This window comes from Triticum urartu, chromosome 4A (genome assembly GCF_056163025.1).
Source record: "Triticum urartu cultivar PI428250 chromosome 4A, HENAU_Tu73, whole genome shotgun sequence".
NCBI lineage: Eukaryota > Viridiplantae > Streptophyta > Magnoliopsida > Poales > Poaceae > Triticum > Triticum urartu.
The window spans coordinates 40,855,515-40,925,448 of NC_141876.1; the positions used below are offsets into that span (position 1 = coordinate 40,855,515).

Genomic DNA, 69,934 nt, shown 5'->3' on the forward strand with positions numbered 1-69,934 from the left:
GTGGCCAATGATTTCAAAACTAAAAATGAGAAGCTTGAAGTTGCACATCCTAAACTCCTTGAGGACTTTGAGCACCTCTAAAATGGCTCAAGGGTCATTAAGAGTGAGCTCATCAAACTCACCGAGTCTCATGCTCAACTTAAAGCTTCATATTCAAAAGAGCTTGCCAAGTTGCCTTCTCCTCTTGTTGTTAATTATGATGCTTGTGCCACTAACTCTATTTCTTATGGAGCATCCATTTTTAAGGAGAATGTTGAGATAAAGGCTCAACTTGAGTTGCTATCTAGCAACTATGGGAAATTGGAAGAAAGTTATGTAAAGCTCACAAGCTCTCATGATGATCTTCTAGTATCCCATAATGTGCTAAAGATGGCTCATGAGGCTATGATTACTAAGGTAACATCTAGTGAGCCTCATGTGGATACTAGCACTACTTCAAGTCAAAATGCTTTATTGCCATGTGCTAGTCCTCGTAATTCATCTACTCATAATGTTGATACATCTTGTGATGAATTACTTTCCTTACCTTGTTGCTCTAATGTTGAAGCTTATACTTCCTCGAGTACTGTTTTTGAGACTAACCATGTATAGGAAATAAAAGAGCTTAAGGCCCAAGTCACTTCTTTGAAGATAGACTTGCAAAGTGTCATGAAGGGAAGTCCACACTCAACAATATATTGAGTGTGGAAAAATCCCCCAATGACAAAGGTGGACTTGGATTCAACTCCAATAATAAGAAGTCCAAGAGCAACAAGATGAAGGGCCAAAAACAAGTCAAGAATTTGGCCAAGATTATTTGCTTCAAGTGCAAAATTGAAGAGCATCATGTTAGATCTTGCCCGTTGAAGAAGAAGACCATTAATGACAAGCAACAAGGGAAGCGGACACAATTTCATTCTCATGCTCAACCTCAAGTTGAGGAAAGGCCTCTTCCCAAGAAGACTCAAGCTAATACTTCTCAAGTTGATAAATCAAGTGAGAATAAAGTGAAGAGTAGATGTTTCTACTTATGTGGTGAGAAAGGTCACGTCGCTTCTTAATGCACGAATGGTACCTTATCCAACCCTATTCTAATTGATGATATCTATTCTCTTAGGAAGGATAAGGTAGGCAATGTGTTTCCCCAATTTGTTGGTACTCAAAGTGGTGTCAAGAAAAGAACCATTTGGGTAGTCAAGCCTATTGTGGCTAACCTCTTAGGACCCAACTTGGTTGGGGACCAACAAGCTCAAACTTGATCAATAGGTGTTGATGAAGGGCATTGGAGACTTGGCTACATTATGAAGAATTAAGGGGACTTCATCATTCATCTAGTCTCAAGCCAAGTCATTTGGATTACCAAGTTTCTATCTTATATCCAATGTGCCTTCTTGTGGTAACTTGTACTTAAATTGTTTACATTGAAAGTTACTTGCCCCTTTGCATGTGTTGGTTTTGTTCCCTTGCATGTGTTTGTATATGTTGTGTTTCCAATTTTCTTATCTTGAGTAATCAATCATGTGTATGTTGGTTTGCACATCATGTACGAGTGAGTTTTGTGTTGAGCCTTTGTGAATCTTGTTTGTATCTTAGTTGGATATTGTGAGAGATTAATGGAACATCCCATTTTTGGGGGAGTGATGTACTTTGTGCACTTCACGATCCTATAAATGTGTGTACATGAGGAATATCACCTACTATTAATATTTCAAGATTATGTAGTCTCTATGTGGTATGTATTCTCATGAGAAAATCAAATTCTAAATAGTCCATTAATTATCTCTCGTTGGATCTTTTTATTCGCCTCTTGTTAAGTTCCCATTGGTATCACATTATGGGGGAGTAATATGCTATGTATATTACAAGCCTAAAAAATGTGTACATTTGAGATATTGTCACCTAGAGTTGATATTGTAAATTATCTTGTTGCTAGGTGGCATGTTATCTCTGCAAGTTACATTTTTCTTATGTGTTTGGTGTGAAGATGATGTTGGATATCTTTGCTATCTACCACCGGGAATTATTTCCGAATACTTCTTGTCTCTTGACAATTGGTACTCATTTATGTGGTAGAAATTGTTAATCATCTTTATGCTGGTTTTTGTTTTTTTTGCCTTATCTCTTGCCAAGGATTGTGTCAACTCCCATTGTCTTCCATACCACTTGTGGATCTTGTTAATTTCTTGATCTTGTCTAGTGTTTTTCTAGATATAGTGAAAGTGGTGAACCCATCTTGTGCATTTTGTATTCAAATGCAAATTCTCTATAATGCACAACGCTTGGGGGAGCTATCAAATTTTCTTTAGAACACTCACCTTATGATCCTTATCAAGCGTGTGTTGGAGGAAGGCAAGCCGTTTCTTTTTGATACTTTGTGCCATCATGAAACTTTGTAGATGGCTCGGTTTGTTTGGAACCATCCTCTCTTTTGGGAGTTCGATATCTTTCATTTTGCGTGTATCAATGGATATCTCATTCCTTGATGTATCTTTTAGTTGATATCTTCCAAGTGATGATTTTTTTTGTTTGGTATCCTTTTCACTTGGTATTTCTTTTTCAATTGATGCCGGTTCTTGAAAGTCTTGAGCATGCATATTTACTATATGTACTTCCTTTGTCATGCTTTATTTCTTTGACCCAATATATTGGGGAAACTCCACCAAGTCTCTAATTGACTAAGATGTGCATGAAATTCAATTTCTTATCCATGTTCACATATTTATGTGGAGTTTGTCCTATGTATTGGTGTTTCTAACTCTTTGGTCCCAATGAGTTTGGGTACCATTTTGTTTGTGTTTTTGTTCTAGGAACAATTGGAGGTGCCTTGGATGATCGGGTCACTCACAAGGAAGGTGTTGTCGCCATATGCTTACTGGAGTCAAGATAGGATGATCAATGAACAATTATCTACTACTTCATTCCAATGCTTTCTCGGTAACAAGTATCATTACCTACTTCATGGCTACATTCCTTGCATTCAACCTTGTGTAGGTTTTGCATCAAGAGGGGAGTAGACGAAGCACGCTTGATGTTTTGTTCATCCACAGCCAACCGGCTGGGTCGGAACGGAGAAAACAACATCGTGTTCATCAGGAGGCAACCGGCTGGGTCGGAATACATCTTGTTCATCGGGAGCCAACCGGCATGGACGGAACAGCCGAACCTAGGTCTAACGTACCGCAGAACGGAGGAAACGACCTTCTGTTCAACCGTGTGCGGTCGAAACATGGTCATGTTCATCAGGAAGGGTCTGGCGTACCGCAAAACGGAGGAAATAGACTTCTATTCGAGCTCATATGGTTGAAATGGGGTGTTGTTGATCGGGAGGGGTGTGGCATACTGCAAAACGGAGGAAATAGACTTGTGTTGGAGCGCCTACGGTCGAAACGGGGTCCTGTTCATCGGGAGGGGTGTGACGTACCGCAAAACGGGACTCCGCGGGCTACTGTTCATCCACCGTCTACTGCCTTGCTCTAGCCTCCACGGGCTACTGTTCATCCATGAGCTACTGTTCATCCAGCCTCCACCGGCTACTGTTTAACTAGCCCTCCACGGGGTCCTGTTCATCCACCCCCAACTGGCTCGGCTGTGGCGGCCTCCTCGGGGTCCTGTTCATCCAGCGGCAACAGCCTACTACCACGGGGTCCTGTTCATCCAACCCCCACCAAGAATTGTTCATCCAATCCCCAACAATGGTCACTGTTCATCAAGAGGCATGGTCGATCGATTTCAGTTAGCAGTAGTAGCGAAGAAATTGCTCGGATTCAGTCAGCGTGAAGGAATCGCTCGGGTTCAGTTAACAGACAAGGGATCGATCGTTCGGGTCCAGTAACGTAGCTAGTGCGATCGCTCGGGTTCAGTAACGTAGCTAGTGCGATCGCTCAGGTTCAGTTAGCCAACGTCTGGCACACACGTGTGTACACGAGAGAAACGCGCAAACCACAGTGCATCCTCCGCCTCGACCACCCATCATAATCGGGAACTCCCCGATATTTCCTCTTCCTCGCTTCTACCACGATTTCCCCCCCTCATGGACGGCCCAAAAAATGTCATGCAGATGCGTTCCCCGCCCGCCCAGGACAAAAATCCCATTTTCTATCATGATTTTATCATAGAAGTAGGAGCCCACACATCTATGATGATACGTGATTTTGTCATAATTATCGTTATAGAAGTGTCATAACCATGACAGAAAAAGTTTTTGTCCGAACCAAAATGTCATGGATGTTTCTTTTTTTTGTAGTGCATAGGATTCTCATATGTTCATCTCCTTCCTATTAGGCCTGAAAGATTGTTCATCTCCTTCCTAGCAGGTCTCCATGGCGTTCGTCTCATACCATTGTGGTCTTACTTCTACCTCCGCTTTATTCCCCTGCTGCTTCATGCCTATGCAGGTCCTTGTTGCTACTGATTTCTTCACCTCAACTTTGACTTTTTCATGTTTATTTCCAGGTTGCAATTTTTGCTATAGCCTTGAAACAATACCAAGTTATGTTTCATGATCTGTCGGACACGCGAGCTACCTCCTGCGCAACGCGACAGACGCCTCGCCATACCGCTACGCCGGAAGCATCATTAAAGCATCTTCAACAATAGCGCAACGCGCGGCTAAAAAACAGTTTATAACGCTGGAATCGTCAACTTTTGCGCGCCGCGATGCGCTGGCTCCAGCGGCCGCTGCAAAATATAGCGCGCCCGAGCCGCTTCAGCAGGCGCTGCAAAAAAAACAGCGCGCACGCTCATCTTTTAACAACATATGCACTCCAAACAAATAAATAAACATAGGCATAGATAAATATAATAGATTAAAAAATGATACGTAGATAGTTTATAGCATAGATAGATTAAAAAAAAGACACTAGTCTGATACAATAAAATAGATAAAAACTATGTTGCAACTAGAAACTACTCCGAGATATTCTCATCCTTGTTGATGTCGTTCGAGGTATCAAGAAACGCGTCTTCCTTACGAGGATCATTGTCGTCAAAGAACGACGCCCGTTCCAGATCGCACTGCGATATCGCCAGTGCCTTCCGCCGACGCCTGTCCGCCCGGTCCGCGCGGCGCTTGGCCCTCCTCTTCGTCCAGAAGGCGTTCTCGTCGGCGACGTCTTGCGGGTAGCGCTGACGCCACTCCGCCAATGGCTAGCTCGTCCGCCTAGGCGATGAGGAGGCGGCGCTGGCGTCTACGGTGTTCCTGATGGTCCTCGTCCGTTACCAGACGCGGCGACGGTGAGGTCCTGCGCCTGCTGACACGTTTGCGCGTCGTGGAAGTTCATTTGCGAGCGAGGCCTGGAGAGGCGCCATGCCGCAGCGTCATACGCGCGGGCGGCCTCGTGCGCGGTCTCGAGCGTCCCGAGACCGAGACGCACATTGCTGGAGTGGATCTCCGCGTAGAACGTGCAGGAAGGGTGGACGCGGACGCCGCGGTAGCCTGAGCTGCTTCGGCGACGCGGCGGCATGTCGGCGGCGGGGGAGTCAGCGACAGGAGAAGGGCGCGGCGGCGGCGGGGCGCCGGATGCGAAGAAGAAAGGGGCGGCGAGGGGAAGAAGGGGACGGCAGGAGCGCTCGAGTGTGCGGCTGGCAGCATCAGGCGTGCGCGTTTTATAAAGCGTGCCGGACGTCGCGCGCCAAAACTAGCGCGCGTCAGGCCGCTTTTCGCGCGCGCGCGATCTTTTGCTGCGCGTCGAAATTTCCCGCGCTTGCTGGAGTGCGCGAAACCGCTCCACGTGCGCTAAAACTAACTTTTCCCTGCACGCAATATTTGGCGCGACTGTTGAAGATACTCTTATGTATGCTGTCATCGGTACGCGCGAGCCTCCTCCACTGTGCCCTATAGGACACACCACCGGGTATTCCCTCGCTGGTATTTTCTATATATAAAATAAAGTTGCTACCATTTTTCCTTTCTGATATGTTGGTAGTTTGCCACATATGCCATGTGGTATAAAGTTGCTACCACATGTTACTGATTTTCATTTTTTTATGTACAATAATAGACAGATGCGGCAATAAAAAGTTGACTGGGTCAGTACTTCATCTTTTACATTTTTCAGTATTTTTGTAAGTAATCAGGTTACTTCATTTTCCATTCCTATATATAACTTGCAAATGATGTCAAGATTTGGTGAAGCTAATACATGCGATTTGTTGGGAAATGTCACTGTTATATTCATGGAAGTGAAATTTCGTGGGTTAACATACCTACAAGAACTGCCTTGGAGATATGTAAATGTATTATAAATACCACGTGCATGTATCTATCCTGTGTTGTGACCAACATATGAATATAACACGGTTAATTTATAACTTACCCATTTTTCATGCAAAAAGAAAAACATGCCACCAATTTTCCATCCAGTGATTTTACATTTTGGCGGCTATGAATTCCTACACTATCACACTTCCGTATGCTCCCGCAACAATGTGCGGGCTATCATCTAGCATAAACAATGGTTTGGACACAGACCAGAGTTTTAATATGTAACTTTAAATATTTACTCCATACAAATATATTTTACTAGTTAAAATGTTCAAATTTGGCCCAAGTTAGAAAAGCCTTTGCAGGCAGGGCCATGCTAGAAGCTTTAGCAAGGCGAGCTGCCGCCAAGTGTACATTTCTCCTGACCAATTGGATAAGCCGGGGGCCTTCACCTCCTTCGTCGCCACCCGCCACTACTCCATCACATCTGCTGCTCCGGCCGTCGCATTCTTCACGACTCCTCCCGGCGCATTCTCCGACCTTCTAGAACGCTCGCCTTCCTCCTCCTTCCGAACCATTTTAAGCTCCCCTCATGAGCTCCCAGGATCTCCACACCAAAATCAAAGCACCAGATCGAACAGGCAGCAGGCACCATAAACCAAGCTCCACAGCTCGCCGCCAGTAATGGCTTCCACTTCTCTCGTTGCAACTATCGTGTGTAGCAGCAGCAGCAGCACTAGTAGGAGAGCAACCTTACCAAGAAGCTTCTGCAAGAACCATCACAGGCCACCTCTCAGGAGAAGCTCCGTCGTCAGGTGCTCGCTGCGGGAGCAAGATCGGGCGACGGAGAACCGGCCGGTCTCCTCCACTGCCGTTGCTCCTGACGAGCAAAAGGTTGAGGAGGCGAAGAAGGTCTCGTCGCATCATGCCGGAGGAGGAGGGGCAGGAGATCACCAGGAAGGAGGTGATGGCGAGGACGGCGAGAAGAAGAGCAGGGATGAGCAGCAGGAGGTGGACTGGAGGTCGGACGAGGAGTTCAAGAAGTTCATGGGCAACCCGTCCATCGAGGCCGCCATCAAGCTCGAGAAGAAGCGCGCCGACCGGAAGCTCCGGGAGCTCGACCGCGAGCCCGACGGCAGCCCGGTCGGCGGCCTGCTCCGTGGGTTCATCAAGGGCACGCTGGAACGGGAGAAGCAGAGGCTGGAGGAGGCCGAGCAGACCTTCAAGGCGCTCGACCTCAACAAGGTAATCTATTTTGAATTTTCAGATAAACCATGGGAATTGGGAAATCGATGAAGATTTGCTGATCTCTGGGCGCGCGAATTAAATGGTGCATGCAGCTCAAGAGCTGTTTCGGGTACGACACGTTCTTCGCGGTGGACGTGCGGAGGTTCGGCGACGGCGGCATCTTCATCGGCAACCTGAGGAAGCCCATCGAGGAGGTGAGGCCGAGGCTGGAGAAGAAGATCGCGGAGGCGGCCGGGACAGAGGTCACCCTGTGGTTCATGGAGGAGAGGAACGACGACGTCACCAAGCAGGTGTGCATGGTGCAGCCGAAAGCAGAGATCGAGCTGCAGCTCGAGGTGACCAGGCTGAGCACGCCGTGGGGCTACCTGAGCGCCGTGGCCTTGGCCGTCACGACCTTCGGGACCATAGCACTCATGAGCGGCTTCTTCCTCAAGCCCGGCGCCTCCTTCGACGACTACGTCTCGGACGTCCTCCCCCTCTTCGGAGGCTTCCTCTCCATCCTCGGCGTGTCCGAGGTACTCCATCGTCTGCTCATTAAGCTTTTCTTGGATAAATGCTCACCAGATGGTAATGATGGTCTTGGGAACAACAATTCCATGGCAGATCGCGACGAGGTTGACGGCGGCGAGGTACGGGGTGAAGCTGAGCCCGTCGTTCCTGGTGCCGTCGAATTGGACGGGATGCCTGGGCGTGATGAACAACTACGAGTCGCTGCTGCCGAACAAGAAGGCCCTGTTCGACATCCCCGTCGCCCGCACGGCCAGCGCGTACCTGACGTCGGTGGTGCTGGCCGTCTCGGCCTTCATTGCCGACGGCAGCTTCAACGGCGGCGAGAACGCCCTGTAAGTAGCGGCACAACCATACGTACTACTCCCTCCGTTCGGAATTACTTGTCACGGAAATCAATGCATCTAGTAGATGCATTGATTTCCGTGACAAGTAATTCCGAACGGATGGAGTACATCTCGGCGCCATTGTTAACCCCAGCAAGAGCTCTGACGACGTTTTCGTTGGCGGCGGTGGCAGGTTCATCCGGCCGGAGTTCTTCTACAACAACCCGCTGCTGTCGTTCGTGCAGCAGGTGATCGGGCCGTACGCGGACGAGCTGGGGAACGTGCTGCCCAACGCGGTGGAGGGCGTGGGCGTGCCGGTGGACCCGCTGGCGTTCGCGGGGCTGCTGGGGATCGTGGTGACGTCGCTGAACCTGCTGCCGGTCGGGCGGCTGGAGGGCGGCCGGGTCGCGCAGGCGCTGCTCGGGCGGCGCACGGCGGCGCTGCTGTCGTTCGGCACGTCGCTGCTGCTGGGGGCGGGCGCCGTCGGCGGCAGCGTGCTGTGCCTGGCGTGGGGGCTCTTCGCCACCTTCATCCGCGGCGGGGAGGAGATCCCGGCGCAGGACGAGATCACGCCGCTGGGGAGCGAGCGCTACGCGTGGGGCTTCGTGCTCGCCGTCGTCTGCCTCCTCACGCTCTTTCCCAACGGCGGCGGCACCTACTCCAGCTCCTTCCTCGGCGAGCCCTTCTTCAGGGGCGGCATCTAGACCTGATCCTAGTAGCGTAGAAGTAGTAGGGAGATAAAATGCACCGTTACTCTGAAGCCACAGCATTTGTGCTCTTTCTCAGCGAGGAAACATTGGTGCAGAACAGGCAATTGGATCTGAAAACATGAAGCAACAAGCGTTTGTGCATAAAGTAGGAAGAAACAGAAGAAATTCAGGACCAAGAAGGCACAGTTTATTCATTAGTATTAGAATGATTAGGTCAGGCTGCATACAGTAATTACAAGGGATTGATCAGCTACATCTTCTTAATATTAGAATCCGGGGCATTGCCTCTGTGCGATCTTGTCAAGCAGTTTCTGCATATGATCCGACTATGTTCTATTCCATCTTGGGCCCTTGGCCTTCAAAATTGTACTTACACAAGGTTGGTGGTAATTCTTGCCTTTTTGAGCTTCAGACCTCACCACCTCCGCACCAGCGATGTGAGCAACTGCAAGGATAAAGGAAGTAAGTTGGCATAAGTAAAAGCCAGCCATTGTCAGTGCTTGAAAGATAACAATCCACAGTAGGAACGAAGATGACTTGCGATGGGAACCAAGAAGCACAAAGCCTTTGCATAGGGCAAAGTTTCTCCTAGGAAATAAGCAATATAATGCAATCTTCGTCATTGCATTTGTTTTAAGAGCTTTTCGACCTTGTTACAAAGATGAGATTCTCCTTCCATGACAAGTTTAATTCAAAATGATTTGATGGAAGTAGTCAATTGGGAAAAACATGCCAAATTATACCGAAAAGGTTACAACAGCGAAGGATGAAGTGTTGCTCTATGTGTAAATATTTGCAAAACAACAAACAAAGACCTAGAATATCATTTTTCGGACAAACTAGCTGCAATCAATTGAAAAAATGTGCCAAAAGAGAAGGAAGCATATGTTAGGACATGTTTATTAATAGGCTAATCAATTGTACTAGGATACATTTCAGAGAAAAATTTGAGCCAAAATGGCCTTCGATGGAAACATCTGCATGAATCAACGATGCTGTGGTATGTTTAAAATAAATAAAAACTTCTAACCTCAAAAAGCTCAAAAGGATTTCCCTTTTTGTATACATCATCCTTCTTGCTCTGTCCAGCGGAAAGAACCTGGGAAATCAGAGCACGCCATGCAGTCAACAAGACCCCGGTACTTCCCATGGCCACAAAGACGAAAGGAATTTGTGGAATATGACCAGCGGTCACTGAACGAATGGCAATTCCTAACTGAAAGGAGATAGCAAATTGAAGTCAGCACCAGACATCAAAAACCAGCAGACACATCATCATCAGATGCTTCTATGCTAATGAAGGCATCAAACAAACAAGAGTGAGAACAGTCACATAATAAGAAACATGATTATCAACATGTTTTTAGAGAGTTCAGAACACACATAGATGCAAATGCAGACTTACGCAAGTTAACAACGGCTCTCCAGCTTCAGAAGACTGACCAAGTTCAATTATGTTTGTGTAAGATTTCCTAGAATTTCCTAGTCTTGTTCATGGAAATCTAACAAAATTATGTATGGTTCAACACTCTGAAACAAATAATCTCCTAGCATAGCCTACGTCTTGAGCAATAAATTGGCATAAATGTCTAAAATCTTATAAAGTGATCCAAACAAATAGAAATCATAGACTTAACACCACATTATGGATGTCAAAAACCACAGATGCTCAAATGCATGTCATGCCGTCATCGTTGCTTCTTTCTTTAGTTATAATCTCATAAATACAAGACCTGTCGTGTTGTGCTTCAGGTATTACCATCCCCCAAAAAATATTGGCATAACAAGAAACTAGCACAACAGATAAACCATGAGATATAGCAGTAAATTGCACAAGTTAAACACAAAACAGAACACCATCTTTATATCCATAAGCCATTATTGAGGTGAGGCATGTATCAAGTGCGCAAGCACAAAAGAATGCCAGCATTTGCTTCCCCATGATTGCAGAACCATAAAATTCTGACTAGTTTTTTTTTACATCAGCACTACCACAGGATAGCAAAGGCAACAATCAATTTTAGAGGTTTGGACACATTACTCGGTCGATAGAGCCATAGAGAAGATTCTTAGTTTGTTTAGTAAGGCGATGTATTTGTCTATTTGGTAGCGCCAATAAAAAAATTGTCAAGCAATGCATCTTCATTGGGCTACTAAAAGGTAGTCAAATGTGTAACAAGCTTATCTGACTATATATACTTCAAATTTTGAGTCAAATGTGGAAGAAACAATATGATTTCCAAAGGATTCCATATTCACATAGGTCCTGGCTGTCTAGATTCAAGCAAGATTTGCACTCTTGAGACATAGGGCTAAGCCTGACCTGGAGGGTTTTATAACCACCCTTGTGCAACAAACTACCTAGAACTCCTGTTCCCTGACATAAGTGTAGTCCTTATGGATTAGGGTCAAAGACCCTGTACCTTGTACTACATATCATGTAACCTCATTTTACCTTTGATTAATATATGACTGCAGGAGCCTTTCTACAGTGCATTACAGCTAAAAAAACAGGGAATTTTTAGGTTATTGGGAAAAAACTCCATGCTACTTTTTGCTTGTGCCCTTTCTCTAAGATGAATCCATCCTCTTTTAACTTTTCTCATATAGTTATTTTTATTTTCGAATTAAGGGGTTCCCCCCAATTTCATTGCTAAAACTGATGATACAGGCTTTCTCATATACTATGTTTAAACTGTCTACCTAACTTGCCTTCAAAAGCCACGGAACCAAAACAGTATACTATCTTTGCCGACAAGGGGTGGTTTTCCACTATTCCTCATTAAAAATTGACATATGCATCCAATAGATGTATTGATAAAGGCCGGGTAAAACGTATCAGACACAATGAACTATGAAGAATCCACGATAGAACACATGCTCAGCAGAATGGACATGGATAGCGTGATGGAACCGGGCCAACAGGCAACAGCTGATTATCTGTTAAGTAAATGGGTATACACTCTACAATGTTCATAACATGAACTCGCAACCTATAAATACACATTACGAAATCAGTGGATTTATCGCCGTTCTAATTATAAAATGAAGGTCTTGTTTGGGTTTTGAGTACAGGTGCTAATAGGAGACAAATTACCGGTATACCAACAGCCCAGGATTTCGCTGCAACAGTTACAGCATTCCCAACACCATTGCTTCCTTTGGCATCATCACCAAACCCGCCAAGGAGGTAGGCGCTAAGCAACCAACCTGCAGAAGACCCGATTCCGTTAGCAACCCCTTCGTCCAACGGACGAACATCATCAGAGGGAAAAAGAAGAAGAGGGGGACACGTTTCTCTGACCAGCAATGAACGGGTCGGCCGTCTTGAAGGTCTCGGCGTCAAGCACGGGCAGGCCATGGCTGAGCCTCCCAATCGCGGAGAAGACCAGGAGGCAGAGCAGATCCCCTCCGGCCAGAAGCCCTATCTTCCTGCGAACGCAAGGGATCAGCGAACGGACCAAATCAAACCAAAACAGAGGCACAAGCGGGGAATGGCGCATTGGCTAGGGGAGAAGGAATTACGCGTAGGAGACGAGCTTGGACTGGGCGTCGGCCTGGCCGGGCCTCTCGACCTGGATGACGCCCTCGAGGGGCACGCGGTCGTCGCTGACGCCGAGGAGGACGGGGTCCTCGGCGGCGGGGGAGCCGGAGGGGCCCTCGCCCGCGGCCGCGTGGGTGGCGGAGGCGCGGCGGGGCGCGTCCCGCGCGTCGGCGGCGCCGGAGAGCGCGAGGCGGCGGCGCGCGACGCGGGGGCCGGCGAAGAGGGGGTAGGGGTTGGCGCCCCGGCGGCTGGCGAGCGGCTTGGAGGGCAGCCGCCGCGCGGAGAGGGAGCCGTTGGCGGCCTGGCTGACCAGCAGCATCGTTGGTCCCGGGGCGGCGGTGGCGGTGGCGCCGGCGGCGGGTGGGAAGGGGGGAGGAAGGTGAGCTGGGTTTGAACGGGAATGGATGGGTTTCCTCCCGGGTTTGGGTGGCCTAAATTTTGCTTCCCGGTGCGGCGGTGGGCCCGGGCTAATCGTTGGCTCGGCCTCTCGGGTGCGGGCGGAGGGCGCCGGTCACGACTCACGGTTCATTTCGTATGCATGGTTTTGATTTTGACTCAGGATTTTTAAAACGTAGAAGTATGAAAAATTGAAAATGATTGGAATGCAATGCCCATTTAAATTCTAGTACTCCCTCTGTCCCATAATATAAGAACGTTTTTGGCACTACACTAGTGTAAAAAACGTTCTTATATTATGGGACGGAGGGAGTACATGATTTGAGTCATTTGATCACACCGCAGAAAAAAGAACAAATGATTTTTTTTAAGTGGTTTGAGTCACTGATTGGATAGTAGATTTCCTATAGAATGTAGGAGTACAAATGATTTTTTTTGGATAAAATCTACTCCCTCTAGTGTAAAAAACACTCTTATATTATGGGACAGAGGGAGTACATGATTCAAACATACGAATCAAATGAGTTATGTAGGAAATTTTCTAAGGATTCTAATTCTTCAAAAATTCTATGAAAATCCTTTGAATCAAAGAGGCCATGACCTGCGTACGTGTGAAATTTCTATCTCTCCAAGAGAGTCGATTTGCATTGCTTTTACAGCTCAACCAGAACAGGAAATAGCAGGCTTGAAATAATAAAGAACCGGATTCAAAAACCAAATTACAAGGGAACAGGTTTCTCCTTAGCAGAAGAATTCAGCTCTTTGAGTATATCTCAGATGCCAGAGTCTTTCGTACGAAGAAACGGGCATGCGTATCCTTCCGGTCCATTTAGCGCTTATACAGCGGTTGATAAGACAATTTTATTTTAAATTTCCCACATATGTTAGAGATGTCAATAAAAATATGATGTACGATGGGTTATCTTTTAGTCTTAACTAGTGTATCAAAATATATGACACTCGTTAAGATAATATTATTGTACACGCCCTTTTAGATACAGAGTAGTAGCTCCGGCAAGATTTCTGAAACCAAGAGCAAAGCCGTGTCACGTTTGGTGTGCTGCAACCTTGCTCCAGGCCTCCAGCGTAGCAGCTTCCTTGGTCTCCGCGGGGTGGGTGGGTCAGAGGCTAGGGTTTTAACCATTTGAGATTCTATGCATCTGCCCTCCTTGATGTGCAGCCCAATCGCATGATGTGCAGGTATGCAGCATTCGACAAGAAATTGGACACTTGTGGATATATGCAGTATTCCATGAGAAACAGTATTGCTACAAATTTTTAGAAGAAAGGTCCAAGAAGCACCCGGCTTTAAATTAATAAAGCCAATACACAAGCCGAAGATAACGTATCGCTATATTTTAGAGCACTGTGCAGTGTTCATGATCAGTTACATATATCTACCAAAAACCAACCCTGCTAAGCTCCTATAATTAACAAGGTGTTAGAAAGTTTGTCAAAAATATTAATACATATACATGCAGGGGACGCTACCTTTATATCAGGATCCAGTATTTCGAAAGTCATCTGATACCACCAAGCTTATGAAATGTCTGTATGAGAAGCACCTGCGCAGTACGGTTATGCAGTAAGAACGGACCCTGCACGGACAAATAAACGGGAGAATCTTTCATGACTGAGAAAGGAGGGAGGGGGGGGGGGGGGGGTGTGAAGAGAATAGAAAGCCAAAGTATATGCTTATTTCTTTTGGCACCGGCTGACATAAAAAAAACTTAAACTGCTCTTTTTATGTACCCAAAAAAAGAACACTTAATTTTCTATTGTTGTGTGTGATGATGGGAATAAAAAAGCAGAATCTGGCGTACCCGTTCATAGGACTCAACATCAGGCTACTGGAACTTTACAGCAGATGCTCAGGACATCATCTAATGGTGCATGATCACCTGTGCCCTCGTCCTTCCGCGCATATAACAGTTCTTTCCCTTTGAACACGAACATTCCACCCTAACGAACATAACAAACAAAATGGCGGTCCATTGATCAACAAAGACTCTGCAATGTTCAGACTTCAGAGTATAGTGGCAGAAGCAGTTGACTATGGGTAAATGATATAACCTGTTGCAGGACACTTGGCCTGTCATCTGGGGTGGCTTCGATTGTATAGTTCTTTGTTGCCTCCTTGAGGGAATCAAACCGAGAAAACACTTTCACCTTCAAAGATATGCGTTCTTGTTCAGGACAATGTCCACACAACTTTCATGATAAAACAACTACACAAATGAAAAATCACTGCTACAAAATGATGCTTACACTGGCTGGGTTGAAGAATGTGCGACCAACACCAAAATATAGGCCCAAGAGATCATAAGCCTGAAAGGGTTTAAAGGATGTCATGCACTTGGGGACAGGATAAATAAATAAAAATTTATGGATAATAAAATTTAAATTTCCAATCCATAGACGATGAGATCATTGATCCTCATGTACCAAATATTGTATATCCATGTGTCTATCTCATTTACCTATTTACATGACTACATCTAAGTTTGAAGAAACGAGCAAAATGTATATACACACACTTATCAAGGAGAACCACCATAGCAACAAGGACCATTTCCAAATGAAAAACTTATCATTACATATCTCCTTCAAATTTATGCGTGGCTAGATTGGCTAACGCTGTGGCTATCAGGTGGTTCGCAGTCGCTGACATGTGGGCCTCAATGTTGTTTTGTTTTTTGAGGGGAGGCCTCAGCGCTGGTGCGTGGTTTTGCGACTAATTGTGTTAGTTCGGTCAGCCCACTCCTAGCTGTTTTTGACTGGAAAGTCGGCCTGCTGGATAGGCCGTGAACTAGCTGCACAGCCGGTGATAGGGCGGGTGTGCTGTTGATTTCTGGGAGTTTAGGGGCAGCTGACTTAAACGGCCGCCCTCAAAAAAAGAAATGATGTACTAAATGACATGTGGGCCCGGTTGTGGGGTTTTAGCTGGCCGTGTTTACGATTTCTTAAAGAGAAAAGCTGACTGTGTTTATGTTTATCCTTTCGTCGCATGTTTGGTGACCAGGATCTGTTTTTTTTTAGGAAAACCAGTCTGCTTTGTCCTCCGCGCAGAAAATTTTATGAATTCTAAAATGTCTCAGAATTAAATAATTGCCCACAAATTTAAGAATCAAGGTTCGAATTTTTAAAATGTTCCTACATTTAAAAATTGTCCCAAGTTTTAAAAACACGAATGAATTTTGAAAACAACGCGGGGGCGTGTCTACGTAGCTATTCCACTCATTACACATGGAATAGGATTTGTCCTAGGCCAGCTCTTCCATGGCCGCTGGTTCTTTTAGGGTTTGTTCTTTTGCTGCAGCTTTGTTGGGGGGAGGAAGTTTATCTGCGCTTGGCTGAAGAATAAAATAAAAACAATACTCAACGCATCATTGAGGCTCACACCATCTAAAATCGCGTACAAACTACTCGCCTATAGCCGGGCGCAGCAGAGCGCGCCACTTTGTCTAGTTCTCATGATCACTGGCCCAAAAGTAAGATAATTTCCAACACTCTTTCTCCAAAATAGACACATTCCTATGGGGTCAATCCTGCTAGGACTTAGTACAATGCAGACAATGGCAAGAAGATGTTAACAATTTTAACAGATAAAATGTGAATGTGAGCAGTATATGATGTGACCATACAGTATAGCAATATCCAGTAGATACATTAAGGCATGAGCACGCAAATTAGTACCTTGCGCTCAGGATCTGCGTAGAGGTAATCCAATGGAAAGGGCAACTGCATTGCACATATTTTAAACAAAGTTACTTAGGGCTGAAAATATTCAAATATCACCAGTAAATACAGCATATATGAACAATTGGGATTTTAAGACATCCATTGTCTAGCAAGTCCCACACGAGGTGAATAAGTTAGATTAAAACATCAGCAGGATTGTGCAATTATGCAATGATCTTTGCAATTATTGGTGGGCACATACCCACAAACAAGTTGAAGGTCAAATGGTAAAAAATCTGTGTCTAGAATAAGATTATAGATGATCACCAAAGTTCGCAGTGTGTGGTGAGGGGGTACGAGATAAACTACAAATAGAAGTGTATTACATACACGCTCAGCAAGTATACGGGCTTTATCAGGAGTGCCAACACCAACAGCAATTAGTTTGACGCCAGCAGAATCAAATCTTTCTTTCGCGTCTTTCAACGTCAAGGCCAACTCCCAGCTGCAGAGGACACGGTCACAAGTAGAGTTGATGATTAGCTCAGAAAAAGAAATCAAACCAACACGCACAAACTATATCCAGGTGACACAATTCATCTACAGAAGGAGGGGGGTGCTCTCTTACCAGCAAGGACATCCGAAATGCCTTAGCAACGCGACCACAGCCATTCCCTGCACAAGCAGCGAATTACTCCCCCAATTTAGTTATGTACCGCAGCAAATTAAAAAGGGAAATCAAATGATTTCGTAGCTAAATGGGATTTAGTGTTTCGCCCTACAGAAGGAGAACAATTTATTCAAGCAAAGCAACAAATGGACGCCCCTGGTTCTGACAAGAACCTCTGAGTGGCAAACCTGAACCTCAAACTAGATACAGTATAATATTTCCTATGCTACATCTCCTCGTAAGACAAAGACTAAGCTAATCGGAGAAAAAGGTGAGCATCTGCATCTCTACCTCGTTCTGGTCCCACAGATCCCTGATCAGGACGGGCTCGCCGGTGGCCGCGGAGAAGATGGCGACGCCACCGAGGGCATCACCGATACCCGACCCTGGTTCCGGTGAAGAAGACGGAACGGACGGCGAGCTCGCGGCAGCTGCAGGTGCCAGCGGCGAGCGGTGGAGACGGAGGCCGAGGCGGCGGCGGCGGCTGGGGACGGGGGCGAGATCGGGGCGGTAGCGAGAGGAGGCGACGGCAGGGAGAGCGGCCGTCGGCGGGAGGGAGAGGCGTGGCAGCGAGGCGGCCATGGCTAGGTGTACGCGGCGAAACCCTGTCCGAGAGCAAGACCGGCCGAGGATGCCGAGCAAGAGCAAGCGGGCCGATGCGGTGGAGATGGGTTTCCCGGTGGCGGGACGGGCGGCGTGGCCACAGATTCGTCACGGAGAGTGCAATCTTTTCTTTTTCTTTTTCAATTCGAGTGAAGTGCATATCTATAGTCCTTAGTCCTTACTCACTCAAAATTTGCAAAGTTTCAAAAATAAAAATTGCTCAAAACTCCTTTTTTCCATTAAGAAAGGAGTGAAACAGACGACGTTCACATTTAAGGTTGGCCGTCACAGCCGAGACAAAACTCTAGTGTACTTGAAGCGTAGGCCCGCCATTAACAGGCGCTAACCATCACATACCGAGCTTTGCTTTGATCGCAGTGTGACGCAAATCCGGTATAGATAGCAAAAGGCTTTCGTGTCTTTCCTCAAGAGATGACCCCGAGTTATCGAAGCCACTAGAGAATGTACACTACAACAAACGCTCGTTAACGAATTAAATTTCAGTTTTTCAATCGGATCATTAACAATGTTTTGGGTGTAAACACTATTTTTTTTAAACATGCATGGGTGTGAGGTCTTACTCTCACAACAATATATTTATGTGTGGAATCTTTTCTTGATAATAAACACAACTCTCGAAGACAACCACTATGATGCGCGTTCACTATTCTTTCCGCTACCGTACTAACCTCTTCTTTCACTATTGTAAGGTGACCATAGGATGGGGTTAGAGCAAGGAGGCATGGGTGAGAAGGGTCGACGATGTCGCTGGAGCATATGAGGTGAGAGGAGGAAGACGAGCCATAGGTGTTGAATGAAATATGCACCGCCAGGTTTGTATCTGTGTTGATGCGTTTGATGACCGAGTGCAACTTGTGTTGGCAATATGTTTCATTTTACCTGTAACCATCTTTCATAAAGGGAATTTTTCATAATCTGGTCCAAACTTTGTGTCGTGAAGTATTATACATTTGGTAAAATATGAAAACAGATCACATGATTCCCCATAAATAATCATTATACTTAAGACCGTATGTCCGTATCATTGGGTGTATATGTCATCTTCATTTTATTTGGTGTTAAGATGCAGTATTTGAGTGCACTCCAACTACTAATGCCAATCAAAAGGGCTGTATTTGGACATTTGAGTTGATCATCCACATATATGTCCCCTTCATATAACTCGCTTAATTATGGAAAATATTTATCAAACTTCAAGACATAGCTGAACTAGTTTTATTGTGGTTCCGTAGCAACGCACGGGCATTTTACTAGCAAGGTATTAAGTTTTCAACGCTGCTAACATGATACTTAATGCATGATTTGCGCACGATGGTCACATCCAGCCATCGGATGAAGGAACCAAGTGCATCACACCCATCAGATGGTCAATCGTCCATGCATCGTGCATGGTGGGTCGGCTGTGAAGTAGTTTCGTTAAGTTTTACTTCCTTACATCTATTTGAAGGACAAGTTTTTTCGGACGGAGGGAGTACTCGGTAATTATGGACATTTTCTATGATACTAGTTTTCTGTGCATCAGCGACACACTGATCGTGAGAACATTATACTCTTCGTTTTCAAGTCATAACACTCATAGAGAGGCTTTGGTCAGCTAGACCGGGGACCCACGGCACGGTTCAAGGGACTCTTCGTTATAGCTCATTCACTTTCAGGGCATCACCCATTTCAAAAAATACGAAAACAAACTGGCAGCTCTGCCCATATCTGATCAATTTCCGTCACTTTTCACAGCACATTTTCGTCCCTTTCGACAACCCATTCTCGTGTTCAAAAATCTAGCACAACCCATTTCCTGCCCCAGTGAAGAAGAATGAATAGCCAAAATGGGTCACATCACAGGTTGCTATCTTGTCCGGCGCGAATTGCAAAATCAGTGAGCAGCCATGCCAGGTCGTCCAAGACCAATCTCGTCAAGAGCCATCGCTCGCCGGGGAATCAATTTTCCTCGGTCCTGTTCCGTTCCGTTCGCGCGCAGACAAAGACTAGGAATAGTCAACTCTCAACACAACCAATATACTACTCCAAATTGGACAATTGGTGCTTCTAGTTAACTGTTGGGGATTAGCACTAGAAGTAGCCGAGTTCCACCAGATTCATCCATCCATTTCCATTCCAGCCGCAGTCGGTCGGCTCCGATCGAATCCCCCCCAATTCCTTCCCCATGGCCATGGCCCTCCTCCCATGCCTCCTCCTCCTCCTGGCGTTCGCCGGCGCCCGGGCTCAGCAGATGCCCTCCTTCCCCGCCGCCAACGACGCCAGGCCCTGGCTCCCGACGGAGGCCAGCCGCATCCTCGTCTCGCCGAGTCGCGGCATGGCCGCCGGCTTCGTGCCGTCGGTCTCGTCCGCCGGCAAGTACCGCTTCGCCGTCTGGGTCGCCAACGTCTCCTCCCGCGCAGACGGCAAGACCATCATATGGTACGCGCACAACGCCTCCAACGGCGTCGTCGTCGAGGCCGACGGCAGCTCCACCCTCGTCGTCGACGCCGCCGGCGTGCTCACTTGGGCCGGGGCCAGCAGCACCATCTGGACCCTGCCCAACACCGCCAACGCCACGGCTCCCAGGCTGACGCTCAACGACACGGGGAGCCTCGTGTTCGGGTCCTGGTCCAGCTTCGGCGAGCCCACGGACACGCTCATGCCGGGGCAGGACATACCCCAGGGGAACAACAACAGCGCCGACGTCACCACGCTGCGGTCCGCCAGCGGGCGCTACCGGCTCGTCAACTCCATGGCGCTCAAGTACTACTCGGGCGAGCGCGGCGCCGACCCCTCGGGCTCCATCTACGCCAACATGAGCGGCGGCGGCACGCTGCTGAACCTCACCACGGAGGGCGAGCTGAAGCTCAGCGCCGGGAACCCGACGACGCTCATCGCCTCCGACAAGGGCGCCAGGGACCGGCTGCGGCGCCTCACGCTCGACGACGACGGCAACCTGCGCCTCTACAGCCTGCTCCCGGCGAGGCGCGAGTGGCGCGTCGTGTGGGAGCTCGTGCAGGAGCTGTGCAGGATCCAGGGCACCTGCCGCGGCAACAACACCATCTGCGTCCCCAAGGGCGCCGACGGCGTCACCTGCGTCTGCCCGCCCGGCTTCCGCAACAGGACCGGTGCAGGGGACGACGGCTGCGAGGCCAAGAAGAGCGTGGCGGGCGCCGGCGGCAAGTTCGTCCGGCTGGACTTCGTGTCCTTCTCCAGCGGCGCGCCCAAATCTTCCTCCGATCCTGGCCCGTACATGTCTATCCAGCCGCCCAGTAACCTGGCGGTGTGCAGGAATATGTGCCGGGACGACCCCGGCTGCCCGGCGTTCGGCTACAAGTTCGGCGGCGACCGGACGTGCCTGCTGTACAAGTCGCGGCTGGTGGACGGGTACTGGTCGCCGGGGACGGAGATGTCGACGTTCGTGCGGGTGGCGGAGGCGGACAGGGACAGCAACCCGTTCACGGGGATGACGAGCATGATCGACACGGTGTGCCCGGTGCAGCTGGCGCTGCCGGTGCCGCCGAAGCAGAAGGCGACGACGATCCGCAACATCGCCATCATCACGGCGCTGTTCGCGGCGGAGCTGCTGGCGGGGGTGCTGTCCTTCTGGGCGTTCCTGCGCAAGTACTCGCAGTACCGGGAGATGGCGCGCACGCTGGGGCTGGAGTACCTCCCCGCCGGCGGGCCCCGGCGGTTCTCGTACGCGGAGCTCAAGGCGGCGACCAAGGACTTCACGGACGTGGTGGGGCGCGGCGCGTACGGCACGGTGTTCCGCGGCGAGCTCCCCGACCGGCGCGCGGTGGCGGTGAAGCAGCTGCACGGCGTGGGCGGCGGCGAGGCGGAGTTCTGGGCGGAGGTGACCATCATCGCGCGCATGCACCACCTCAACCTGGTGCGCATGTGGGGGTTCTGCGCCGACAAGGACCAGCGCATGCTGGTGTACGAGTACGTGCCCAACGGCTCGCTGGACAAGTACCTCTTCTCCAGCTCCTCGTCGGCGGCGCCCTCCGGCGGCGACGCTCAAGGCGAGGACGGCGAGGAGAGCTCGCAGCAAGGGCAGCAGCCGGTGATGCTGGACCTGCACACCCGGTACCGGATCGCGCTGGGGGTGGCGCGGGCGATCGCGTACCTGCACGAGGAGTGCCTGGAGTGGGTGCTGCACTGCGACATCAAGCCGGAGAACATCCTGCTGGAGGACGACTTCTGCCCCAAGGTGTCGGACTTCGGGCTGTCCAAGCTGACGAGCAAGAAGGAGAAGGTGACCATGTCGCGGATCCGGGGCACGCGCGGGTACATGGCGCCCGAGTGGGTGATCCACCGGGAGCCCATCACGGCCAAGGCGGACGTGTACAGCTTCGGCATGGTGCTGCTGGAGATCGTGTCCGGGCGGCGCAACTACGGCTTCCGGCAGGAGTCGGTGGGCAGCGAGGACTGGTACTTCCCCAAGTGGGCGTACGAGAAGGTGTACGTGGAGCGGCGCATCGAGGACATCATGGACCCCCGCATCCTCCTCGCCGTCGACGACGACGCCGACAGCGTCGCCACCGTCGAGCGCATGGTCAAGACCGCCATGTGGTGCCTCCAGGACCGCGCCGACATGCGCCCCTCCATGGGCAAGGTCGCCAAGATGCTCGAGGGCACCGTCGAGATCACCGACCCCGTCAAGCCTACCATCTTCTGCGTCCAGGACGACTAACTAACAAGTCTTCTTCTCTCTTTGCTTTACTTTAGTAGTAATATAAAAACAAAGCCAAGTGGTTAGTTACGTGTATAATACTAGAGTATTATACCATCTCAGATCCAGTTCAGTTGACTGACTGATTGGACTACGTATGCATGCATGCTCTTGGAAAAGTCAAGTCCAACCACATGTTATAAATGGTTATACAAATTAGTACGAACTATCCGCGTTGCCGCTGAGTTTCTTGGTGCTGAGCGGCGTCTGACCACAGCATGAGCGCAGAAAGGAGTGAGATGGTAGCTGTCTCCACGCGTAGCCTGCATGGACCGAGACCAACAGGGACCGCACCAGCCGCCTTCAAAACCTTCACCTCCTCCTCCGTAAAGTCTGACCAAACGTGGAAAACAGCCATATTTGAAACTAACCAAGTTCAATTGAATGCAATTACATCGTGTGTTCAACTGTTCTCGACCTCTGGAATCGACAAATGGGTGAACTACAAAAAAAAATTCTATGATCTTGCTATTGTTCATTATATGTGGGTTGCTATTTTGCATAGCATAAAACCATTTTGTTCAGCAAGTGCAAGTAGCCCATATCAGATGAAAAACATAAGTGCGTGTTTGGGATAAGCAAGTTGTAATTAAGCATCTATGTGAAAATGCTAGTATGCTAATGCTGACCAATTGTCACTTTCGTTGAAACACTTAGATAGATAGATACAAATCATGCAAGATTTATGCTAATACTGACCAGGTGTCACTTTCGTTGAAACACCTTGATAGATGGATGGATATAAAGCACGCAAGATTTACTACGTTACCTCCTTCCGGTCCAATGATTAAAAGCCCGCTTTCCTCCTCGCTGCTGCACTTTGGCAAAACGCTCAAAACAGGAGGCGCTTCAGCAGATGCTAAGAAAGCAAGCTTTGATTGCGACACCTGATAACAGAAAATTCCAAGCACTCAATGCATGAGTATCTGATTGGTTGCGGTGTTACGCGCAAGGTCACAAAGAATGGATTGTGAGTGCTTACAGCCAGCGGAAGATCATGTATCTGAATTGGGGGCTTCAGTGACATATCATGCACTCTCTGGCCTAAACAGTACAAGAGCAATGCAGTTAGTTAGTTATACTTCAATTTATTACATCTGCACTGAAATCTTAGCCACAAATGGTATCTTGACACTGAACAGCTACCATATAGCCATTCAGCATATAACAGTCGAACAGATAGACAGATGCTCAAACTTCTTACATTGTTTAACTGCAGCTAACACCAGCCGTTGCAACCTGTCCACTCTATTTTCCGCTATCGTATGGCATCGTTCAGTCAAAAGAGGCGTAACACTGGAAGCGCCAAGTTCCTACACAGATGAAGTATAAACTGATTTAGAAGTAGATAAACAAGAAACTGGACAGATAAAGCAGTACATAACATACAGTACATTTCTCTATAAGCCAATCTGCACGTCCACCTTTCAGCGTCCCTGGGGGTTGGGATTATGAAATTGTCAAGGAATGGAGTAGCAAAAACTTTCCTGATGTACAGATCAACTCAGGAAAATCTACGGAAGTTCAAAAGAAAAAGAAAAACTCTGAAAAGTTTATGTGGCTCACCAAATGCAGCAAAGACATGCCATTGAATGCCTTGAGGAGCAATGAGCCTGGCGTTCTCCAATAACTCAACATCTGATCCATTCTTGTCAACCTTTTGTATGGATCCTTCAACTAAGCCACCGGCCCCATCAAATAGTTCGACCCTTCAAAAGATTGTTTCAAAGTTTTAACATGTGCAGAATCCTTTGTAGAATCATTATAAAACATGTAAATGGGAGTAAAATTCCACTGAAGATACAGCGAAGAGTAGATTTCGTGCTAGATGACTAGGTAAAATATCATGTGCCATTGAAGACTTCTGTAGAAATCTGAAATTTAAGTGAATAGGTATTCATCACAAGTAGAAATATTAGATTTCACTGTATGTCACTAGGGGAAATATCATGTTCAAACAAGCACTTTTGTCCAAATCTCAAAATAAAGCGTGAAAAGCACATGCTCAAGTTTACAAAATGTCTAAAAAGATTTACATCTAGGTCAAGGCATGTTTTACCTTTTATCTTCTGTTCGGTGTATTTGTCAGGAAGAAAAAACAACATTTCATCATATGGCTTTGTTTACGAAGCATTTGCCCCTTTTCAATATCTCAATGTATCGGATTCAAAGTGCTAATTCACACTGGAGCCTATATTATATCCAAAAATAGCACTGGTCTTCCAGAAAATGATATACTAGACACAATTGTACTATGTGCATGGGCATACCGGCTAAAGCATTTTTTGGAATCTCCTAAAGTCATTACATGTGTGTGAATGGTGTCGTAAATCAAAAAGGTTCACCACAAAGGAGCTTTTGCATATACAAGAAGTTGGGGAGAAGGACTAAACTAACCAAAGAGGGCTTCTGCCTTCTGGTACATCTTAAAACTAATTCTCTGGTCTATAGCTTCTACTCCATAGTGGAGTAGGTTCCATGGTATATCAAGAAGTGAATATCTAGGAAATTCTACCCTTAACAAAATTAAGCTTGACATCATCGAGTATTACATAGAAGTTACACAAGAAAAATAAATAAATGGAAGCAGTGAAACCTGTCATTGATGCCAAGGCGCAACACCCGTGTCATGTGCCAGAACTCGTCGCCTTGGATGCGAACCACCTCACCCTGCAGATTAACATCAATAACCGCTACGATCAGTATGAAGCCACCGAACACCACACATCACAAATAACCCAACACAAGAGGGCTGCTCGACAAAATGTCTACAAGATGGGAAGAAAAATGTTTCATCCCACAGACGTCGTCTTGCCACCACAACATATTGAGGAACACGGACATTTCTGCTCCCAGAACATAAGCTACCGAGAACAAATATTACAGGTTTCGTAAACGAACGCAAAGCGCTCGACGAAATGCCTACGCGGAAGAGAACGGGATAAGACGAGTGCGCTCACCTTGGACAAGGGGAGAGAGGGGGAGTGGAACCGCGGCAGGCCGCCGCGAGCACGGCTTGCCCCGGCAGTGCTGTGCGCGCGCGCGGCGGCGGGGGGGACGAGGAGGCGCCGGGCCGGCGGCGGAGGCCGGCGCATCAACGCGGAGAACGACGAGAAGGTGGCGGCGGGTGGCATCGCTGCGGCAGTGTCCTCGCGTGCGGCTCAGCCGGGCCTGCGCCGCTGGTGGTCGGTCCGGTCCGAGGTGGAAGCGCCGGACGAGGTGGATATCGGAGCAGGAGCCAAGTGAGCACCGGGGAGGGAAGAGAACGAGGAGGCAGTTGCGGGCCGCATTTAGGCAACGTCGGCCTTGGACCTGCAGGCTCGCGCCAATGTGATTCGGCCTTTTGTTTTTTGAGGGGTGCCAATGTGATTCGGCCTGTTCAGCCGGTTTGGACTGACTCCGACCCGTTGAGGCCCAGTTGGGCGGTATATCAGGCTTGGCTCGGCTGAGGCGCCAGCGTACAAAAGGACTGTCCGATTCTCGAAAAAAAAGGACTGTCCTTAAACCTCCCTAAATAAAAATGACTGTTCTCAAAGGGGAAAAAACTACAAAATGGCAAGTACTCCCTCAGTATAAAGTTGAGTCATCTATTTTAAAATGAAGGGAGTAGTTTTTAAGTAAAAAGAAGTTTTTTTCGCAATGTAGATACACACAGACGTTCACCTTATTAGTTTCTTAAAGCATATGTGAAACATTGAAGCCAAAACATTAAGAAATAAGCAGAGTACATGCAAAACAAGAAAGCATTGGCAAACTACATAAAATAAACATTTGGCAGTTTTTGGTCGTCTCAGGTCACGGATCGCCGCCTCTTGGGTTTACGGCTCTTAGAGCATATCCAGCCGCGCTCCCAAAAGGCCCTTCCCAGACGTTTTTTTAGTGTCGGCAGGCAAAAATCGGCCCAGTCGCGCCTCCATGAGTCTGTTTTTTATTGGGTTGGGCCGAAATAACAGTCAATGCACCCGAGCTGAACCCGGCGCGCTGGGGGGCGCCGTTACAAGCGAAAAGGGGAGTGAGGCTGCTCTGTCGGTGAGAGGGGGGCCTTTTCCCGCCGTTTCTTCCCGCTTTCCTCCTGGCTTCCCTCTCATTCTCTCCATTCCTCCCGCCAATCTCCCTTCTCCTCCCCTCGTCGGCCGCCATGCCGCCGAAGAAATACGTGATCCCCCGCGCCGCGACGGCTGCGACCACCGTCGCCGCCCAGCCGAAGCAGAGGAAGCCGAGGGCGCCGCCGTCCAAGCCGCCAGGCATGTCCAACGCCGACTGGAGGGCGGAAGTCCAGCGTCGGGAGGCTGTACCACCGACCGGCGGAACAGGGCCAACCCCAAGAAGGCCAGGGACAACGCGGCGCTCGCGGCTGCGGCTGCGGCCGAACAAGCCGAGGCGGCTCGCGTGGGGATGATGAATCCTCCCGGGGGCCACGCCCAGTACACGCCCTGGAGCCAGCAAAGCGTCGGTTCTCCAGCCGACTTCTCGTCGTCGCCACAACCCTGGGGATGCACGCCGTCGCCGGGCTATGCCGACGGGGACGCACATGGTGGGTTCAACCCCAACATCATCTTCCCTCATGGTCACCCGGCCCAGCGCACGCCGTCGCTCGCCTTCGCGGGCGTGCAGTACCCTCCATACAACTACTCATCGCCGGCCTACGCGTCGTCCCCGACGCCCCCTCTTCGCCGTGGCGCGCTGCCCTTCTCACAAGCTTCCGCGTCGCACCTTGGCGACACCGACGCGACGGAAGCCGACATGGATGACATCATCACGGCAGGCTCAGCCACCGCCGCCGCGTCCCCCGTGTTCACTACCCAGGACGAGACGATTGGCCTCGACGGCGACATGGACGGCGAGCTCGAGTACGGCGAGGAGGAGCCGGACGAGCAGGAGGAGGAGGACAAGGAGCCAACGCCGGTTCCGGCGAAGAGACTCAAGAAGAAGGGGGCGGCCAGGACCGGCGAGCCACGCATCAAGTGGTCGTCCAAGGAGCAGGAATGTCTCGCCGAAACGTGGAAAGTCGTCTGCCTCGACCTGATCACCGGCACGAACCAGAGCATCGACACGTATTGGGAGCACATCAAGGCCGAGTTCGACGAGCGCAAACTCGTCGACCCCGACTTTAAAGACGTCTTCATGCAGCGCGGGTCGAAGGAAATGGCGAACCGTTGGGGGCTCATCCAGTCGGCGTGCAACAGATGGCATGGGATCGTCGAGGAGATCGCGGCTCGCCCGGAGAGCGGCGCCAGCGTTGAGGATCAGGTATGGCACGCCGGCCTCCCACTTCTTCTCGCCCTGAGTCCCCGCCAACTGTTTGTTCCTCGGCGCAGCTGCTGCGCATGTTCGCCGTGTATCGCTAGGACAGTAGCGACCAAGAATTCAAGTACCTTCGCGTCTTCAAACGGATCGAGAAGTGCGAGAAGTGGGCAGATGTCCGGCACACCCTTGTCAAGGCCAAGGAGACCTACAAGCCGGACGAGCCGACGCCGGGCGCGGGCGAGGGCGCCCCGAAGGCAACAAAGGGCCAAGAAGGGGAAACACGCCGACTCGGCTACCGCGCGCGCAGGAGTCCATCGAGCATTGCCTCGCCGACGCACAGGCCCGGGCCGCCCGGCGTGAAGAGAAGATCGAGGTGCGGTGGTCGGCGTTGATGACGAGCAGCGCCGTCAAGCTCGACCTACTCCGGACGAACGTCGCCGCGAAGAAGAGGAACACCGACCTGGCTTTCCTGCTGGGCGGGGCCGACATGCTCCAGAGCAACGACGAGGCGGTCAAGGCGTGGTACTTGGCGGAGCGCGGCCTCATCCTGAAACGGCTACCGTTGACGACGACGCCAACTCCCACGCCCACGCCGACACCGCCGCCAAGCCCGAGCGATGATGCCTCCACGCCGCCCAGCAGCACAGAAGCCGCGCCGACGCCGCCCAGCGGCACAGAAGCCGCGCCGACGCCGCCCAGCACCGAAGCAGCTCCGATACCGTCAAGCCTGCGCATGCCGACTTCACCGACGCTGGAGGCCGACCTCGCTGTGTGATGCGTTGCACGCGCGTCCTTTCTTTTTTGTACGCCAAACTTTTCGTACGATCGCCGAACTGATGATCGCCGAACTAGGCCAATGTGATCGCCGAACTTGTGGCGTCTTTTGTGAGCGGGAATGTTCATGTTTGAATTTTCCGCGGCTTGGGAGGCGCCGCCTGGGGGCGTGGCTGGGAGCTAGGTCGCCCCCAGGGATCAATCTAGCGCCGGTTCGCCCCCAGGCCGCTATTTTTCGGCGCTCTGGAGGGCCGAACGGCTGGAGATGCTCTTAGGTTGTTTAGGTTGACGCTTTGATGGATTGTGCCACTTTGACGTCGTATGGATCGTACCTTCTCTTGCGTAAAGATTTTTTTTACAAGATATAACAACTAAACACCTCCAACAAGTCGATATGTTTGCACACAATGCCTATAAGAAGTAATTATGCATCCGCCCCGACATCGCCGAATCTAGTTGTGACATTGACACGAAGATTTTCACCTTAAATGACAGGTCAAACCAATCAAGACGAGTACATCGGTACAAAGACAAAGACGAAACATTCAATAAGGTGACAATGCAAGTCTAGATCCTGAATTTTCAACCCCATACATGAAATGGTGTTTCAGTTTGCCATCTTGATGATAGGTTCGAAGACTTCACCATCAAGTAATCAGCTCGAAACCAGTCGTGTCATCCTATGGACGAGGCGGGTGCTCAAATAATATTTTTCTGATGCCCTCACTGGTCACCATGTGACTGCTACCACAATTGAATGACTCTCGGACGATGCAATTTTACACATAAGCTCGCTTGCGAAAGTAAGATCTTGAACATGAGTTACAATTATCAATCATGGTGAGCTGGCCATGTTTCGTCTGTATATTTTTTGCGAAAAGATCAAATATCATATATTAAGTAGCATAGGCCCTTATAAATGCTCTTACAAAAATAAAAAAACACATCCAAATAATTGGGATACCGAAGTCTTCTTCCCTCTGCATCCATTGATGCCGCGCTATTGGTGAATCTCGTTGCCGCCTTTGGGACTCAATCTCGGCAAGGCAAACTTGTTAAGGCATGAGCTTGCAGAAGCAGTGGCTGGATAAGTCGTCAATGTAGACCAGAAGATACCGCCGCCGTCGGTCCGCATAACAAATCGACGCCTCGGAGAGGGCATGTATGACGTCGCAGGCCAACCAAACGGAGTCTGGAAACACAACTCTCACACGTTCGCCAACGAGGCCGGAATTGCCAAACATTCATTAGTCAGAATTGGAGCCGGATGACCAAGACACACAACTGCATCATCCGCTCCGCAAGACAGCTCCACCAAGATAAATCTGTAGAAGAAAAAACACAACCTGAAGAACCAAATATGAGGGCATCACCCCACGTCTCCCAATAATGCCAAGAAGCACCATGGCAACAAGGACGAGATGGGGAGGACTTCCATGTTGATGATGGTACCATTGCCTCACCACGGACGACTGAATACCAGAACCTAAGTTAAAAGCATGACCGTGCCATTACCGGTCCGAAACTGTCCCAATCCCTCGTATTGCTGATGCGATGGACGGAGAGAGAGAGGGGACCCATGATCTCGCATGGAAGGAGGCAGAATGGAGAGAAAGGGAGGAGAAAAACGCTTCGTGTACTCTGGGTTGAATTCAAAAAACCCGTAAATTCCCCGTGAACCCTCCGTGGATGTAGCAAAACTCGGTTGATTTCATGTTTCGTCTATATGATGGATCACAGCACAATATACACATACAAGTTTACATATATGTTTCTGCACAATTTTACACACTGCAGTAGAGTAGTATCGTTACATTGGCTATGTATACATGGGGTGCACCACAGCACCAGAAACAAACACAAGGACAGCACCCTCGCTCAGCCCTGCGGCCGCCCCCGTGGCTGCAGGGCCCTCTTCCTGGCCGGGATCACCACCAGTTGCCTCGACAGGTGCAGTCTGGGCGTCGGGGACGCGGCAGGATCGTCGCCCTGCGCGGTTGCAACGTCGCAGCCGTACTTACACGACATCGCTCCGGCGTACTTCGCTCCCGCCGCCGTCCAACCGCTCCAAATGCCGCACCCCTGCACAGCGGCATCGCCTCTGTTCTTATTCTTCTTTTGCTCCCTCTTCGGCGGAGCAGCGGCGGCGTCGACCTTGCCGCCGCTCTTGGTGCAGGCCACATAGGCGGCGAGGAACGGGTCGTGGTGGTGCACCCTCCTCAGGACCCAGCCGCTCCCGTGCCGGCTCGCCATGAACGTGCAAGTGGAACTGGCTGCCCGCCGCGAGCCTGCAGGCTGCAGGTGCGCCCTGCTCGGGGGCAGCGGGAGCGGCTTGGCGAACTCACCGGGCACATCGTCTAGGCCGTCGTGCACGAAGAAGATGGGATTGTTGGACACGGTCGTGGAACGAGCCAGCGGCTGCTGCTGCTGCCGGTCGCCGCGCCTGGTGCGGCGGCTCATCGCTGCTCGTCTGCTTCTCCGGCTCTTGGATCGATCCTCAGGGCGACGGAGGCACGAGGAGGTGTGCTGGTTTCAGCCTGACGGCCGTCGTGGACGCATTTTATCTAGGAGCTCTGCGCGAGCCCGTGAGCGATCTCACCCTTTGCCGTGGCACGTGAACAAGGAGGCGTGGAGGCTTTTGGTTGGTGTTCCTTTGGGATATCAGGCACCGTTCGTGGCTTCGTAGTAATAGTGCTCCACTATTTACTGTTCGGGCCGTGGACTGGTGTGCGTGCTCGTCCAAATTAAGCCTTCCTCGTGTGGATTTGGGTCACGGTCCGATGCCAGGAACACTGAACACACGAGGCGTAAGTGCAAAATCATTGCGGATACGGAGAGGATCCACGGGAATTCTGTTCGATTGGATGGGCATCCAAGGGGTCGACTCCGTGCGTACGTGCTCACAGGACATCGATCGTCCCGTCGTGTCACGGACCGTTGTGCACGCATCGCCATCTTAACTAGGTTGCGTCTTGTGCGATCAGTTGTCAACGTTGTGCATCACGTCGCCCTCGACTGGAACAAAACGAGATGAAGCCTAGGTTTTATTTTTCTTACAAAAACTTTCGTATTATCACAAAAAAGGGTATAAATATGTCCTTGTCGGAAAAAGATGGCGTGCATCTCACTTGCCTATTTTTTTTTTACAAAAAACTTCCAATCTATTCATCTTCAATCATGGCAGTATAACAAACACCAAAAATAAAAATTACATCCAGATCCGTAGACCACCTAGCGACGACTACAAGCACTGAAGCAAGCCGAAGGCGCGCCGCCGTCATCACCTCTCCATCACCGGAGCCGGGCACAACTTGTTGTAATAGACAGTCGGGAAGTTGTCGTGCTAAGGCCCCATACGACCAGCGCACCAGAATAGCAACCGCCGCCGATGAAGAATAACGTAGGTTGGAAGGATTCAACCCGAAGACACACGAACGTAGACGAACAACGACGAGATCCGAGCAAATCCACCAAAGATAGATCCGCCGGAGACACACCTCCACACGCCCACCAACGATGCTAGATGCACCGTCGAAACGGAGGCTAGGCGGGGAGACCTTTATTCCATCTTCAGGGAGCCGCCGCCGTCTCGCCTTCCTGAGCATGACACAAACCCTAACAAGACAGGAAAAAACGACTGAAAACGAAGCCCTCACGCCGGCCCTTGGCAGGATCCACCGCGCCCCATGGCCCTAGGGCCACCGGAGACGAGGCGGACCTGCGGCGGCGCCGGCGAGAGGCAGAAACTCTAGCTTTCTATTATATGTTTGTGGACGTGGCCACAAACAGAAGATGGCGAACCCCCATTTGTTCGTTCAGCCAATCACAACTGCCATTTACAAAACTTAATTTTCATGTAAACACATGACCGCGGATGAATGAATGAAACAAAAAACATAGAACAATGAATATAACACACAACAATACAACAGTAATAGTTCAAATTAGAAAAAAATAACATAGTTTCTCTATCCAATTGCCAATAGCATTACCCTGTCATCAGCATTTTCTTCTCTCATGTACTCTGCTCCAAACATCTATACCACGATATAGGTAAATTTCATCATTGCCTCCGGACGACCTCATCAATGGCATCTCCGGCTAAACCAAATGCAAGCATCGTCGGAAACAATTGTGCATTCTAAATAGGAGAGAACGATAGTTGGCCGCAACAATCCTTCCTCAGTGTGAAATAAGGATCATATGCCCGCACACCCTCCACTATGTGCAAGAACAAATGACTGCTCATCCGGAAGTGACGCTGAAAAAACACCTTATGGAATAGCGAGTTGGGTTTAAAGTAGTCGGCGTAGAGATCCCGTTGGCCCTTTAGCATATCCTGGGAACAAACTATCTGCCAGGCATCGAACCCTTCAAGTTGAGACCATGATCCTCTCCTTTCTCCATTTCTTCAAGGATGGTAATCATCACCACCGCATCTCCATCAAGGTCATAATTGATATTCAAATCCTATGAATCAATTAACTCCTTGAAAATGAACTCGTCAAGCTCTAGGTAAGCAAACTCACCGTCTGATGAATCCATCATTTGCATACAAATGTGAAAAAGAACCTAAAAATATCTTCGACATTTCTTTAAACACATGGCAAACGAGGTGTATGGCGGGCGGAGTAGGATGTATCGGGGCGGTAACCATGTCCGGAGCGGCAAGGACGTCTTGGGCGGACGGGGGACGGTGGTGATGACACAGTGGGTTGGGAACATATGTGGACATCGGCAGAGCTGGCGAGGGGGAGCGGGAGGCGACACAAACATGACAGAACAAAGAGGAAGAGGGCATGTATGGCGAGGGTGGTGGTCGATTTTGGGGGATTTGGCGTGGGTCTGGTGTGTTGGATGCTACTTCATGGACGCATCTGGGCAACCCAAATCCACCCTATGGGCTAGTTTGGAGGGATGCCGAATAGTCTGGACATATGGACTGAGTACGGGGTCTGATTGGGTGACGATTTTGTATTATATGAGTTATGTGTTTTGGTGATTGAATATTGTTCGGAGTCCTGGATGAGATCACGGACATGGCGAGGAGTCTCGAAATGGTCGAGAGGTAAATATTTATATATAGGACGATAGTATTCGGACATCGGAAGTGTTCCGGGGGTACCGGGTACGTATCGGGTCACCGGAAAGGGGTTCCGGGCACCCCCGGCAAAGATATGGGTCTTATGGGTCAAGAGAGGGACAGGCCGGCCCACAAGGGTCTGGTGCGCCCCCATATGGGCCGAAATAGGAGGAGAAGGAAAGAGGGGAAGGGAGAAGGAAAGGGGAGGATTCGGCCTCCCCCTTCCTTCCCTCCCCCCTCTCTCCTTTCCCCTCTGGTTAATAAGGAAGGGGGGCGAATTGGGAAGGACCCCAAGTAGGATTCCTCCTACTTGGGGCACCCCTGGTTGCCTCTCCTCCTCTCCAACCTATATATATGTGGAGGGGGGCACCGCTAGAAGACACACCAACAATTGTTAGCCGTGTGCGGCGCCCCCTCCACAGTTTACGCCTCCGGTCATATCTTCGTAGTGCTTAGGCGAAGCCTTGCGTGGATCACTTCACCATCATCGTCACCACGCCGTCGTGCTGACGGAACTCTTCCTCGACACTTTGCTGGATCAAGAGTCCGAGGGACGTCATCGAGCTGAACGTGTGTAGAACTCGGAGGTGCCGTACATTCGGTGCTTGATCGGTCGAAACGAGAAGAAGTTCGACTACATCAACCGCGTTGTCAAACGCTTCCGTTTTCGGTCTACTCTCCCCCTCTCGTTGCTATGCATCTCCTAGATAGATCTTGCGTGAGCGTATGATTTTTTTAAATTGCATGCTAAGTTTCCCAACAGTGGCATCTGAAAGGACATGCGGTGCCCCCATGTGTGGTTTTGGTAATTGATGACATTCTCTATAGACTAATGGTTGCATTGAGTTATATTTGAAGGATTTGTCCATAGGCATTTCTTGAAGTCCATGTGTTGGTTTCAAGGAGTTTATGTGTTGACCAAGGTGATATTAAGGAATTATCCAAAGATTGGTCATGTGAGAGTTGAGCTTATTGCAAGCATGTCTTGAAGAAGAAGATTGTGTGATCATTAATGCTTACCTTCAAGGCATCATCCAAATGAAGAGTGTTGGAAAGGTTCAAGGTTAATCAAGACTGAGTCAAGAGTAAATCAAGTTGATCAACTCACAAAGCATAGAAGATGTACCGAGAGGGATCAAGTGATACCATGGTATGGTAAGCATTGTCCATTACGCTTTGTGTACTAACCCATGATCTATGTGTGAGTTCTGTGTGGGGTTCGGTTTGTTTCCATGGGTTTGCATCAAGAGGAAGATCTCAAACAACCCATGGAGGATGACATCAAGTGGTGATCGTCATCAAGATTGCGGTGCGAGTTCAAGTGGAGCATCATGAAGAGACCATCCTTGAAGCTCGCCATCCATTGTGGTGTCAATGGACTTGTGAAGATGTGCCAAGGAGTGGCTCACACATAATGGAGTATGGGGGAGCAATCAACTAGTCTTCATCGAGAGAAGGCAATCAAGAAAGGTGGTCCAACTTGAGGGAGTCAAGATCCTCATCATCTAGCTCAAGTGGACTTCGTGCAAGGCAAAGGTTTTCCCTTGATAGGTTTTCTATTTTGCCAGTCTCATGATGATAGTTTGGAGACCGGGTTATAGGATCGATAGCCGTACTATCAAGGGGGGCTCTCAAGTGAGTAACTTGATCATATCCATCGTCGAGAGCTCAAACCATTGCATCCTTGCATCATACTTCTTGATTCTTATTTGTATTTTCTCTTTTTGAGGTTTTAGAGCTTGTGGTTATCTTCGTGACAAGCTCTAGTACATCGAAAACGGATTTCATATGCTTCTTCCATTACGTTTTTGGTGTTGGAGGTTTTACCAGTCTTATTCGAGGAAGGGTTCTCACCATTTTCTTATGGGCCTTTTATCATTTGCTTATTATTGTTATTTCTATCAAGATTGTGTTAGTCCATGTCGTTATATTTCCAACAAACTTGGTTTTGTTGAATTCGGAGTCCGTTTGCAGAAGTTGTGGCAGTTTTGGTGTCCTTAAAAGGCTGCAGAGGTACTGCCGCGGCTACTACCGCTTGGAGGGGATGTAATTTTTTACTACCGCTCCAGAGCAGTACTATCGCGGCTACTACCGTGGCTACTTCTGCTCCGGACCAAAATCTCGTATTAAGTCCAGAAGTGGTAGGCACGGATGTATTTTTTTGGTACCGCTCGCAAGCAGTAGTACCGCTACCCTTGGCCGTAGTACCGCTACCCCTAGTGGTAGTACCGTGAGGATGAGCGGTAGTACCACTCCGGCGGTTCTACTGGCCTTTTGCCTCCTCGCTGTTGTTTTTCGAAGGGCTTCCACCGTCCTGCTAGTGGTAGTACCGCTTCGTGCGGGCTGTGAGCATAACAGTTGGATTTTTCCCCACCTATAAAAGGGGGGTCTTCTTCCCTAATGAACCTTATCCTTTGAGCTCGTGTTCTTCCCCCATTGTTCACCTTTCTTCGAGCTTGCTATCTCTCAGTCCACCCATGGATTCTTGCTAGTTTTTTTTGGGGGGGGGGGAGAGAGAAGATCTAGATCCACATTTCCACCAATCACTTTCTCCTCTATGGGGGGGACCCCTTGGATCTAGATCTTGGAGTTCTTGGTGTTCTCCTTCTTATTCTTCTTCTCATTTTCCTCCCTAGCATTTGTTGCTTTGGTGGGATTTAGGAGAGAAGGACTTGGGCACTCCGTGTGACCTTGCCATTGCATTTGGTGCATCGGTTTGAGTTCTCCACGGTGATACGTGGAAGTTACAAGTTGAGAAGCTTATTATTCTTGGGTGCTTGGTACCCTTGAGCTTGTTCCTCTTGGGTGCTTGGGCGCCATAGACAGTTGGTGGTGTTCGGAGCTCAATTATTGTGGTGTGAAGCTCCGGGCAAGCATCGGGGTCTCCAATTAGGCTGTGGAGATCACCCCGAGCAATTTGACGGGTTCTGGTGACCGCCCCCAAGGGTTTCCAAAGTGTACGGGTTCGGTGACCGCCCCAAGGGTTGCCATTTGTACGGGTTCGATGACCGCCCTCAAAGGTCCCTTAGTGGAATCACGACATCTTGCATTGTGCGAGGGCGTGAGGAGATTGTTGTGGCCCTAGTGGCTTCTTGGGGAGCATTGTGCCTCCACACCGCTCCAAACGAAGATTAGCATCCGCAAGGGTGTGAACTTCGGGATACATCATCGTCTCCGCGTGCCTCGGTTATCTCTTACCCAAGCCCTTTACTTATGCACTTTACTTTGTGATAGCCATATTGTTTCTTGTCATATATGTTGCTATCACCTAGTAGTTTATCTTGCTTATCATAAGTTGTTGGTGCACATAGGTGAGCCTAGTTGTTGTAGGTTTTTTGCTTGACAATTTAACCGCTAGGTTTATTCCGCTTTTGTTCAAGCCTAAACCATAATTATTTTAAAGCGCCTATTCACCCCCTCTAGGCGACATCCACGATCTCGCAATTGGTATCAGAGCCTCGTCTCTCTTTATTAGGATTTACCTCCTAGAGAGTAAAGATGTCGACTAGGGGATTAGGATTCTCTGACACTCTTAGTTTTGATGGCACAAATTTTGATGTTTGGGTAATTCACATGCTTAATCTCTTCATAGTCATGGACCCAAATTTAGAGCGAATTGCAGATATGGGTTTTTCTCCTCCAAAGGATCCCCAAAGATTATCTTTAGAGGATGAGAAAAACTCTTATCTCAATGCTCAAGCTTCTAATGTGCTTTTCGATGCTTTGAGCAATGTAGTTATATTTCAAATCATGCCATTCCGGGATGCTCATGAGTTGTGGACAAAGCTTCAAGATAAATATGGTGTATCCAAGATTTGTGGGGATGATTGTTCTCCCTCCACCTCCGGCCGTGTTGCCTTCTCAACTTCTTCTACTTCACCTACATATGGATTACCACAAGGTAATGCTATAGTGAGTAGTGTTGGTCATTGCAATGATGATAGTGTTCTTGTTCTTGGTGATCCTTCATCATTATCTTATTGCAATGGTCTTTCTTTGGACTTTAACACTTCGAGCACCTTACATGTTTCACATGCTTGTGTTGATAGTCCTTGCATATCATGTAGAAATTGCTTGCTCAAATCTCATGATGATATGCTTGCTATCTCTTGTTGGCATGATAAACATGTATCTATTTCCTCGAGTTGTTGTGCTAACAATGTAGAGGAAACTCGACACTCCATGGAACAAGATGTAGTCTTAAATGGTGCTTCAAGGGATCCTACATCATCATCTATTGCTTTATGCCTTATGGCTAAGGCTTCAAAGGTATCTCCTACTTTGAAAACCAATATGTCTCTTGATGATGATGTTAGTGCTAATGGTGATGAGGATAATGATGAAGAGAATGATAATGTTGCCTACTTAAAAATTAAGGGGGAAATGATTTTAAAGCTCTTCATAAAAATAAAATTGCTCGTTCCAACTTCATGGAAATCATATCCATTGCCATTGAGGGCAAGAATCATATTGAGGAGCTGGAATCTCATATTGAGGAGCATCAGGTCACCATTGAAAAAATGGAAGGTCATGAGCGTGATTACGCTAATGAGATTGCGGATCTCTCTCAAGCTCTTGAACTTGAACAAACCACCAAGGAATCTCTTGAGGAGACTTTAGCTCTAGAACTATCTAGAGTGAAGTAATCTCATGACAGAGCTCTTGAGGTGGCCAATGATTTTGAAACTAAAAATAAGAAGCTTGAAGTTGCGCATGCTAAACTCCTTGAGGACTTTGGGCACCTCGAAAATGGCTCAAGGGTCATTAAGAGTGAGCTCGTCAAACTCACCGAGTCTCATGCACAACTTAAAGCTTCATATTCAAAAGAGCTTGCCAAGTTGCCTTCTCCTATTTCTATTATTGATGATGCTTGTGCTACTAACTCTATTACTTGTGAAGCATCCATTTTAAAGGAGAATGTTGAGCTACGGGCTCAACTTGAGTTTCTATCTAGCAATTATGGGAAATTGGAAGAAAGTCATGAAAATCTCTCAAGCTCTCATGATGATATTCTAGTATCCCATAATGTGCTAAAGATAGCTCATGAGGCCATGATTGCTAAGGTAACATCTAGTGAGCCTCATGTGGATACTAGCACTACTTCTAGTCAAAATGCTATATTGCCATGTGCTAGTCCTTGTAATTCATCTACTCACAATGTTGGTACATCTTGTGATGAATTGCTTTCCTTGCCTTGTTGCTCTAATGATGAAGCTTATACTTCCTCTAGTACTTGTGTTGATACTAACCATGTAGAGGAAATCAAAGAGCTCAAGGCCCAATTCACTTCTTTGAAGAAAGACTTGGAAAAGAGTCATGAAGGGAAATCCACACTCAACAATATCTTGAGTGTGCAAAAATCCCCCAATGACAAAGTTGGACTTGGATTCAACTCCAATAAGAAGAAGTCTAAGATGAACAAGAAGAAGGGCCAAGAACAAGTCCAAGATGAACAAGAAGAAGGGCCAAGAACAAGTCAAGATTTCAGCCAAGATTGTTTGCTTCAAGTGCAAAGTTGAAGGGCATCATGTTAGATCTTGCCCATTGATGAAGAAGCCCATTAGTGACAAGCAACAAGGGAAGCGGCCACAAGTTCACTCTCATGCTCAACCTCAAGTTGAAGAAATGACTTTTCCCAAGAAGACTCAAGCTAATGCTTCTCAAGTTGATAAATCAAGTGAGAAGAAAGTGAAGAGTAGACGTTGCTACCTATGTCGTGAGAAAGGTCAGGTCACTTCTTCATGCACGAATGGTACCTTATCCAACCCTATTATAATTGATGATGTGTATTCCCTTGGGAAGGATAAGGTTGGCAATGTGTTTGCAAAATTTGTTGGTACCCAAAGTGGTGTCAAGAAAAGAACCATTTGGGTAGCCAAGCCTATTGTGACTAACCTCTTAGGACCCAACTTGGTTGGGGGCCAACTAGCTCAAACGTGATCAATAGGTGTTGCTGGAGGGCATTGGAGACTTGGCTACATCATGAAGAATTAAGAGATCTTCATCATTCATATTGTCTCAAGCCAAGTCAATTGGGTTATCAAGTTTCTATCTTATATATGATGTCTACTACACAACTTGTTCTTGTAGACTCGTGTTGGTCCTAGAAGCGTAGAGTTTTGTAGGATAGTAGCAATTTTCCCTCAAGTGGATGACCTAAGGTTTATCAATCCATGGGAGGCGTAGGATGAAGATGGTCTCTGTCAAACAACCCTGCAACCAAATAACAAAAATCCTCTTGTGTCCCCAACACACCGAATACAATGGTAATTTGTATAGATGCACTAGTTCGGCGAAGAGATGGTAATAAAAGCGTAGTAATGACAGTAGATATTGATTTTTGTCATAAGAATAATAAAAAATAGTAAGGTAGCAATTGATAAAACGGAGCACAAACGGTATTGCAATGCTTGAAAATGAGGCCTAGGGTCTGTACTTTCGCTAGTGCAATCTCTCAACAATGCTAATATAATTGGATCATATAACCATCCCTCGAAGTGCAACGAAGAATCACTCCAAAGTTCCTATCTAGCGGAGAACATAAGAAGAAATCATTTATAGGGTACGAAACTGAAGGAAATATGCCCTAGAGGCAATAATAAAGTTATTATTTATTTCCTTATATCATGATAAATGTTTATTATTCATGCTAGAATTGTATTAACCGGAAACATAATACATGTGTGAATACATAGACAAACAGAGTGTCACTAGTATGCCTCTACTTGACTAGCTCGTTAATCAAAGATGGTTATGTTTCCTAACCATGAACGAGGAGTTGTTATTTGATTAACGGGATCACATCATTAGGTGAATGATCTGATTGACATGACCCATTCCAGTAGCTTAGCACCCGATCGTTTAGTATGTTGCTATTGCTTTCTTCATTACTTATACATGTTCCTATGACTATGAGATTATGCAACTCCCGTTTGCCGGAGGAACACTTTATGTGCTACCAAACGTCACAACGTAAATGGGTGATTATAGAGGTGCTCTACAGGTGTCTCCAAAGGTACATGTCGGGTTGGCGTATTTCGAGATTAGGATTTGTCACTCCGATTGTCGGAGAGGTATCTCTGGGCCCTCTCGGTAATGCACATCACATAAGCCTTGCAAGCATTGCAACTAATGAGTTAGTTGCGAGATGATGTATTACGGAACAAGTAAAGAGACTTGCCGGTAACGAGATTGAACTAGGTATTGGGATACCGACGATCGAATCTCGGGCAAGTAACATACCGATGACAAAGGGAACAACGTATGTTGTTATGCGGTCTGACCGATAAAGATCTTCGTAGAATATGTAGGAGCCAATATGAGCATCCAGGTTCCGCTATTGGTTATTGACCGGAGACGTGTCTCGGTCATGTCTACATTGTTCTCGAACCCGTAGGGTCCGCACGCTTAAGGTTTCGATGACAGTTATATTATGAGTTTATGAGTTTTGATGTACCGAAGTTAGTTCGGAGTCCCGGATGTGATCACGGACATGACGAGGAGTCTCGAAATGGTCGAGACATAAATATTGATATATTGGACGGCTATATTCGGACACCGGAAGTGTTCCGGGTGATTTCGGAGAAAACCGGAGAACCGGAGGGTTACCGGAACCCCCCCGGGAGAAGTAATGGGCCATATGGGCCTTAGTGGAGAGAGAGAGGGGCAGCCAAAGGTGAGCCGCGCGCCTCCTCCCCCCTGGTCCGAATTGGACTAGGAGAGGGGGGGCGGCGCCCCCCTTTCCCTCTCCCTCCCCACTTCTTTCCCCCTCCTAGTAGGAGTCCTACTCCTACTAGGAGGAGGACTCCTCCTTGGCGCGCCATAGAGGGCCGGCCGGCCTCCTCCCCTTGATCCTTTATATACGGGGGCAGGGGGCACCCCTTGACACACAAGTTGATCCACGTGATCATATTCTTAGCCGTGTGCGGTGCCCCCTTCCACCATAGTCCTCGATAATATTGTAGCGGTGCTTAGGCGAAGCCCTGCGATGGTAGTACATCAAGATCGTCACCACGCCGTCGTGTTGACGGAACTCTTCCCCGACACTTTGCTGGATCAGAGTCCGGGGATCGTCATCGAGCTGAACGTGTGCTAAAACTCGGAGGTGCCATAGTTTCGGTGCTTGATCGGTCGGGCCGTGAAGACGTACGACTACATCAACCAAAGTTAACGCTTCCGTTGTCGATCTACAAGGGTACGTAGATCACACTCTCCCCCTCTCGTTGCTATGCATCACCATGATCTTGCGTGTGCGTAGGATTTTTTTTGAAATTACTACGTTCCCCAACAAAAACCACCTCGAAGCTATTCTTTCCGATCGATCTATCCAAGAGTTCATACTAAAATAACACCAAATAATTTCAGATTCATAACACTCAATCTGACACAAAGAACCCCAAAGAGTGCCCCAAGATTTCTACCGGAGAAACAAAGACAAGAACGTGCATCAAACCCTATGTGTAGATTACCCCGATGTCACCTCGGGGATCCGCGAGTTGAGTGCCAAAACATATATCAAGTGAATCAATACAATACCCCATTGTCACCACGAGTATTCATATGCAAGACATATATCAAGTGCTCTCAAATCCATAAAAGTATTCAATTCATAAAACGAAATCTCAAAGGGAAAACTCAATTCATCACAACAAGATAGAGAGGAACACCATATGATCCGACTATATTAACAAAGCCCACGATACATCAAGATCGTGACATCTCAAGAACACCGGAGAGAGAGAGAGAGATTAAACACATAGCTACTGGTACAAACCCTCAGCCCCGAGGGTGGACTACCCCCTCCTCATCATGGTGGCCGCCGGGATGATGAAGATGGCCACCGGTGATGATTTCCCACTCCGGCGGAGTGCCGGAATGGGGTCTATATTGGTTTTTAGTGGCCGCAGAGGCTTGCAGTGGCGGAACTTCTCATCTAGGGTTACCCCCAGGGTTTTTGGAATATTTGGGAATTTATAGGGCGAAGAGGGGGTGCGGGAGGCCACCGAGGTGGGCACAACCCACCTGGGCACGCCTGGGCCCACTACAAAAAAAGACACATCCATGACATTTTGGGCCGAACGAATTTTTTCCTATCATGCTTATGACACTTCTATGACAATAATTGTGACAAAACCCGGTATCATCGTAGATGTGGTGGCTCCTATTTCTATGACAAAGAATCATGACAGAAAATGGGCTTTTCGTCCTGGGCGGGCCGGAGACGCAGCTGCATGAAATTCTTTGGGCCGTGCATGACGGAAAAAACCGTGGTAGAAGCGAGGGCAAGGAAAATATCAGGGGAGTTCCCGGTTACGGTGGGTGGTCGGGGGCCGAGCGATGCGCGTTTCTCTCATACTTACGCGCGTGTGTGCGAGGCGTTCCGCTCTCACTAAACCCGAGCAAGGTGTTGGGCTCTAACTGAACCCGAGCGATTGCACTCCAGGCCACGCGTTACTGAACCTGAGCGATCGATCCCTTGTTGTTAACCGAACCAGAGTGATTCCTTCGCTACTGCTGCTAACTGAAGTCGATCGATGCTGCCTCTTGATGAATAATGGAGCGTTGTTGGGGGGCTTGGATGAACAGTTCCCGGTGGGGGGTTGGATGAAAAGGACCCCGTGGAAGTAGAGGTTGTTGCCACTGGATGAACAGGACCCCGATCGAGCCGGTTGGGGGTGGATGAACAGGACCCCGTGGAGGGCTGGATGAACAGGATGACCCCGTGGAGGGCTGGTTGAACAGTAGCCGGTGGAGGGCTGGATGAACAGTAGCCCGTGGAGGGGTGGTTGAACAGGACCCCGTGTAGAGGGCTGGTTGAACAGTAGTCGGTGGAGGAGAGTGCGGTGGAGGCTGGATGAACAGGAGCTCGTGGATGAATAGTCGCAGGTGTAGGCTGGAGGAAGTCGACGGTGGATGAACAGTAGCCCGTGGAGGAGGTCGATGGTGGAGATGAACAGTATCCCGTGGAGTCCTGTTTTGTGGTACGCCACACCCCTCCCGATGAACAGGACCCCGTTTCGACCGTAGCGCTCCAACACAAGTCCGTTTCCTTCGTTTTGCGGTACGCCACACCCCTCCCGATCAACAGGACCCCGTTTCGACCGTAGAAGGTCCAAGAGAAGTCTGTTTCCTCCGTTTTGCGGTACGCCAGACCCCTCCCGATGAACATGATCCCGTTTCGACCGTGGTCGGTCGAACACAAGGCCGTTTCCTCCGTTCTGCGGTACGCCAGGCCTCGTTTCCATCGGATGTTCCGTCCAAGCCAGTTGGCTCCTGATGAACAACACGTGTTCTGTTGCCTCCCGATGAACAAGGCGCATTCCGTTGCCCCCCCATGAACACGATGACGATGCAGTTTCTCCATTCCGACCCAGCCATGTACATGAGCCCTGGTCGTACGTATGCATGAGTAGGCGTTCGAGACCCTGCCCATATGTACGTACGTGGCCGTATTTACTTTCTTGCACCCTGGCCGCTGTACGTACGTGTACATGCTACGTGCGCGCCTCTACTACGACACGTGCGTGTCTCTACATCGACCAATATGTACGTACATGTTCGCGACCAGAATGACAATGCTACTTATGCTTCGACCAGGTGGGTCCTGACTGTCAGACACTTCCTTCCGTGCGAAGATGTAGCTGGTGGGTCCGAGAAGTCAGGGGGGAACATTTTTTCATGAAATACGGTGTCCCGTCCATGGGTCCCTGCTGTCAGGTGGAGGAATCATTATTTTGCGCGTAATAAGGAGGCATTTCCTTGTGTGCGGCCGTGGACCCAGCTGTCAGCCTCTCCACATACAGTCCACGTCCGATGGATGTCGTTCGTTGACCATGTTGACCACGACGCGCCGATAGCACCAGGGCGGTGGACGACGACGAGGCCTAAGTAGGGAACGACATGGAGCCGGGGAAGACTCGACAGTGTTTGCCCACGTGATGGGGAGTACGAGGGTTTACTGGCCTGGCTGCCGTTGCCAGAAAATAACAGGAGGTGTGGGTGAGTTGAGGAATGGCCTGGCCAGCAATGGAGTAGTGTGGGGCGGTGCAGCCTGTGCGGCAGCACAACCGGCCACGAGAGGCGGGAGCAGGCAGTCCCACCGGCGTTGGTTTGGGCGGCCGGAGCAAGAAGACCAGAGGTTGAAGAAGCACTATGATCGTTGGATGGCCATCGTACGGTCTCTGCAACTAGAATCGTTTATATTGACTAAAGTTGACAAAGCCCTTGGTACGCATCAACTTAGTAGGACCACAGGTCAGCCTCCAAAACAGTGCGCCCCAGATGTCAGGGGTACGAATCATTTTTTGGGCGGCTGAAGCTAGAATATCCGAGATTGAAGAAGAAGCACGACATCCGTTGGATGGACATCCAACGGCCACTGCTACTAGAACCGTGTGTTGACTATAAGTTGACAAAGTCTTGCATACGCGTCAACTTACTTTTTTCTTGAGGGGGCGCGTCAACTTAGTAGGCCCACAAGTGTGTGGCAGAGAACTTATAGTCCATTTGTGATTTGTAAGAATGTACAACCCATTTTTGAATTCTAATGGAATTTACTACAGCCCATTTACAGTTTGTTAAAAGTATAGCCCATTTTCTAGCTAGGACAATGATTAATGATTTCAATCAACCGTTCATAATAAAATATCCCACATTTTGATGGGATCCGAAATATTTTTATCCTGAAATTTTTAGTTAAATTAAATACAATTTCAATATAAATTTGTATTATGTAAAAATCCAACCATTGCGCGCGCAACAATTAATGAAATTAAAATTTTAAAAATCCAAAAAAAATTATAAACTAATTACGTGTTTGGTGCATTTTTCTATAGTTACTGCCCAGGTTTATAATTACATCTCATTTATTATTTCTTAAAGACCATTTTCTTGTTAAGCCTAATGCAACCCTCCTTGGAAAGATTTGCAGCCTAGCGGGGCGGAGAATAACAAGCTGACCTTACCTGGATATTCCTAAAAAAAGTATAGTTGGGCTAGCCATTTTCAGCTTAAAAAAATTAATATCTGGGCTGGATATTTGGCCTGGGTTAAACGGGCCACAACCCGCCCAGTTAATACCCCGCTCTCCTCTGAAGAACAACGAAAACATCGCTCAAGAAAAACTCTGCAGTGCTCACACCTCAAAAACACAAATACTGCTCGAGCTGCTTGGTCCCAGCTGTCGACCTCTCCTTGTGCAATTCTCTCGTTTATTGACTACATAGATGGACAATGGTGTGGGATCGTGATGTTAGGAAACCAGGAGGAAGCAAAAAAAATTATAGTTGTATATAATAAGGAGGCACTTGCGTATGTGCGGCCAGGGCCCTGGTGGGTCCCCACTGTCATCCTCTCTAAGTAAAGTAATCTCCTCATTCCTCATGTCCGTTGACCATGTTGACAACGCGAGACGGCGGTGCCACGGTGAGCGCAACAACTCGAAGAACGACGGAGAGGGCCTCGCGGGCCCTACGGATGGTCTGATACAGCGCCCGCTGCTCATTCGGGAAGACAGGATCATAGGGCACATGTCTGCGATGACATTTTCATTCGCTTGTTCACCGGTGCTCGTTGAGGAGATGGATGTTGCAGCACAGGTCCTCTTGCGCTGGTAGCTCTTCCACCATTAGGGCGTCGAAGTGCGGTCGCACTTGCTCTATGATGAACACGACATGAACCGTCTTGGACAGTGGCGTCGGAAGCTACGTCCATCGTCTAATTGTCGATGCTCAGCTCGGCGAGCTCACTGGCAAGCCAGCATGTCCGGCTGCTGGACCGACCCGCTACCATGCACGACTCTGACTGCCCTGGCCCACCCAGACCGCCTCCCTCGCCCGCGCGCGCTTTCCGCCCGAAACGGTCAGCGTCGCCCGCCCCGCTTCCTGGTGCAGGCGATTGCTCCGCCTTCAAACGACACAAGTGCCGTCCGTCCATCCGTCTGACGCCCACATTAATGATACGCATGTCCGTCCCTCCGCCGCCACACGTCCGTCCCTCCGCTGCCCACCATTGCTATATAAACTGCTGCACCGGCCATAGCCGCAGTCATCCGCCTCCATTCCCTTTTCCTATCCAGACCACTACTGTCCACCATGGCTTCCTCATGGTCCAGTGCTCTTCAGGACGGGTGGACGACGAAGCACAAGGAGATGGCAGCCATTACTGCTGACTGGCTGGCCGGCAGGCAGCCGGAGGATGACGACGTCCCAATGGATAACATGGTAGTCGACGATCCGGCGTCAACCCCCTCCTCCGCGCCATCATCGCCGGTGCATTGCACCATGACCATTGACGGTGTCCTGGACTAGGGGGTACTCACCACGTCGTCTCCCGACCTATGGGTCGGGCCAAGGACCCCCATGGCGGTTCACTATTGGGCCACTTCGGGCAGCCCATGCCGAATACAAGGAGGATTCCACAAAGACTTGGCGCCCAAGACGAGGACTCCTCTAAACCTTAGGCCTACGGTGCATATATAAAGCGAGGCCAGGCTAGTCAATAGACAATCTCATATTCATTACTATCATCTCGTGGTAGATACATGTACTCTGTACTACACCCATATCTATACAATCAAAAGCAGGATGTAGGGTATTATCTCTTCGAGAGAGCCCGAACCTGGGTAAAACTCTGTGTCCATGTTACCATCGTTCCAAGACGCCTAGCTTAGGACCCCTACTATGAGATACACCAGATATAGAACCGACATTGGTGCTTTCATTGAGAGCCTACTGGTAGCCTCCACGGTGCGATGGGAATTCAGTTCATCTCCGACGCGATTTACGTGTCAGAACGGAGTTTTATTGTCGATGTCGGCATCTTTGTCGCCGGCTCAACTAGTAACCTTGGCTCGACCGAGGATTGCACTCTATCTCAGATCATTATGTTCAGACGAGGGCCTTCATCATCAACTCTAATCTCTATCAAGATCATGGAGGAATCATCGATGGAGCTCGGGGGCTCAACGTCAACATTGCCCTCAGACGACCGTGCTGTTTTTTTGGACATCAAACTTGTATCCGCTGCCACCGCCTCCTCGAGCGTGGCTTTGATGATTGCTTCGTCAGAATTGTGCGGAATTGAGTGTACAACAACCCTGTAAAATTTCGTCGCGTTCCGATGGAGGAACCTTTTATACATTCCCGCATTCGTGTGACAAGCATGCCGTGTTTTTTTTTGAGTGGGAGTCATTGGGATTTAAATTATAATCATGTCATGTGGCTCTGGTGGTAAGGTCTTTTGGGATTTAAAGCAGTGTTGGTAGTACAGAAATAATGCAGCCTTAGTCACCTTACCTCTCTCCACGTAGAAAAATTAATAAGAGGGTGAAACAAACAAATTAATAAGAAAAATTAAAAGCGCCAGCGGTGTATCTTACCTCACACATCTCGCTACTGCTCGTGAACACTGTCTAATTGATCCCTTGATACGTCTACAACGTATCTATAATTTTTGATTGTTCCATGCTATATTATATTTTGTTTTGGACGTTACTGGGCTTTATTATACACTTTTATATTATTTTTGGGACTAACCTATTAACCGGAGGCCCAGCCCAGAATTGCTGTTTTTTGCCTATTTCAGAGTTTCACAGAAAAAGAATATCAAACGGAGTCCAAACGGAATGAAACCTTCGGGAACGTGATTTTTGGAACGAACGTGATCCAGAGGACTTGGACCCTACTCCATAAAGCTACCAGGAAGGCACGAGGTAGGGGGGCGCGCCTACCCCCCCAGGCGCGCCCTCCATCCTCGTGGGGCCCATGTTGCTCCACTGACGTACTTCTCCCTCCTATATATACCTACGTACCCCCAAACTACCAGATACGGAGCCAAAAACCTAATTCCACCACCACAACCTTTTGTACCTGTGAGATCCCATCTTGGGGCCTTTTCCGGAGCTCCGTCGGAGGGGGCATCGATCACGGAGGGCTTCTACATCAACACCATAGCCTCTCCGATGATGTGTGAGTAGTTTACCTCAGACCTTCGGGTCCATAGTTATTAGCTAGATGTCTTCTTCTCTCTCTTTGGATCTCAATACAAATTTCTCCATGATTCTCGTGGAGATCTATTCGACGTAATCTTCTTTTGAGGTGTGTTTGTTGAGACCGATGAATTGTGGGTTTATGATCAAGTTTATCTATGAACAATATTTGAATCTTCTCTGAATTCTTTTATGTATGATTGGTTATCTTTGCAAGTCTCTTCGAATTATCAGTTTGGTTTGGCCTACTAGATTGATCTTTCTTGCAATGGGAGAAGTGGTTAGCTTTGGGTTCAATCTTGCGGTGTCCTTTCCCAGTGATAGTTAGGGGCAGCAAGGCACGTATTGTATTGTTGCCATCGAGGATAACAAGATGGGGTTTATATCATATTGCACGAGTTTATCCCTCTACATCATTTCATCTTACTTAAAGCGTTACTCTATTCTTTTGAACTTAATAGTATAGATGCATGCTGGATAGCGGTCGATGTGTGGAGTAATACTAGTAGATGCAGTCAAGAGTCGGTCTACTTGTCTCGGACGTGATTCCTATATACATGATCATACCTAGATATTCTCATAACTATGCTCAATTCTGTCAATTGCTCAACAGTAATTTGTTTACCCACCGTAATACTTATGCTCTCGAGAGAAGCCACCAGTGAAACCTATGGCCCCCGGGTCTATTTTCCATCATATTAATCTCCCGTCAACAAGCTATTTCTGGCACTGTTTATTTTGCTTTCTTTACTTTGCATCTTTATCATAAAAATACCAAAAATATTATCTTATCATATCTATCAGATCTCACTTTCGTAAGTGACCGTGAAGGGATTGACAACCCCTTTATTATGTTGGTTGCAAGGATTTTATTTGTTTGTGTAGGTGCGAGGGACTCGTGCTTGGCCTCCTACTAGATTGATACCTTGGTTCTCAAAAACCGAGGGAAATACTTACGCTACTTTGCTGCATCACCCTTTCCTCTTCAAGGGAAAACCAACACAGTGCTCAAGAGGTAGCAAGAATGACTTCTGGCGCCGTTGCCGGGGAGTCTACGCAAAAGTCAACATACCAAGTACCCATCACAAACCCTTATCTCCCGCATTACATTATTTGCCATTTGCCTCTCGTTTTCCTCTCTCCCACTTCACCCTTGCCGTTTTATTCGCCCTCTCTCTTTTCCGTTCGCCTCATTTTCGCACGCTTCTTGTTTTCTCGTGTGTTGGATTGCTTGCCTGTCATGATGGCTCAAGATAATACCAAATTGTGTGACTTTACTAATACCAACAACAATGATTTCCTTAGCACTCTGATTGCTCCTCTTACCGATACTGAATCTTGTGAAATTAATGCTGCTTTGTTGAATCTTGTCATGAAAGATCAATTCGCCGGCCTTCCTAGTGAAGATGCCGCTACCCATCTAAATAGCTTCGTGGATTTGTGTGATATGCAAAAGAAGAAAGATGTGGACAATGATATTGTTAAATTGAAGTTATTTCCTTTTTCGCTTAGAGATTGTGCTAAAGCTTGGTTTTCATCTTTGCCTAAAAATAGTATTGATTCTTGGAATAAGTGTAAAGATGCTTTTATCTCTAAGTATTTTCCTCCCGCTAATGTCATCTCTCTTAGAAACGATATCATGAATTTTAAGCAACTTGATCATGAACATGTTGCACAAGCTTGGAAGAGGATGAAATTAATGATACGTAATTGCCCTACACATGGTTTGAATTTGTGGATGATTATACAAAATTTTTTATGCCAGATTGAATTTTTCTTCTAGAAATCTTTTAGATTCGGCCGTGGGAGGCACTTTTATGGAAATCACTTTAGGAGAAGCTACTAAACTCCTAGATAATATTATGGTTAATTATTCTCAATGGCACACTGAAAGATCTACTAATAAGAAAGTGCATGCGATAGAAAAATTAATGTTTTGAGTGGAAAGATGGATGAACTTATGAAATTATTTGCTAATAAAAGTGTTTCTTATCATACCAATGATATGCCTTTGTCTACTTTGATTGAGAATAATAATGAATCTATGGATGTGAATTTTGTTGGTAGGAATAATTTTGGTAACAACGCGTATAGAGGAAACTTTAATCCTAGGCCGTATCCTAGTAATTCCTCTAATAATTATGGTAATTCCTACAACAATTCTTATGGAAATTATAATAAGATTCCCTCTGATTTTTAATCTAATATTAAAGAATTTATTACTTCGCAAAAGAGTTTCAGTGCTTTGATTGAAGAAAAATTGCTTAAGATTGATGAGTTGGCTAGGAACGTTGATAGATTTTCTCTTGATGTTGATTCTTTGAAACGTATATCTATTTCACCTAAGCATGATATCAATGAGTCTCTCAAAGCCATGAGAATTTCCATTGATGAGTGCAAAGAAAGAACCGCTAGGATGCGTGCTAAGAAAGATTGCTTTATAAAAGCGTGTTCTTCTAGTTTTCATGATAATAAAGATGAAGATCTAAAAGTTATCGATGTGTCCCCTATTAAATCTTTGTTTTGCAATATGAATCTTGATAATGATGGGGCTGAAGATGAGCTACCTTTACCTAGAAGGCATTCCAAAAATTCGGAGTCTTTAGATCTTGATGCTAAAATTGTTAAAAGTGGGATTGAAGAGGTTAAAACTTTAAATATCAATGAACCCACTATTTTGGATTTCAAGGAATTTAATTATGATAATTACTCTTTGATAGATTGCATTTCCTTGTTGCAATCCGTGCTAAATTCTCCTCATGCTTATAGTCAAAATAAAGCTTTTACTAAACATATCGTTGATGCTTTGATGCAATCTTATGAAGAAAAACTTGAGTTGGAATTTTCTATCCCTAGAAAACTTTATGATGAGTGGGAACCTACAATAAAAAATAAAATTAAAGATCATGAGTGCTATGCTTTGTGTGATTTGGGTGCTAGTGTTTCCACGATTCCAAAAACTTTGTGTGATTTGCTAGGTTTCCGTGATTTTGATGATTGCTCTTTAAACTTGCACCTTGCGGATTCCACTATTAAGAAACCTATGGGAAGAATTAATGATGTTCTTATTGTTGCAAATAAGAACTATGTGCCCGTATATTTCATTGTTCTTGATATAGATTGCAATCCTTCATGTCCTATTATTCTGGGTAGACCTTTCCTTAGAGTGATTGGTGCAATTATTGATATGAAGGAAGAGAATATTAGATTCCAATTTCCGTTAAGGAAAGTCATGGAACACTTCCCTAGAAAGAAAATTAAATTACCATATGAATCTATTATTATATCCATTTATGGATTACCTACCAAAGATGACAATACCTAGATCTATCTTCGCTTTTATGCCTAGCTAGGGGCATTAAACAATAGCGCTTGTTGGGAGGCAACCCGATTTTATTTTTATTCCTTGCTTTTTGCTCCTATTTAGTAATAAATAATTTATCTAGCCTATGTTTTGGTTGTGTTTTTTGTGCTTAATTAGTGTTTGTGCCAAGTAGAACCGTTGGGAAGACTTGGGGAAAGTCTTTTTGATCTTGCTGTAGAAAACAGAAACATTAGCGCTCACGAGAATCGCTGCCATTTTTATTTGGAAGGTGACATTTAGTTAATTATTTTTGAATATGATTAATAGATAAATTTATCACTTCCATAAATTTATTTTATAATTTTTGGGGTTCCATAAGTTTGCGTTAGCTACAGATTACTACAGACTGTTCTGTTTTTGACAGATTCTGTTTTTCGTGTGTTGTTTGCTTATTTTGATGAATCTATGGCTAGTAAAATAGCTTATAAACCATAGAGAAGTTGTAATACAGTAGGTTTAACACCAATATAAATAAATAATGAGTTCATTACAGTACCTTGAAGTGGTGTTTTGTTTTCTTTCGCTAACGGAGCTCACGAGATTTTCTATTTTGAGTTTTATGTTGTGAAGTTTTCAAGTTTTGGGTTAAGTTTTGATGGATTATGGAACAAGGAGTGGAAAGAGCCTAAGATTGGGGATTCCCATGGCAACCCAAGGTAAAATTCAAGGACACTCAAAAGCCTAAGCTTGGGGATGCCCCGGAAGGCATCCCCTCTTCCGTCTTCGTCTATCGGTAACTTTACTTGGAGCTATATTTTTATTCACCATATGATATGTGTTTTGCTTGGAGCGTCTTGTATTATTTGAGTCTTTATTTGTTAGTTTGCCACAATCATCCTTGCTGTGCACACCTTTTGAGAGAGACACACATAATTCAGAAATTGTTAGAATACTCTATGTGCTTCACTTATATCTTTTGAGCTATATAGTTTTTGTTCTAGTGCTTCACTTATATCTTTTAGAGCACGGTGGTGGATTTGTTTTATAGAAACTATTGTTCTCTCATGCTTCACTTAGATTATTTTGAGAGTCCTACAAAACAGCGTGGTAATTTGCTTTAATCATGATAGGCATTCAAGATTAGAAAAAAAATTTCTTATGAGTGTGTAGAATACTATGAGAAGTTTGATACTTGATAATTGTTTTGAGATATGGAGATGGTGATATTAGAGTCATGCTAGTTGAGTAGTTGTGAATTTTAGGAATACTTGTGTTGAAGTTTGTGATTCTCGTAGCATGCACGTATGGTGAACCGTTATGTGACGAAATCAGAGCATGATTTATTTATTGATTGTCTTCCTTATGAGTGGCGGTAGGGGACGAGCGATGATCTTTTCCTACCAATCTATCCCCCTAGTAGCATGCGCCTAATACTTTGTTCCGATAACTAATAGATTTTTGCAATAAGTATGTGAGTTCTTTATGACTAATGTTGAGTCCATGGATTATACGCACTCTCACCCTTCCACCATTGCTAGCCTCTCTAATACCGTGCACTTTTCGCCGGTATCATACACCCACCATATAGCTTCCTCAAAACAGCCACCATACCTACCTATCATGGCTTTTCCATAGCCATTCCGAGATATATTGCCATGCAACTTTCCACCGTTCCGTTTACTATGACACGCTCCATCATTGTCATATTGCTTTGCATGATCATGTAGTGGACATTGTATTTGTGGCAAAGCCACCGTTCATAATTCTTTCATACATGTCACTCTTGATTCGTCGCATATCCCGGTACACCGCCGGAGGCATTCACATAGAGTCATATTTTGTTCTAAGTATTGAGTTGTAATTGTTGAGTTGTAAGTAAATAAAAGTGTGATGATCATCATTTTTAGAGCATTGTCTCAAGTGAGGAAAGGATGATGGAGACTATGATTACCCCACAAGTCGGGATGAGACTCCGGACTAAAAAAAGAGGCCATAAAAAAGAGAAAAGGCCTAAATAAATAAAAAATGAGAGAAAAAGAGAGAAGGGCCAATGCTACTATCCTTTTACCACACTTGTGCTTCAAAGTAGCACCATGATCTTCATGATAGAGAGTCTCCTATGATATCACTTTCATATACTAGTGGAAATTTTTCATCATAGAAGTTGGCTTGTATATTCCAATGATGGGCTTCCTCAAAATGCCCTAGGTCTTCATGAGCAAGCGAGTTGGATGCACACCCACTTAGTACCTTTTGTTGAGCTTTCATATACTTATAGCTCTAGTGCATCCATTGCATGGCAATCCCTACTCACTCACATTGATATCTATTAATGGGCATCTCCATAGCCCGTTGATACGCCTAGTTGATGTGAGACTATCTTCTCCTTTTTTGTCTTCTCCACAACCACCATTCTATTCCAAATATAGTGCTATGTCCATGCTCACGCTCATGTATTGCGTGAAGATTAAAAAAGTTTGAGAACAACAAAAGTATGAAACAACTGCTTGGCTTGTCATCGGGGTTGTGCATGATTTAAATAATCTGTGTGGTGAAGATAGAGCATAGCCAGACTATATGATTTTGTAGGGATAACTTTCTTTGGCCATGTTATTTTGAGAAGACATAATTGCTTAGTTAGTATGCTTGAAGTATTATTATTTTTATGTCAATATTAAACTTTTGTCTTGAATCTTTTGGATATGAATATTCATACCACAATTAAGAGAATTACATTAAAATTATGCCAAGTAGCATTCCACATCAAAAATTATGTTTTTACATTTACCTACTCGAGGACGAGCAGGAATTAAGCTTGGGAATGCTTGATACGTCTCCAACGTATCTATAATTTCTGATTGTTCCATGCTATATTATATTCTGTTTTGGACATTACTGGGCTTTATTATACACTTTTATATTATTTTTTGGACTAACCTATTAACCGGAGGCCCAGCCCAGAATTGTTGTTTTTGCCTATTTCAGAGTTTCGCAAAAAAAGAATATCAAACGGAGTCCAAACGGAATGAAACCTTCGGGAACATGAATTTTGGAACGAACATGATCCAAAGGACTTGGACCCTACATCAAGAGAGCTACCAGGAAGGCACGAGGTAGGGGGCGCGCTGTGACGCCCGGATAATTAAGCTACAGTAACCTCTGCTAATGATGCCACGTCACTTCGATTATTGTCGCTAATCCCGCGTTAGTTCGAAACCGATTCAAATTCAAAGTCAAAATCAAGCAAACAATAAAAGTTTTCAAATATCAAAACTAAAATGTTCATCATGTGGCAAATAATCCCTAACTAGTTTTGGTGGTGGAACCAACCTTTTACAAAGTGTTTAAATGCCCTAAACTATTTAAAAACAGTGGCTAAAACAATAATTTAATTGCTTTTGAAAAATAAAAAAAATATATTAAACTAATTTATTTTGGGTCCAACTAGGTTTGGCAGTGGCCTATTTTGATGATACTAATTTAGGTGCTAACTTGGTATTTTAAAGAAATTAAAATAATTAGGAGCTAAAAGAAAACAGAAAAGATAAATAAAAAAAAGAACAAAAACAGAAAACTAATAAAAAAAAAGAGGCCCCCCGGGCCAAACGGCCCAGCTGGCCGACCAGGCCGCCCACCAGGCCGGCCCACCCCACGGCCCAGCCGGCCCCCCCACACACTCTGTTAACCCCCCACCCAACCGAAACCCTAGCCGTCGCCCCACTCCCCCCCACTACCCACGACCGCAGCCACCCCCCCACACTCCCTCGTCTCTCCCTCTCACCCGATCCAGATCGGATCGGGCCGTCCCCGTTGGCGGCGCCGCCGTTCACCATCGCCGCCGCCGCCCAGCGCCCGCCTCCTCAACCCTCCTTCCCGGTGCCCCCACACTCTAGATCGGGGAGGGGCCCGATCCCGTAGCCGCCCCGGCGCACGTCCCCATCGCCAACCCCCGCCACCTCGCCGGAGCCCCGCCCTGCCTCGACTCTGTCGCGCACGTCGTCCCCGTCCTCCCCAACGACTCCCGCTGCCCTGTCCCTGCTCCTCGATGTGAGCACGCCCCCTCCCTCTCCCTGCGCCCGCCGCGCTCACCGCGACCCGGGGCCATCCCGGCCGCGCCTGCACCTCCCAACCACTGCGTGTCGCACGCCTGCGCTGCTGCCGTCGTTCGTCGGCCGCGCCCAGCGCATGGCCTCGCTCCCCGGTCCCTGCAGCCACCCTCGTCGTCCTCGCCTTGCCGCTCCAGCCCCGGGCCGCCGATGCCTGCCGCCGACGCCCGCCGACTTGACTCGCCCACCGTTCGGCTCCTGCGCCAGTGCCCACGGCCTGCTGCTTGCTCCGGTCCGCCTGACCTTGCCGGCGGCGACCCGCATCCGCCCCGCGGCCACCCTGCCGGCCACCGCGCCATCGCCCTGGCCGGTGCCCCGCCGTAGCCCCGGTTGCCTCGCTCCGCGGCGCCCGTGCCCAACGCCCGCTGTGCCCCCTGAGTCTATGACATGGGGGGCCCACGCCCCAGGACGTTAAAATAATAATAATAATAAATATATAAAAAAACTAATTAATTAATTAATTTACTCAATTAATCCTGTTAATTAACTTAATTAAGTCCGTTAAATTAACCTAATCACTTATTAACCTAACTAATCGTGTTTAGTTAAACTCTATCAATGACAAAGGGCCCCACATACACTATTCACTTTGGACTAGTCAAAATGTTGACTGGGTCAACCCAGCCCCTGGCCCCACATGTCATATGTATATACACATTGCTGGGTACACTCATGTGTACCCATAGCAGTTTGTCTTTTGATTATTTCGAATTACATTAAATCCAGAAATTCCAGAATTTGTTTAAACCTTTTTAAAAAATCATATAAAATAAACCGTAACTCAGACGAAAATACTTTCTACATGAAAGTTGCTCAGAACGACGAGACGAATTCGGATACGCAGCCCGTTCGTCCGCCACGCGTCCCTAGCATAGTGAACCTACAACATTTCACCTCCGGTTCATCTGTCCGAAAACGCAAAACACCGGGATACTTTCCCGGATGTTTCCCCCCTTCGCCGGTACCACCTATCCCTACGTTAGGTCACCTCTAGCACAACGTATTGCCGCTTCTTGCTTTTTGTTACATTTGATTGCTCTGTTATTTATTGTGTTCCCCCTCCGTTACTTCTTTCCGGTAGACCCTGAGACCGATGCCGGTACCCCTGTGATCGACTACATCGACGACCCCTCCTTGTCTGAGCAACCAGGCAAGCCCCCCCTTTGATCACCAGATATCGCCTACTCTTCTCTATACTGCTTGCATTAGGGTAGTGTAGCATGTTACTGCTTCCCCTTAATCCTATACTGATGCATAGCCTGTCCTTGCTACTACTGTTGTTACCTTTACCTGCAATCCTAATGCTTAGTATAGGATGCTAGTTTATCATCAGTGGACCTACATTCTTGTCCGTCTGCCATGCTATACTACTGGGCCGTGATCACTCGGGAGGTGATCACGGGTATATTACTATATACTTTCTACAGGATACATGTGGTGACTAAAGACGGGTCGGCTTGTGGAGCACCCGCGAGTGATTCACGGATTGGGGGCTGAAAGGACCTTTGTCCCAACGGCCCTCTGTGTGGATCTTTGAGGCGGAGCGACAGGGCAGGTTCCGACCACCTAGGAGAGAGGTGGGCCTGGCCCTGGTCGGCGTTCGCGGATACTTAACACGCTTAACGAGATCTGGGTATTTGATCTGAGTTTGGCCATTTGGTCTATACGCACTAACCATCTACGCGGGAGTATTATGGGTATCCCGGCGTCGTGTTATCAGCCGAAGCCTTCTTGACGTCAGCGACGGAGCGGCGCGCGCTGGATTGGACTGGAACGCCACTAGGCTAGGTCTGCTTCCGGCCGCCCACGCAACGTGCAGGTGTGCTAAGGGCGATGGGCCCAGACCCCTGGGCGCTTAGGTTTAGACCGGCGTGCTGACCTCTCTGTTGGTCTAGGTGGGGCTGCGACGTGTTGATCTTCCGAGGCCGGGCATGACCCAGGAAAGTGTGTCCGGCCAAATGGGATCGAGCGTGTTGGGTTATGTGGTGCACCCCTGCAGGGAAGTTAATCTATTCGAATAGCCGTGATCTTCGGTAACAGGACGACTTGGAGTTGTACCTTGACCTTATGACAACTAGAACCGGATACTTAATAAAACACACCCTTCCAAGTGCCAGATACAACCGGTGATTGCTCTCTCACAGGGCGACGAGGGGAGGATCAGCGGTTAGGGTTATGCTATGCGATGTTACTTGGAGGACTTCAGTCTACTCTCTTCTACATGCTGCAAGACGGAGGCTGCCAGAAGCGTAGTCTTCGAAAGGACTAGCTATCCCCCTCTTATTCCGGCTTTCTGCAGTTCAGTCCACATATGATACCCTTATTCCATTTGATACCATTGCATACATATGTAGTATAGCTCCTTGCTTGCGAGTACTTTGGATGAGTACTCACGGTTGCTTTCTCCCTCTTTTCCCCTATCCCTTTTACCTGGTTGTCGCAACCAGATGTTGGAGCCCAGGAGCCAGACGCCACCGTCGACGACGACTCCTACTACACCGGAGGTGCCTACTACTACGTGATGCCCGCTGACGACGACCAGGAGTAGTTAGGAGGATCCCAGGCAGGAGGCCTGCGCCTCTTTCGATCTGTATCCCAGTTTGTGCTAGCCTTCTTAAGGCAAACTTGATTAACTTATGTCTGTACTCAGATATTGTTGCTTCCGCTGACTCGTCTATGATCGAGCTCTTGTATTCGAGCCCTCGAGGCCCCTGGCTTGTAATATGATGCTTGTATGACTTATTTTATTTGTAGAGTTGTGTTGTGATATCTTCCCGTGAGTCCCTGATCTTGATCGTACACGTTTGCGTGTATGATTAGTGTACGATTGAATCAGGGGCGTCACAAGTTGGTATCAGAGCCGACTGCCTGTAGGAATCCCCCATCCAACTCCTTGGCCGAAGTTGAGTCTAGACATTGAAAACTTTTACTAACATTGGCTATGTGGCTTACGGGCCCACGTCGCCAATTGGGTGGTATTAGGATATTTTATTCCTTGTCTATACTCTGGGACTCTGATCTCTCTTCTATTCGGGTTAAATGATTTTGCTAAAGTCTAACTTTAGGTTCTTGAAAATACTTCCTCCCGAAGAGCCCCATTCAGGCCAGATGATCGCCTGCTGCACCAGAAGATTTCGTAGTTACTCTCTGCTACTCTTTCAAGACTTTGTGCCCGTCGCCTTTGTAAATTCCCTACCACTATTATATCATTAAGGATAACTACATCCACTTGCCCTTTCGAATCCCATTGATCTTGTTATTACAAGATACACCGAAAATTCTCTGTATTGTTCTGAGAATATTTTGTGCCTACTGACTTGCAGTTCCTCGCCACCTGAATACCCCTACGGATAATTCCTCGCTCTTACCGAGTATCCGCTCATCCCCAGTCGTTCATGTGTTTCACATAAGTCCTCGAAATACCAATTGAATTTCTGAAAATCCTCAGCAGCCCATTGCTCTTGATTTCCTTGTCTTCCTGCATTATGGTTAATTCCATACTTCTAGTAATCTCCGTTGACATCCTCTGTCACTATCATTTCGAGTCACTTGATTTGATTTGTTGCGAATGCTCGCAAACCTCAATCAGATCGTAGAATTCTTCCTTCCAGCTCAGACGCCAGTTTAAACATGAGCTGGATCTCGACCAATCAATTGACCATCGATCGTACCCTTAAGGCTATTCAACTTATCCATCCCTAATCAGAACATTGCTTCTGATCCCTTGATTTGAAAATCATAATTCCTTTGCATTTGAGCTCTGGATTAGTCAGTTGTTTCCATAATCCAATGCCTTTGCATTGTTACTTCCTCTGGTTGTGTGCCGATGCTCACGTCAGCTCTGTTATGGACCGGCAGATCCTTTCATGGACTTTATCCGACGGCGTCCTTCATATTCAATAACCTTGTGAGCCTTCCCTCGGATACATAATGCCTTTAGTAAATGGTATCATCTACTTTCTCAACCTTGCTCTACTTTCGAGCTTGTGATATTTACTCTTGAAACTTGTGGTATATGTTTCTAAGAAGCCCATATGGGTTGAACATATGCCTTATCTAAACTGTGTGAACTCGAAAGTTTTCACGAGTCATACACTTCTGGTAATTTGCCAAATAAAATTTCAACACTACAACTTCTTCGAAAGTGAGAAGTGAATGAAAGGTTATGCATTGGAGAAGTGGGAGTCGACCTTGAACTTTGTGTTCATGCCCATGGACACGATGTAGATCTTATCATTAAAGCTTCTCTTAAATTAAATTATTCCTTTGGTATAAGTTCATCTTATATCCGGGGTCTAGCCTTTTGCAATAGTGTTTCCGACCATGTTCTCCTTTAAATACCATTTCACGGACAAGTTTAAGTAATTATCTTCTACAGATCATTGCACCCGACCAACCTTTACTTTGATCTACCGTCGTGTATTAAACTCTGGTATCTCAAGAATATCATAGAACTGCATAACTTCTTATGGGTTCTTCATCAACTATTATTTCTCACCGATTCCAATTTTCCCGGGTTCTGGGTTGTCGTCAACCGAGGACACCAATAAGTGAATCGATTCCGCACTCTGGTTCAATAACTCTTAAATAATTGTTGTTGCTTACGAGTTAATAATCACTTAAGTCATTCCTAGCCTGATCGGCTATATCATCATGGTGCTAAATTTTAACTGTGCTACTTGGTCCTTCTTCACGGAGCACAATTCTCGACGATGAGCTAAGCTTACGTCGAATTTCCTCATCATATCATTTCACCTTGAACCGCAAGCTTAATTTCGAGTTTGTGTCGTAACCATGGTTCCAATAACCTTCCGTTTATCATTCGTTTGACTAGGTGTCATCACCGATTGATTACATCTTCATGAAATCTCTCGACAAATGTGTCGTGGTCATCATCAACATCCTGAGCTCTCCCAAGATATATATATCGAATTCTTGATGAGAAATACCATCCTCGCCCCTCAATGGTTTGTGTTATCACCGACCACCTTATTGCCTCCCGTTCAACACAAACTTATTCGTGCTTTGTGTTATACCTTGAGATCCTTGCTATCCAGCATTTGTTCTCCTTTACCTTGGAGTATTACCATCTTTTATGTCAAGAATGTTGTGAGAATTTCACCACCTCTTAAGAATTCTTGGTATCGTGATACTTCTCACCATCACCATTCTTTCTTGGTCCTCATGTTGATTCCAACCGGGGTACCAACAAGTGAACGGTGTTGTTTGGATTCTGCACTTCTAGCAACCCTATTGCTTTGAAGTTAATGGTCGGCCGTTCGTTCTTAGACTATTGATTATTGAATCACCATTCTGACATTGGTCGTGCAACCCAACCCATATTTTAGGCGCACCTTTCAACCAACGTTTAATTGTGTATGTTTTCTGTGAGCATACTTCCTTATATCATTTGATCTGACAAATGTTATCTCCTTGTTCGCTGATTCCATCAGCCACCTCCTCATTCTATCCTTGATTTAATAATGAACTCATGATTCGGAACTTGCTTCCACAGTTCAATTCCCGAGAATCTTACAATGTCGTCTCGACAATTTGTGTTGCACCTTTCTTCTCAGGCATCCTGAGTCCGAGTTATCCCGACCCCAATCAGATCTGAATCTCGGTCAGATATGATGGTTGGAACATATTTCCAAGAGTTATAACATTGGTCGTTATATGACCCGGTAAGGTGAAGTCATGCCTAGCACGCCTGGCCGGAGGACCTATTGTTATAGTTTACTTTTAGCAAGGTTATCTAGTCTTCCATGAGGAAATGGTAAGACTTATTCTACAAGTTATTCCTGATGGATCCTTTGTGTTTCCAAAGTCTGATCTTCACCTGATGACCTTGTCAATGCTATCTCGAAGCATGTCAATGGTACTCTGATTTTCAACAGGAACATTTGAAGCACGATGCTAAATTTTATTTATCATTTATCCTAACACCGTTGTATGGGTAATGTCATGAGATTCCTCCCCCCTTACCTAAAAGGTTTTCTACTTTATATCCTGTCTTGGATATCATGCTCTGCTTGTCCTTGGGAAGGATATACCCCCGATATATGTGTTTAAACACATTTTCCTTTCCATTATTTTCTTTAACCCTTCTTGCGACCAATATGATCTAAGCAGTAACAATTCCCTGCTTATGTAACCAACTCGGTGCACGATTCTGTCAGAAAGACCCTGTTACTTTTGTTGATGTCATTCCGGTAACTACCGATGGACGAGAACTTTGCCTACTAGTCCGCCTCGTTCAACGAGCAGGAAAATGGTTCTCTTCGTCCGTCGCCCTTGGTACCAACGTTGTTGCCAACTTAACTGACAGGCTACCCTCTGACATGTCTTGCTATCATGACCGAGTAAGATGCCAACGGCCTTCCTACTTTTAACCACATGGTGGGCCCATAACCCATAGTTCCACAGGATCGAAACCTGACTCTCCTGTACACCCCCGGTTTCCAAAGTTATTCCTCGCGCGTGGCCTCGTATGTAATTCACGGGCCACCGTCCCAAGTGATCTATTCGGGTATCAAACGCAATTCTTATTCTCGTTGCTCTGAACCCCTCTCACCTTCTGATTAGGCATCGAACGCTTGCCTATCCGTTTGAAACTTCTCATAGTACCTTCTTGCTTACTCTCGACATCTTCTTAAGTTTCAATTCGAGAGATACTTATGCTTCTCCCCCTGAGTTAACCGTCTGATGCTCGATCTTGTTAGAATCCGTCCTATAGGGTTTTCCCTTCTCACCCTTTCGTAAGTACGGTGGAGATCCTGAAGGAAGGACGGCAAGTTCATCGTGATGACCTGAAGCAAAGGAATGAAGACGTCAGCGCTATGGATCGACCACCTCGAGGAGAGCAACCAAGACCGAGAAGATTCGTTAGGATTTCGTAACCAGACCTTTCCCCCTTATTACACCTCTTAAATCTCGGGACGAGATTTCTTGTAGTGGAGGAGAATTGTGACGCCCAGATAATTAAGCTACAGTAACCTCTGCTAATGATGCCACGTCACTTCGATTATTGTCGCTAATCCCGCGTTAGTTCGAAACCGATTCAAATTCAAAGTCAAAATCAAGCAAACAACAAAAGTTTTCAAATATCAAAACTAAAATGTTCATCATGTGGCAAATAATCCCTAACTAGTTTTGGTGGTGGAACCAACCTTTTACAAAGTGTTTAAATGCCCTAAACTATTTAAAAACAGTGGCTAAAATAATAATTTAATTGCTTTTGAAAAATAAAAAAATATATATTAAACTAATTTATTTTGGGTCCAACTAGGTTTGGCAGTGGCCTATTTTGATGATACTAATTTAGGTGCTAACTTGGTATTTTAAAGAAATTAAAATAATTAGGAGCTAAAAGAAAACAGAAAAGATAAATAAAAAAAAAGAACAAAAACAGAAAACTAATAAAAAAAAAGAGGCCCCCCGGGCCAAACGGCCCAGCTGGCCGACCAGGCCGCCCACCAGGCCGGCCCACCCCACGGCCCAGCCGGCCCCCCCACACACTCTGTTAACCCCCCCACCCAACCGAAACCCTAGCCGTCGCCCCACTCCCCCCCACTACCCACGACCGCAGCCACCCCCCCACACTCCCTCGTCTCTCCCTCTCACCCGATCCAGATCGGATCGGGCCGTCCCCGTTGGCGGCGCCGCCGTTCACCATCGCCGCCGCCGCCCAGCGCCCGCCTCCTCAACCCTCCTTCCCGGTGCCCCCACACTCTAGATCGGGGAGGGGCCCGATCCCGTAGCCGCCCCGGCGCACGTCCCCATCGCCAACCCCCGCCACCTCGCCGGAGCCCCGCCCTGCCTCGACTCTGTCGCGCACGTCGTCCCCGTCCTCCCCAACGACTCCCGCTGCCCCGTCCCTGCTCCTCGATGTGAGCACGCCCCCTCCCTCTCCCTGCGCCCGCCGCGCTCACCACGACCCGGGGCCATCCCGGCCGCGCCTGCACCTCCCAACCACTGCGTGTCGCACGCCTGCGCTGCTGCCGCCGTTCGTCGGCCGCGCCCAGCGCATGGCCTCGCTCCCCGGTCCCTGCAGCCACCCTCGTCGTCCTCGCCTTGCCGCTCCAGCCCCGGGCCGCCGATGCCTGCCGCCGACGCCCGCCGACTTGACTCGCCCACCGTTCGGCTCCTGCGCCAGTGCCCACGGCCTGCTGCTTGCTCCGGTCCGCCTGACCTTGCCGGCGGCGACCCGCATCCGCCCCGCGGCCACCCTGCCGGCCACCGCGCCATCGCCCTGGCCGGTGCCCCGCCGTAGCCCCGGTTGCCTCGCTCCGCGGCGCCCGTGCCCAACGCCCGCTGTGCCCCCTGAGTCTATGACATGGGGGGCCCACGCCCCAGGACGTTAAAAAATAATAATAATAAATATATAAAAAAACTAATTAATTAATTAATTTACTCAATTAATCCTGTTAATTAACTTAATTAAGTCCGTTAAATTAACCTAATCACTTATTAACCTAACTAATCGTGTTTAGTTAAACTCTATCAATGACAAAGGGCCCCACATACACTATTCACTTTGGACTAGTCAAAATGTTGACTGGGTCAACCCAGCCCCTGGCCCCACATGTCATATGTATATACACATTGCTGGGTACACTCATGTGTACCCATAGCAGTTTGTCTTTTGATTATTTCGAATTACATTAAATCCAGAAATTCCAGAATTTGTTTAAACCTTTTTAAAAAATCATATAAAATAAACCGTAACTCAGACGAAAATACTTTCTACATGAAAGTTGCTCAGAACGACGAGACGAATTCGGATACGCAGCCCGTTCGTCCGCCACGCGTCCCTAGCATAGTGAACCTACAACATTTCACCTCCGGTTCATCTGTCCGAAAACGCAAAACACCGGGATACTTTCCCGGATGTTTCCCCCCTTCGCCGGTACCACCTATCCCTACGTTAGGTCACCTCTAGCACAACGTATTGCCGCTTCTTGCTTTTTGTTACATTTGATTGCTCTGTTATTTATTGTGTTCCCCCTCCGTTACTTCTTTCCGGTAGACCCTGAGACCGATGCCGGTACCCCTGTGATCGACTACATCGACGACCCCTCCTTGTCTGAGCAACCAGGCAAGCCCCCCCTTTGATCACCAGATATCGCCTACTCTTCTCTATACTGCTTGCATTAGGGTAGTGTAGCATGTTACTGCTTCCCCTTAATCCTATACTGATGCATAGCCTGTCCTTGCTACTACTGTTGTTACCTTTACCTGCAATCCTAATGCTTAGTATAGGATGCTAGTTTATCATCAGTGGACCTACATTCTTGTCCGTCTGCCATGCTATACTACTGGGCCGTGATCACTCGGGAGGTGATCACGGGTATATTACTATATACTTTCTACAGGATACATGTGGTGACTAAAGACGGGTCGGCTTGTGGAGCACCCGCGAGTGATTCACGGATTGGGGGCTGAAAGGACCTTTGTCCCAACGGCCCTCTGTGTGGATCTTTGAGGCGGAGCGACAGGGCAGGTTCCGACCACCTAGGAGAGAGGTGGGCCTGGCCCTGGTCGGCGTTCGCGGATACTTAACACGCTTAACGAGATCTGGGTATTTGATCTGAGTTTGGCCATTTGGTCTATACGCACTAACCATCTACGCGGGAGTAGTTATGGGTATCCCGGCGTCGTGGTATCAGCCGAAGCCTTCTTGACGTCAGCGACGGAGCTGCGCGCGCTGGATTGGACTGGAACGCCACTAGGCTAGGTCTGCTTCCGGCCGCCCACGCAACGTGCAGGTGTGCTAAGGGCGATGGGCCCAGACCCCTGGGCGCTTAGGTTTAGACCGGCGTGCTGACCTCTCTGTTGGTCTAGGTGGGGCTGCGACGTGTTGATCTTCCAAGGCCGGGCATGACCCAGGAAAGTGTGTCCGGCCAAATGGGATCGAGCGTGTTGGGTTATGTGGTGCACCCCTGCAGGGAAGTTAATCTATTCGAATAGCCGTGATCTTCGGTAACAGGACGACTTGGAGTTGTACCTTGACCTTATGACAACTAGAACCGGATACTTAATAAAACACACCCTTCCAAGTGCCAGATACAACCGGTGATTGCTCTCTCACAGGGCGACGAGGGGAGGATCAGCGGTTAGGGTTATGCTATGCGATGTTACTTGGAGGACTTCAGTCTACTCTCTTCTACATGCTGCAAGACGGAGGCTGCCAGAAGCGTAGTCTTCGAAAGGACTAGCTATCCCCCTCTTATTCCGGCTTTCTGCAGTTCAGTCCACATATGATACCCTTATTCCATTTGATACCATTGCATACATATGTAGTATAGCTCCTTGCTTGCGAGTACTTTGGATGAGTACTCACGGTTGCTTTCTCCCTCTTTTCCCCTATCCCTTTTACCTGGTTGTCGCAACCAGATGTTGGAGCCCAGGAGCCAGACGCCACCGTCGACGACGACTCCTACTACACCGGAGGTGCCTACTACTACGTGATGCCCGCTGACGACGACCAGGAGTAGTTAGGAGGATCCCAGGCAGGAGGCCTGCGCCTCTTTCGATCTGTATCCCAGTTTGTGCTAGCCTTCTTAAGGCAAACTTGATTAACTTATGTCTGTACTCAGATATTGTTGCTTCCGCTAACTCGTCTATGATCGAGCTCTTGTATTCGAGCCCTCGAGGCCCCTGGCTTGTAATATGATGCTTGTATGACTTATTTTATTTGTAGAGTTGTGTTGTGATATCTTCCCGTGAGTCCCTGATCTTGATCGTACACGTTTGCGTGGGCGTCACACGCGCCTACCCCCCAGGCGCGCCCTCCACCCTTGTGGGGCCCACGTTGCTCCACCGACGTACTTCTTCCTCCTATATATACCTACGTACCCCCAAACTACCAGATACGGAGCCAAAAACCTAATTCCACCACCGCAACCTTCTGTACCCGTGAGATCCCATCTTGGGGCCTTTTCCGGAGCTCCACCGGAGGGGGCATCGATCACGGAGGGCTTCTACATCAACACCATAGCCTCTCCGATGATGTGTGAGTAGTTTACCTCAGACCTTCGGGTCCATAGTTATTAGCTAGATGGCTTCTTCTCTCTCTTTGGATCTCAATACAAATTTCTCCACGATTCTCGTGGAGATCTATTCGATGTAATCTTCTTTTACGGTGTGTTTGTTGAGACGATGAATTGTGGGTTTATGATCAAGTTTATCTATGAACAATATTTGAATCTTCTCTGAATTCTTTTATGTATGATTGGTTATCTTTGCAAGTCTCTTCGAATTATCAGTTTGGTTTGGCCTACTAGATTGATCTTTCTTGCACTGGGAGAAGTGCTTAGCTTTGGGTTCAATCTTGCGGTGTCCTTTCCCAGTGACAGTAGGGGCAGCAAGGCACGTATTGTATTATTGCTATCGAGGATAACAAGATGGGGTTTATATCATATTGCATGAGTTTATCCCTCTACATCATGCCATCTTACTTAAAGCATTACTCTATTCTTTTGAACTTAATACTCTAGATGCATGCTGGATAGCGGTCGATGTGTGGAGTAATAGTAGTAGATGCAGGCAGGAGTCGGTCTACTTGTCTCAGACGTGATGCCTATATACATGATCATGCCTAGATATCCTCATAACTATGCTCAATTCTGTCAATTGCTCAACAGTAATTTGTTTACCCGCCGTAATACTTATGCTCTCGAGAGAAGCCACTAGTGAAACCTATGGCCCTCGGGTCTATTTTCCATCATATTAATCTCCCGTCAACAAGCTATTTCTGGCACTGTTTATTTTGCTTTCTTTACTTTGCATCTTTATCATAAAAATACCAAAAATATTATCTTATCATATCTATCAGATCTCACTTTCGTAAGTAACCGTGAAGGGATTGACTACCCCTTTATTGCGTTGGTTGCGAGGATTTTATTTGTTTGTGTAGGTGCGAGGGACTCATGTGTGGACTCCTACTGGATTGATACCTTGGTTCTCAAAAACTGAGGGAAATACTTACGCTAGTTTGCTGCATCACACTTTCCTCTTCAAGGGAAAACCAACACAGTGTTGAAGAGGTAGCATCCCTCTGTTCGCTCACGTACTATTTTAAGTGAATCCTTATTATAACATGCACACAATTTTGGGCACTTGTATTCGACCTAAGTCAGTGTGCCACCGTATCTCGTACTACTCCCTCCGTCTAGGTGTAATAAGTCATGTTAGAAGGTGCAGCGGGACCAAGGTGCAAGCAGATTGGAGGAGAATGAGAAACTTGACCGGTCCTTCCTCCAATCAAAGCCCTGATTTATGTCTCTAAACGCAACAATGAGTCACAACAACTAAGAGATGTCATTTTAGCTACCATGCAGGGCCACGTATTAACTCACATGCAAGCCGACTTTGATTTTTGATTAATCAACGTGTAGTTGCGCTCCATGCATTGGGTTTTTGGGGGAGATAACAAGGCAGAGTAAGGAGCGTTTGGTTACATTGCTAGGCTGGTCATAGTGGTGAGTAACTTGGACTAGTAACATGCGTATGTTACTAGTCTATGTTACTACCTTCATAGTGGATAGTAACATATGGATGGTAACATGCAAGTCTTCATTAATTGAGATATAGACTCGTTTTACCTTGGCACGCGCGCGTGTGTGTTTAACAACATGTGTGTGTTAGAGAGAGCGACACATCGACCTACTCCTACAGAGAGATGATGTGTAGTGTACGATTTAGCCGCGAGAGTCGATGCATCCTCTCGTTTCCAGGCGTCCGGTCGGGACAGTTGGACAGCTGCCACGCCCGCTCCTGACCAGCCTAGCCCACCCAAAGCCCCTCCATCGCCCGCACGCACTTCCCGCCTGAAACGACCAGCGCCTCTCCAAAGAATCGGTGTCGCATTCATGACCGGGCAGAGCGGACGTGACCTCTCACTGGCGCCTGCGTTGAAGGGAGAAGCGGATTCAAGAGTGATGGTTGCTTCGTCCATCCAACTTACTGCTGGATCTATGTGATTTGAGGGCTCATTAGTCATTATTACCGAGGTGGTACGTCTGCTAGATGTCCCATGCTTTCGACGAAAGGAGGTACTACTAGATTACAATTTTCTCCATTCTTATAGCGGAGAAGTGCGAAAGTAGTGAAACACGCAGGCTCAGTGATTACATGGCCCATCTCACACTATCACCATATTTTCTGGACACCGTGCGACACCTAACTCTTTACATCGTACTGTACTAGTATAGTACGTACTGTAATTTCTCAACGAGATAAATTTGTACAATGCTATGAAGTTTCCAGCTTCTGTTTCATATATCTTGCGTCCAAGGTTGCCCGTTGCAACATTTCATCAAATACAAAGGAGATTAACATGTATGCTATTGCATCTCAATGATTGACAGATCATAGTTAATATGTGCTCCCTCCATTCCAAAATAAGCGTCTCAACTTTATGCAAACTTTAGTCAAAGTTGTACTACTACTAAAGTTGACACTTATTTTGGAACAGAGACAACTAAAGAAAAAAAGATCCATGCAGTCCCTAGCCCTTGAACCGTAAACCCTAACCAGGCTTTAATTTGCTGGCAATGTTGGAGCTTCCGAAGAAATGAAGTTTGATGATCATTTTGTGCAGTTTCACCAAAATCGAGATGAGCACCCCTGTGGCAAAGAAATTGAAGAAGCGTGATTACAATAAGATTACTGGGACTAGTTGATGAGACATGAAATCATCACAAATACAGTACGTAGAAGCCAGTAGAGGTATGTGCGGGGCAAAGAAGTAGAGAAATATCCACATGGAGTGATGTGGGCAGCTGGAGTAGTGGTGCAAGCCGGTTGTAAAGGAAGTTGTACCTGAGGGAT

General features: G+C 47.4%; 6 protein-coding genes and 1 pseudogene across 11 annotated transcripts; 3 read left to right on the forward strand and 4 right to left on the reverse strand.

The window, feature by feature from the left end:
- The first annotated feature begins 6,649 nt into the window (after positions 1-6,649).
- Positions 6,650-9,311, forward strand: EGY3 (ethylene-dependent gravitropism-deficient and yellow-green-like 3). The gene is made up of 4 exons (XM_048713504.2): positions 6,650-7,426; positions 7,522-7,944; positions 8,033-8,271; positions 8,456-9,311. Exons 1-4 carry the CDS (start codon positions 6,866-6,868, stop codon positions 8,964-8,966), a joined length of 1,734 nt encoding a protein of 577 aa, XP_048569461.1. The 5' UTR covers positions 6,650-6,865; the 3' UTR covers positions 8,967-9,311.
- LOC125550496 (uncharacterized) lies at positions 9,138-12,947 on the reverse strand. The gene is made up of 5 exons (XM_048713505.2): positions 12,498-12,947; positions 12,277-12,404; positions 12,070-12,182; positions 10,003-10,188; positions 9,138-9,417 (listed from the first exon to the last, which is right to left on the reverse strand). The coding sequence occupies exons 1-5, from the start codon at positions 12,833-12,835 to the stop codon at positions 9,388-9,390; spliced, it is 795 nt and encodes a 264-aa protein (XP_048569462.1). The 5' UTR covers positions 12,836-12,947; the 3' UTR covers positions 9,138-9,387.
- Positions 12,948-14,160: 1,213 nt separating this feature from the next.
- LOC125550497 (Thioredoxin superfamily protein) lies at positions 14,161-18,003 on the reverse strand. Of its 6 annotated transcripts, none has more exons than XR_007301659.2 (9): positions 17,555-18,003; positions 17,222-17,268; positions 16,984-17,098; positions 16,609-16,653; positions 15,181-15,240; positions 14,986-15,081; positions 14,736-14,874; positions 14,404-14,477; positions 14,161-14,325 (listed from the first exon to the last, which is right to left on the reverse strand). XR_007301659.2 is itself a non-coding variant. In XM_048713507.2 (8 exons), the coding sequence occupies exons 1-7, from the start codon at positions 17,843-17,845 to the stop codon at positions 14,755-14,757; spliced, it is 774 nt and encodes a 257-aa protein (XP_048569464.2). In that variant the 5' UTR covers positions 17,846-18,002; the 3' UTR covers positions 14,161-14,477; positions 14,736-14,754. The 6 variants fall into 6 exon arrangements, 2 of the variants coding, with proteins under 2 accessions (XP_048569464.2, XP_048569463.2); XR_007301657.2 differs by having other exon boundaries at positions 14,161-14,336; positions 17,555-18,002; XR_007301658.2 differs by having other exon boundaries at positions 14,404-14,510; positions 17,555-18,002.
- A 1,626-nt stretch (positions 18,004-19,629) lies between these two features.
- LOC125550493 (G-type lectin S-receptor-like serine/threonine-protein kinase At5g24080) lies at positions 19,630-22,767 on the forward strand. Its single transcript, XM_048713502.2, has one exon. The coding sequence runs from the start codon at positions 20,052-20,054 to the stop codon at positions 22,560-22,562; it is 2,511 nt and encodes an 836-aa protein (XP_048569459.1). The 5' UTR covers positions 19,630-20,051; the 3' UTR covers positions 22,563-22,767.
- On the reverse strand, positions 22,625-25,891 carry LOC125550494 (methyltransferase). Its single transcript, XM_048713503.2, has 8 exons — positions 25,562-25,891; positions 25,198-25,271; positions 24,168-24,310; positions 23,991-24,037; positions 23,806-23,914; positions 23,584-23,645; positions 23,371-23,488; positions 22,625-22,934 (listed from the first exon to the last, which is right to left on the reverse strand). The coding sequence occupies exons 1-8, from the start codon at positions 25,733-25,735 to the stop codon at positions 22,768-22,770; spliced, it is 894 nt and encodes a 297-aa protein (XP_048569460.1). The 5' UTR covers positions 25,736-25,891; the 3' UTR covers positions 22,625-22,767.
- Positions 25,892-26,739: 848 nt separating this feature from the next.
- Positions 26,740-28,623, forward strand: LOC147974663 (uncharacterized; annotated as a pseudogene).
- A 1,689-nt stretch (positions 28,624-30,312) lies between these two features.
- On the reverse strand, positions 30,313-31,237 carry LOC125553480 (uncharacterized). Its single transcript, XM_048717257.2, has one exon. It carries the CDS (start codon positions 31,080-31,082, stop codon positions 30,501-30,503), a length of 582 nt encoding a protein of 193 aa, XP_048573214.1. The 5' UTR covers positions 31,083-31,237; the 3' UTR covers positions 30,313-30,500.
- Between the last annotated feature and the right edge of the window lie 38,697 nt (positions 31,238-69,934).

What these genes read in the sequence shown, in the direction of transcription:
- LOC125550496 (XM_048713505.2), bottom strand. Translation starts at nt 12,835, where the DNA reads ATGCTGCTGGTCAGCCAGGCCGCCAACGGCTCCCTCTCCGCGCGGCGG. An exon ending in CCTGGGCTGTTGGTATACCG is followed by an intron (nt 10,189 to 12,069) that starts GTAATTTGTCTC and finishes ATCTCCTTTCAG; the next exon opens with TTAGGAATTGCCATTCGTTC. An exon ending in ATCCTTTTGAGCTTTTTGAG is followed by an intron (nt 9,418 to 10,002) that starts GTTAGAAGTTTT and finishes TTATCCTTGCAG; the next exon opens with TTGCTCACATCGCTGGTGCG.
- LOC125550493 (XM_048713502.2), top strand. Translation starts at nt 20,052, where the DNA reads ATGGCCATGGCCCTCCTCCCATGCCTCCTCCTCCTCCTGGCGTTCGCC.
- EGY3 (XM_048713504.2), top strand. Translation starts at nt 6,866, where the DNA reads ATGGCTTCCACTTCTCTCGTTGCAACTATCGTGTGTAGCAGCAGCAGC. An exon ending in CCATCCTCGGCGTGTCCGAG is followed by an intron (nt 7,945 to 8,032) that starts GTACTCCATCGT and finishes ATTCCATGGCAG; the next exon opens with ATCGCGACGAGGTTGACGGC. An exon ending in AACGGCGGCGAGAACGCCCT is followed by an intron (nt 8,272 to 8,455) that starts GTAAGTAGCGGC and finishes CGGCGGTGGCAG; the next exon opens with GTTCATCCGGCCGGAGTTCT.
- LOC125550497 (XM_048713507.2), bottom strand. Translation starts at nt 17,845, where the DNA reads ATGGCCGCCTCGCTGCCACGCCTCTCCCTCCCGCCGACGGCCGCTCTC. An exon ending in ATCTGTGGGACCAGAACGAG is followed by an intron (nt 17,269 to 17,554) that starts GTAGAGATGCAG and finishes CTGCTTGTGCAG; the next exon opens with GGAATGGCTGTGGTCGCGTT. An exon ending in GGCCAAGTGTCCTGCAACAG is followed by an intron (nt 14,875 to 14,985) that starts GTTATATCATTT and finishes TATGTTCGTTAG; the next exon opens with GGTGGAATGTTCGTGTTCAA.
- LOC125550494 (XM_048713503.2), bottom strand. Translation starts at nt 25,735, where the DNA reads ATGCCACCCGCCGCCACCTTCTCGTCGTTCTCCGCGTTGATGCGCCGG. An exon ending in GGCTTATAGAGAAATGTACT is followed by an intron (nt 23,915 to 23,990) that starts GTATGTTATGTA and finishes TCATCTGTGTAG; the next exon opens with GAACTTGGCGCTTCCAGTGT. An exon ending in GTTAGCTGCAGTTAAACAAT is followed by an intron (nt 23,646 to 23,805) that starts GTAAGAAGTTTG and finishes TGTACTGTTTAG; the next exon opens with GCCAGAGAGTGCATGATATG.
- LOC125553480 (XM_048717257.2), bottom strand. Translation starts at nt 31,082, where the DNA reads ATGAGCCGCCGCACCAGGCGCGGCGACCGGCAGCAGCAGCAGCCGCTG.